The 68920-nt window shown below is 54.8% G+C and overlaps 2 protein-coding genes across 4 annotated transcripts; both read left to right on the forward strand.

Moving 5' to 3' along the window:
• The first annotated feature begins 5851 nt into the window (after window positions 1-5851).
• Window positions 5852-17562, forward strand: LSG1 (large 60S subunit nuclear export GTPase 1). 3 transcript variants are annotated; one of them, XR_006355791.1, is made up of 15 exons: window positions 5852-6258; window positions 6446-6575; window positions 6682-6802; window positions 8322-8408; window positions 8686-8772; window positions 11166-11226; window positions 11511-11687; window positions 12457-12864; window positions 13617-13718; window positions 13795-13938; window positions 14296-14419; window positions 15087-15166; window positions 15584-15754; window positions 16100-16446; window positions 16788-17562. XR_006355791.1 is itself a non-coding variant. In XM_043998597.1 (14 exons), the coding sequence occupies exons 1-14, from the start codon at window positions 6148-6150 to the stop codon at window positions 16277-16279; spliced, it is 1983 nt and encodes a 660-aa protein (XP_043854532.1). In that variant the 5' UTR covers window positions 5852-6147; the 3' UTR covers window positions 16280-17562. The 3 variants fall into 3 exon arrangements, 1 of the variants encoding a protein (XP_043854532.1); XR_006355792.1 differs by having other exon boundaries at window positions 17054-17562; XM_043998597.1 differs by having other exon boundaries at window positions 16100-17562.
• A 7558-nt stretch (window positions 17563-25120) lies between these two features.
• Window positions 25121-56206, forward strand: TMEM44 (transmembrane protein 44). Its single transcript, XM_043991334.1, has 11 exons — window positions 25121-25359; window positions 29245-29371; window positions 33600-33693; window positions 35743-35906; window positions 36597-36683; window positions 40932-41102; window positions 42183-42332; window positions 44884-44988; window positions 47427-47603; window positions 51467-51499; window positions 53979-56206. Exons 1-11 carry the CDS (start codon window positions 25166-25168, stop codon window positions 54081-54083), a joined length of 1407 nt encoding a protein of 468 aa, XP_043847269.1. The 5' UTR covers window positions 25121-25165; the 3' UTR covers window positions 54084-56206.
• The last annotated feature ends 12714 nt before the right edge of the window (window positions 56207-68920 follow it).

Here is a 68920-nt window from a genome sequence, read left to right on the forward strand (position 1 = left end):
AGATGCAGAATGAACACTGGAGCCATCTAGTCCAACTTCCTCATTTGACAGATGAAGAAACTGAGGTTCAGGGAGGTGCAAAGTCAGGATCCAAGCCCCTGTGCAGACTCCAAATCTGCCACTTCCCCCCCCCCCCATAGATGTCACTGTGATTTCAGCTCATTATGTTCTGTGCTTGGAGATCTTCAGGTGAAACGAGTTCAACGTGCACCACAGGTGATGTCTTTGGAAGGCTTTTAACCATGTTTGCACCCTGCCCATGATGGCATCTCCAACCATTCTCTAGATGTACCACTGTGAGAAAATTATTCATGATAGGGTGTTTGGGGGACACAGAGACCCCCCCCCCGACACATACACGGGGCCAGCTCAGTCAGGAGAATTTCAAAGAAAATGTAGATCGACCTTCCTAACTAACTAAAGGAAGTTAACTAACTTAAGACCACCTTCAAGTCATGTCAATCAGTGCCAATTAGCTTGGATCAAGGTGGAGTGACCCACCTCTACCTGAGACAGGTTAAAAACCCTGGAAAAGGGTCTCTCGATCTCTGGGCACGCTCTTTCTTCTCCCGTGTTGCTCTCTTCCTCTCCTCTATCCTAGGTATGTAGGACTTTCTAATCTTTACTAATATTTAATATGCTTTAATAAATGGGGGCAGTTAGGTGGCGCAGTGGATAGAGCACCAGCCCTGGAATCAGGAGAACCTGAGTTCAAATCCAGCCTCAGACACTTAACACTTACTAGCTGTGTGACCCTGGGCAAGTCACTTAACCCCAATTGCCTCACCAAAAAACAAACAAAATTGCTTAATGCCCAAAATTGGGCCTCTGATTGTTGTTATCTGCCAGTAGCCTCTGATTTCTAAGTAACAAATATATTATAAACCCCAGCTAAGTTCCCTAAAACTTGGGACAATTATAGGTCGACCCCATATAATTTTATTAACACCAGTTAGAGTGAGGCCAGAGCCAAAGCCCAGCAGAGGCTGCCAGGGTCTGTTATCCTGACTCATCACTCCAGCAACTAGAACCAAGCAGGAATCTGAGGCAGGTTGGAGGGAAGAGCTTGAATCCATTCTCCAACTTCAGGATTCATACTGTCCCAAGGACCTCAGCCCTTTCCAGAACCCTAAACATCTCTCTTGTCTTGGAACACATTCTGGCTGGGAGGGAAAGGTGAGGCGTTCCACCTTGCTCTTTTCCTAGGAGATGCCAGGGATGAGAACACTTGGGTCTGGCCCTTTCCCTGGTGTGTATGTCGGGCTGTGGATCCCGGTACATTTGTTGGTAAGTCAGGGTTAATGTAGTAGTTTGGAGGTAAAAGTGGTAAGGAGCCCACAGAGGAAGAACACTCTCTAAATTAATGTCACAGAGGGGGATGTGGGGGCTTGGGCCCAAGAGCAGGCTGGTGGCAGGAAAGGCTCAGTCCTTGAGTTGAAACCACAGCAAGAGCTGACTTGCCCTGGGGGTGGATGCTACATCCTGTGGTGATGTAGAAACAGTTGCCCAGTCATCAGCATAGAAGACCACAGATGCCTTTCAGTGCAGGGGCAAAGGACTCTGCTGCTCTTACTGTTTAGGCCAGGGAAGTCCCAGCCCTCTGCCACCAGAGATGACAGGGGCCCAGCCCAGGCTGCAGAAGAGCCTGGTATCTCTGGGCAAAGGGCTGCTGAGGTTGTCCCTTCATCCTGCTGGAGTCACCGATGAGCTGGACCACTTAAGAGGCACTGTACCTAGCTGCCCTACCATCCCAAACCAACTGACGTCAGTTCTTGAGGCGGAAGACCTCAGGAGATAAGCACTTGGGCATTTGTTCAGGCCCCCAGCCCCTTGGCTGCCTCCAACCTGGTTTCTCCCATTTCCACTCAACCAGCTTTTCTCCTGTTCTTCTTGCCCAACCTCAGTGAAGCTGTCAAGGGAAGATGTTTGGCCTCTGGGCCCCCTAACGGCTTCCTCCTGTGCTCTTCCTCCTCACCTGGCCCCCAGGCTCTAGCCTGGCTGCTCCAGACCCCCCTACAAGGAAGCTTTTCTATGTGCCAGGCACTGGCTTGCAGAGGAGGAGGGGGGTGCAGGGGCGAGTCGGAGTGTCCAAGGACACACAAAATGGCCAGGCTTTGCTGGAGATGAGCTCGCTCTCTTGCTAATGTTGCTACCTACTGGAGTTCCGATTCCAGTGTTGTCACTATAGAACAACGAGGAGAACGTTATTGTGTCAGTGCATTGTTACAACATGCCAACAATCAGTACAACATTCTAACAAGTAGCACAGCAGTCTGCTATTGCTCCCTTCTAAAGAGTCTTCTCTAACCACAACACTATGAATTGGAGGAATTCTAACAGCTGTATCAAGTGATGGTAAACAAACAGATACCAAGTAGTTAAAGTCCAGAGGGGAGGGATGGGCAGAGATCAGGAAAGCTCCCAGTTACTAACCAGACCAAAGCAGTAGGAACTCAGGGTGCCCCACCTCCCAGCTAGCCTGGGAAAGGAAACAGAGACCTACCTGAGTGAGAATCCTAGATCCAGTACTTAGTAGAGATTACACCCACCTCACAAGGACTCAGTTAACTGGCTAACCCCCAGCTCTTACCTACCTTTTAAAAAGCATTAAAAAATGCTAGTACACACACACACACACACACACACACACACACAGTAAATACAAAGTGAATAAGGTGTTTGGGATGCAGGGAAATCAAGAGAGGCTTCATATAGAGCAGGGCTTCTTAAACTTTGTCCACCTGAGAAATCTTTATGTGATCCCAGCCTTATAGGTATATAAACTAGGGATACAGAATCTTTTACTGTCGCCATTTTTTTGTTCAAACCTGACATTCAGTTGACTCCATTTGGGGTTGGGACCCACAGTCTAAGAAGCTTTGATGTAGAAGATGGTGTCCAAGCGGCATTTTCCCGAAGGAGAGAGTACATTGTAGTCATGAAGGATCTCAGTGCAAAGCATGGAGATGGGAGAGGTGTCGTGTGCCAAGAACAGAGCTCCTGCAGTCAGTACTTCAGGCTTTACCTGACTGAAGGAGGGCAAGGCCTGGGGAAGAGATGAAGGGGAGGGACCGGAAGCAGCCTGAACGAGATCACAGAAGTGGGAACTGAAAGACTGGAAGTGTGGGAAGGGCAGCTCTGCTTGGCCATCCTCGACAGACCCCCCTACCCCACTATTCATGGAAACAACAGGCGTGAGCCATGGGAGGGAGGAACAGCTAAGAAACACCAGCCCACGGGCGCACTTGAGTCTTGCAAATAGCTTTCCAGTCTGGGTAAATTTAGAAATACCAGTTATTCCACACTCTACAATGAGATATTGCATTGTATTCAGATCTTGTGGTCTGAACAGTGGTGTGAGCCCAAGCCCAGGCCCAAAGCCATCAGTGTACTCACAGGTACAGCACCAGATGTAGGTGTGGCTAGGAGCTCAGGATCAGCAGTGTTCACAAATGAGGGTGTCAGCCCCTACCTTGGGGGCTCTCTCACACTAAGCCAAAGGGGCAGCCTAAGCTGGGCATCTCTCAGGGTCCTCCCTACCTCCCCACTGAGTGGCCACAGCATTGTTTCTTACTTTGAATTCCAAAGTCCTACTTTTTGACTAGCTGTCAAAAGTGAGGTCTCATTCCTCCAAAAGAGAAAAAGACCTATTTGTACAAAAATATTTCTAGCAGCTCTTTTTTGTGGTGGCTAAGAACTGGAAATCAGGGGCAGCTAGGTGGCACAGTGGATAAAGCACTGGCCCTGGAGTCAGGAGGACCTGAGTTCAAATTCGACCTCAGACACTTGACACTTACTAGCTGTGTGACCCTGGGCAAGTCACTTAACCTTCATTGCCCCACCAAAAAAAAAAAAAGGAATTAGAAATCAAAGGAATGCCCATCCATTGGGGAATGGCTAAACAAGCTGTGACATATGATGGTGATGGAATATTATTGTGCTCTAAGAAATGACCAGCAGGAGGACTTCAGAAAGGCCTGGAAAGACTTGTATGAACTGATGTCTAGTGAAGTGAGCAGAACCAGGAGAACTTTGTGCACAGAGATAGCCATATTGTTGGATGAAGAACTGTGACTGACTGAACTACTCTCAACAATACAATGATTCAAAACAATCCCAAAGGACTCATGATGAAGGATACTATGTACTTCCAAAGAAAGACCTGATATTGATTGAACACTGTTTTTCACTTTGATCTTTTTCTTTTATTCAAGTGTTCTTGTACAAAATGACTAATGTGGTGATGTTTGACATAATCACAGATGGATAACCCATATCTGATTGCTTCCCACCTCAGGGAGGGGGCAGGGGAGGGTGGGAAGGAGGGATAAAAATTGGAACTCAAAGCTATAAATAAAAATGTTTATTACAAGAACAAAGAAGTGAGGTCTCAACTCCTCGGAGGTCTTCAGCCAAAGTTGGGGGACTGCTCCTCGGCGATGTTGCCCCAGGGAGTTCACAAGCCGGTTAGATCGGTGGGTCTCTCAGAAGTGCTCCCGGGGATAGTAAGCTGTTCATGAGGAATCACCCATTGGTCAGACTGTCAGTAAACAAACTGCACTTTGGGGAAGGAGAAAGGCAAGTCAGCAGTTTAAGCCACGGGCAGTTTGTGCACCAGATCCAATATCAATAGTTATGTTTGTTCTTTCTTGAAGAAGATCGTGCCATCGGGAGGTGACGTCCTAACTTGCAGGATCGGATTTAAGTGAGGCAGGGCCATGCAAGGTCACCAGCCTCACTCTCTCCTTCAGAGCCGTCTGGGTCCAGTGACAAGATAGATATCAGGACAACTGGCGATGGCCCCAGGTGTGTGAGGCCGCGGGGTGAAGTGACCTGCCCAGGTGGATAGTCTGCTTCCCCGGGAGTCCTTGGGGATTGTCTTGGATCGCTGCATTGCTGGAAATAGTTGAGTCCTTCCCAGTTCTTCATCCAACAGTGTGGCTGTCTGTGTGCAACCTTCTCCGGGTCCTGCTCACTTCCCTATGCAGTCCCCGTACAGCCCCCAAGACTGGAATTCTCTCCCACTCAATCTCTGCCTTTTACGCTCCCCTGCTTTCCTTCAAGCCTCAAACGACAACAAGTCGGACTTCATGCAAGCTTGCCAGGTCTGCAAAACATCTCACCAATAGGATCGACCCCATTGGAGCGTCACGGCGTCCCTGGGAGGAGACACTGTCATTATATACACAGAGGAGGAGACGAGGCAAACAGTTCAAGAAGTTACTCAGGGTCCCCGGCTCAGACGTGTCCGACGCTGGATTTGAACTCAGGTCTTCCTGACTGCAAGAGGCCTCCTCATTGCTAGTGCCTTCCGGCTAAGATTCCCTTGCATTTGGCACCGTCTGCCTGTTCTCTGCCCCTCCAGGGTGGGGACCGTGTTTCTATATTATCCGCACTGAGTGCGGGGAAACACTGAACAGATGCTTGTTGACTGACTGACTGACCCCTCTGGGCCTCAGTTTCCTTATTGGTGAATTTTACGGGGGGGGGGGGAAGGGGGAGGGCGGGGGGGGGATAGTGTCCCAACAAAGGGCAGGCCGGGCGTGATGACGTCCTGAATCATTTTGTATTTTTAATCATTGGGAGTCATTTTAAAATCATCGCCTTTTCTTCATTGTATTATTCAGTTGACGTTTTGACGGGAATGTCATTGAACGTCATTGGAGGGATGAGACAACGCGAGAGTTTCACCCCCACTTCCCGGCTGGGAAAACGGAATCGCAGTCACGTGGCCGAGGATGCACGCTCCTGCCACGCCTCCTTCGGGCTCCTCCCCTTCCGTCCGACGGACCTTCTGGGCGGTCCCCTCTTGTCCGTCGCTCAGGTTTCTCCCCGGACGCTTCCGGCTGCGCACCACGCGGACTGTACCACTGCGCCTCAGACGTCTAGGCGGACGGGTCCATAGTCGCGGTGACTCCTCAGGGAGTGACTGACGCCATGTGGCCAGGGCCACGTCGGTGAGGGTGGAAAGGCGCTGGCGGCTCCGCGGCTCTGCCCCGTTCTGATCCCCCCCCCATTTCCTTTCCGCTTGGACTCTTCCTCGGGTGAGCGCTTCCGCCGACTGCCGCGCACGCGCAGAAGAGCCTCCGGAGCGGCGCGGCGAGGAGCCGGTGGCACCGAGTCTCTCTGGGCTCCTGCGGGGCGGACATGGGTCGGAAGCGGGTGCCGGGCGGCGGCGGGGGCGGGGCCGGCTTGGGTCGGGCCCTCATCAAGGAGCGGAACCTGCAGAACCGGAGCCAGCGGCGGCGAGACACGTGGGTGAGCTTGGAGAGCCTCCTCCCCGTGGGGGGCGGGCAGGGTGAGCCCGGGGCGGGATTCGAACCCAGGGCCCGAAGGCAGCGGCGCGTTACAGGCCCGCCCGAGGCCCCCAGGGGCGCCTCCTGAGTGTGGGGGTCCCCACGCGTGTCGGGCCGTGGGCTCTGACGTGGGGTTCCCTCTCCCCCAGCTGCACACGAAGGAGCTGGACGACGGCGGCCCCTGGGGCCGCTCGGACCCACGCTGCTCCGTGACCGAGCCCACGGCCCTCGAGGAGTTCCTGGCCACGGCCGAGCTGGCGGGCACCGAGTTCGTGGCGGGTACGTGCAAGTAGGAGGCGCCGACTGTGTGCAGGGGGAGGGCCGGGGAGGGGGGCGGGCCCGGAGCCCGTTACCCACTCGTGACCCCCCTTCCCCCCGCGAGCAGAGAAGCTGAACGTCCACTTCGTGCCCCCCGAGGCCAGGACCGGCCTCTTGTCCCCCGAGGAGAAGCGGCGGCTGCGGGAGCGGCACGAGGAGCTCCGGGGGGCGCTGCGGATCCCCCGCAGGTGAGGGGGCGGGGCGGGGGCGCCCCTCCCTGAGTCCCCTGCTCCTCCCCCTCCCTGAGTCCCTGCTCCCCCTCCCTCCTCCCCCTCCCTGTGTCCCCTGCTCCTCCTCCCCCTCCCTGAGTCCCCTGCTCCCCCTCCCTCCTCCCCCTCCCTGTGTCCCCTGCTCCTCCTCCCCCTCCCTGTGTCCCCTGCTCCCCCTCCCTCCCCCCTCCCTGTGTCCCCTGCTCCTCCTCCCCCTCCCTGTGTCCCCTGCTCCTCCCCCTCCCTCCTCCCCCTCCCTGAGTCCCCTGCTCCCCCTCCCTCCCCCCCCTCCCTGTGTCCCCTGCTCCTCCTCCCTCCTCCCCCTCCCTGTGTCCCCTGCTCCTCCCCCTCCCTCCTCCCCCTCCCTCCTCCCCCTCCCTGAGTCCCCTGCTCCTCCCCCTCCCTCCTCCCCCTCTCTGTGTCCCCTGCTCCTCCTCTCCCTCCCTGTGTCCCCTGCTCCTCCCCCTCCCTTCTCCCCCTCCCTGAGTCCCCTGCTCCCCCTCCCTCCTCCCCCTCCCTGAGTCCCCTGCTCCTCCTCCCCCTCCCTGTGTCCCCTGCTCCTCCTCCCTCCTCCCCCTCCCTGAGTCCCCTGCTCCTCCCCCTCCCTGTGTCCCCTGCTCCTCCTCCCTCCTCCCCCTCCCTGTGTCCCATGCTCCTCCCCCTCCCTCCTCCCCCTCCCTGAGTCCCCTGCTCCTCCCCCTCCCTCCTCCCCCTCCCTGTGTCCCCTGCTCCTCCTCTCCCTCTCTGTGTCCCCTGCTCCTCCTCTCCCTCCCTGTGTCCCCTGCTCCTCCCCCTCCCTCCTCCCCCTCCCTCCTCCCCCTCCCTGTGTCCCCTGCTCCTCCTCTCCCTCCCTGTGTCCCCTGCTCCTCCCCCTCCCTTCTCCCCCTCCCTGAGTCCCCTGCTCCCCCTCCCTCCTCCCCCTCCCTGAGTCCCCTGCTCCTCCCCCTCCCTCCTCCCCCTCCCTGTGTCCCCTGCTCCCCCTCCCTCCTCCCCCTCCCTGAGTCCCCTGCTCCTCCCCCTCCCTCCTCCCCCTCCCTGTGTCCCCTGCTCCCCCTCCCTCCCCCTCCCTGAGTCCCCTGCTCCTCCCCCTCCCTGAGTCCCTGCTCCCCCTCCCTCCTCCCCCTCCCTGTGTCCCCTCCTCCCCCTCCCTCTTCTCCCCTCCCTGTATCCTCTCCTCCCCCCTCCCTGTGTCCCCTCCTCCCCCCTCCCTGTGTCCCCTCCTCCCCCTCCCTCTTCTCCCCTCCCTGTATCCTCTCCTCTCCCCTCCCTGTGTCCCCTCCTCCCCCTCCCTCTTCTCCCTTCCCTGTGTCCCCTCCTCCCCCCTCCCTGTGTCCCCTCCTCCCCCTCCCTGTGTCCCCTGCTCCCCCCTCCTGTATCCCCTGCTCCCCCTCCCTCCTCCCCCTCCCTGTATCTCCTCCTCCCCACCCCTTCTCCATATCCCTCACTCCCCCCATCCCTCCCACCCTGCCCCTACATCTCACCCAATCCCCCCCAACAGGCCCCCCTGGGACAAGGGCACCAGCGCCGAGCGGCTCCAGGCGGCAGAGCGGGAGAACTTTCTGGAGTGGAGGCGCCAGCTTGGGCGGTGAGTGGGGGCGGGGGGGCACCTGGGGCTGCAGCTGAGAAGCCCCCCCAGCTCCTTTTCAAGCAGCTGCAGAGCCCCCCAAAAGGCACTGGGTCCTGGGGGGGGGTTCCTGCAGTCCCATATTCCACCCCCCTCCCCCCCAGGCTTTTCTGTGTCCAGAAGATGAGGCCTCCAGGAGCCCTGGGTCTGCAGGGCCCGGGTCTGAGCTGGCCACTTGTGCCCCCCACTCCCTTCTGGTGGGGCCCCTCCCCATGCTCACCTCCTTTTTGAAAGCCAGGCTGGAAGAGGAGCAGAACCTCATCCTGACGCCCTTTGAAAGGAACTTGGACTTTTGGCGGCAGCTGTGGCGGGTCATCGAGAGAAGGTAAGCTGGGGGTCACAGCTGTCACAGGCGGAGGGGGCTGGGTCCTGGCTCCCCCGGGGATCAGGGCCGGGCCTTCATTTTCTGACTTGCGTCCCTAGCACGGAGCCCGGCTGGTGGACAGTGGAGACTGGAGGGGCCGTCCCAGGCCTCTTTCCCAGCTCGGCACCATGGCACGTCTGAGCCCCAACCCCTCCTCCCTTGCCCATCCCTTGGCATCCCTTGGTCTGCATCCTCCCTCTTCTAGGGCAGGGACTGTCTTGTGTCCTCGTCCCTAGCCCAGGGCCTGGCACGGGATGAATGCTTGTTGACTGATTGACTGTGATGAAGACCCCAGTGTGAAGGGCATCCCTGCTGTCTCTGAGTCCAGGTGTGGGTTTGTGTCGTGCCGACAGCTCCATCTTTTCCCTGGAGTGTGGACGGACACCTCTGGAGCCAAGGGCTGGTCGGTGACCAGACCACCGAGCCATCCGGCCTCATGTGGACCCTGGGCCCAAGGGGAGCCAGGCAGCCCAAGCCTTGGGCCCTTTCCCAGGGTCGTTGTGACAGATGTCTGTCGGAGGGTTTTGTCGCGAAGCTTTGAAGTCGACTTGGTCACGTGCCCTGGTCAGTATTTGCACGGTGGACAGCACAGGAAGAGGGTTGGATTCTTGGGAGCCTCAGGAAACTTCCAGCCTGGCCACCGGCTGCCTCCTGGAGGGAGGTGTGGGAAAGCTCCCTGGATTCAGAGGAATGCGAGAGACCTGGGTTCAAATGCTCCCTGACCTTGGGCTGCGCTGCTTTCCTGAGGCCACCTCCAGAACACCCAGGGTGAAAATTGTGCCAAGGAAGGTGTAGCCGAGAGACTGGAACTACTGGAACTTTCCCATCCCCTTCTCGGCCACAGATCGTCACCAAAATAGCGAATGGATGCGCTGGAGGCCGTGAGACATAGGCCGTCGGCACGTTCGTCTCCTTCTGCCACCTTCATTTCTCAGCCTGGTCTCTGGAGAGATGCCTGGGGCGGGGCGCTAACCTTTTAGTAATAGGAAGGCGAGCATTTCTCTGTCTCCTGCTGTGTACCGCGCACTGTGTGAGCGCCTTATGGTTACCATCTCACTTGTCCCTCACAACAACCCCAGCTAGTCAGTGCTCTTGTCATCCAGATATGGGGAAGTGACTTAGCCAGGGTCACCCAGCCTGGCTCCAGGCCTGGGGCTCTGCGCAGGGGCACCCCCTAGTGGCCCTCATGGAGCTCTTCAGCAGAGGCCGTACCCTGGCTCCCCAGCTCTGTCCCAGCTGAGATGCCCTTTGTGGCTCCTCCAGCCCTGGGCCCTGCTCTTTATAGAGGCCTGGGCAGAGACTGAACTGTCCGGCCGTGGGCCAAGGAATCCTGAGATGCCTCGTTCCTCCCTTGGGGCGTCACCACCTATAATAAAGAAGAAAAATGTGCGTGCCCTGCTCTGGCCCCATGGGCCTCATCTTCCTGGAGGCAGCGAGACTCGCCAAGATGATGCCCGGGGGCGGGGAGGGGGGGTTCTGATCCTTTCCCCAGTCAGTGGGTGCCCACCCTGGCTGCTGCTCACTGCAGATGCTCTGGCGTGTATGGCCCTTGACCTCCTGAGCCTCTGCCCACAGTGGACTCGGGGCACCCCTGTGGCCGGCCTTTCCCTCCAGGCTGATGAGCCCCATCTTTCAGGGTGAGACCAGCATTTGTCCTGCTCCCGGTGCTCGGTGCCTTCTTTCATGGGGCTGTTGAAGCCCGTTGTAATTCTTTTGAGGGTTCTTGGTCTCCCCTGGGGCAGCGAGGGGGCACCACAGTGCACAGAGTGCTAGACCTGGGGTCAAGAGGACCTGCATTCAAATCTAGCCCCAGACACTCTGGCTGTGTGACCCTGGGCAAGTCACTTCACCCTGTCTGCCTCAGTTCCCTCATCTGTAAAAGAGCTGGCAAACCACCCCCGGATCTCCGCCAAGAAAACCCCCCAAATGGGTTCACGTATAATCAGACACAAGTGAGCAAAGGCTGAACGACAGGTCTCTGACCACCTCCCTGCCGGGCATTGGCCCCTGGCGCTCTGCCTGTTAGCTGGGGCAGGCCTTGGCTGGCTGGCAGACAGACTTATCAGGAAGGTTTGATGCAAGGACCCCCGCCCCACCAGGCGTCAGTCCTTCCTTTCTTGGGAAATTTCCTGGAACCTCACGGGAGGTTCTCAGGGCGGCGCTTGCTCTCAGGGATCACGAGCTGAAAAGGCGGGTAAAGTGGCTTGTGAGCATTGAAGCGGAAGCCGCTTCCACGTCACGCCCCGAGATGGCAGGCCTGGTGCTCAGTGGGCAAGGGTCCCAGACGCGCTCTGACAGCCCCCCGCGAGTGTGGGCTCCAGGCGGTCACCGTCATTCGTTTGCTTGTCTTCCAGTGACATCGTTGTTCAGATAGTGGACGCCCGCAACCCCCTGCTGTTCCGATGTGAGGACCTGGTGAGTTTGGCCGGCAGGGGGCTTGCTATGCCAGGGGCTTGGGGCCCTTCTTGGCCATCCGGCAGAATTCCCAGTGATGCATAGTATTCTGGGCCTAGCCCAGGACTGCTCCCTTTGTCCAGGCTGGGGTTGTTGGGGCAGGTGGGCTCCCCTCTTCAGTCCAGACACTGCGCGGTAAGGATGAAGATGCCGCAGGGGAGGCGGGGTAGGTGTTTGCCTCATTCCTCGGAGTCGGAAGGTGCCTTCGATGCCTTGCTTCCTCCAGACGAGCTCTGTTTTCCTAGGAGCGCTACGTGAAAGAAGTCAGCAGAGACAAGGAAAACGTGATTTTGGTCAACAAGGCTGACATGTTGACCGAGGAGCAGCGGGGGGCCTGGGCCCGATTCTTTGAGCAAGAAAACGTGAAAGTGATTTTCTGGTCCGCTCTGGCCGAAGGCCTCCGGCTGAGCACGAGACCCCAGGTAGCGCGGGCTCCTCCCCCTGCTGCCCAGGTGGCCCATGAGGGTGGTGACTGCCTCTGTCCGCATTTAGGGTCCCTGCCCGAGGGGAGGCAGCAGCTGAGCTCTCTGTGCCCCAGAGAGACTGCTTGTGGCTGTGACTCGTAGGGGAGGGGGGTGCGGGAAGTCGTGAGAGGAACGTGCAGGGGCCGGGCTGAGGGCTACAAGCAAAGGCAAAGACTCGGCTCTCCTTGGGCACGAGCTCTTTTGGCTCCTCTTTAAGCAAAGAAATGTTTAACAAAGCGGGGTTGGCAGACATGGAGTAGATGGGAGAGAAGGCAGGATGAGCTGGTGGCACCAGGGGGACCCGAGTTCAAACTCTGCCTCAGACACTTGTGTGTGTGTGCATGTACACACACCCCTGTCCCTTCCCTGTTCCCCCCACCCCCTTTTGACATTTTACCCCTTCGTCTTTCCAGTCCCCCTCAGATGGGGAATCTTAACCGGTTTCCACTTAAGAACTGGTGGTGTCTTTGTGAGCTCTCCTGCCCCTTGTCCAGAAGGTGAATTCAGGCTCTGGCTTGGGGGGTCTCTGTGCACATGAAGGCTGTCCTGCATAATCTTTTTGGGGGGGGGGGCCATTGGGGTTAAGTGACTTGCCCAGGGTCACACACCTGGTATATGTCAAGTGTCTGAGGCCGGATTTGAACTCAGGTCCTCCTGACTCCAGGGCTGGTGCTTTATCCCCTGCATAATGTTTTATTCCACCTCTCTGGGGTTTTCATTTGGCCAGGAACAAGATGCTGAGAGCTCAGAGGAAGCTGAAGAATGGGATGATGGGGAAGGAGGCGTGTCAAGAGGCGATGCCGGCTCCGAGACCCCTGGTTGTGGTCAGCGACCCCCCGGGGGGGACCGGGACAGTGACGAGTACGACTGGATGAGTGAAGAAGGGGACAGCGAGTACGAGGACTGTCTAGATGAAGATGAGGCCTGGCAGACGTGCTCTGAGGACGAGCCCGACGCCGAGTCTTCCTGCGGCCAGAGCTGTCAGGAGAGCGGCTCCAGGGACCAGGAGCTGGGGGACAGGGGCGCCCGCGTGCAGAATGACAGCCACCTGGTGGAGAAGCAGGAGCTGCTCGACCTCTTCAGAGAGATGCATTCTGGGAAGAAGGTCAAGGAGGGGCAGCTCACCGTGGGGCTGGTGAGTTGAAGTGGGGGAAAGGGAAGCCCTTCTGGGGGACCCTGCACAGTGTGGGTGCCTGGAGTTGGAGAGACCTCAGCAAAGTCCCCAGGAACCCCCGGGATGCGCTCTGCACACACCCAGTCTTGACCAACACTCCTCCCTTCCCGAGGCCACTCCCAGGTGGCTCCCGGGACAGCAGGCAAGCAGAAGGCCCTAGTGTGGGGAAGGCGAGGTGGGCCATGGTTGGGGGGGGGGGGGGTTCTTGCCCAAAGTTACCTGGGTAGTGGCCACAACCTCCCACAGAGATAGTACCTCTAGGGTTTGCAAAGCACTTCCCTCCACAGCTCTCCCAGGTGGGGGTGTCTGGGGGACCAGCCCTGGGCTTGAGTCCCCCCACAGATACCAGCTGGGTGACCCTGGGCCCTGGGGTCCTGTGGTCTCCGACTTGGCCATCCCTGTCCCACTAGCAGTGGGCACCGGGGTTGGGGTTCAGACCCAGCATCCTGACTGTCCAGCCTGACCTCACAATGACTGTCCTGTCCTGAGAGTGGGTCAGTTAGAACAGTCTTCCCAAGTTCTTGGGACAAGAGTGAGGCCCAGCCCAGGCTGTGCACAGAGCCAGAACGAGAGGGACTGGGAAGGCAGGACGGCCAGGCCATGAGCCTCACCTGTGTCCACACGTTGGTCAGCTGTGGAGCGGTGCCCGCTGGGCAAAGGGGCAGCTCTGGGGCCGCTGGCATCACGTCTCCCATCTGGGTCACCCTCTCCAGGTCGGTTACCCCAACGTCGGGAAGAGCTCGACAATCAACACCATCTTTGGGGACAAGAAGGTGTCGGTGTCAGCCACGCCTGGGCACACCAAACACTTCCAGGTAGGCCCAGGGTGCGGCCCCTCAGTCCCGCTCCCTCCTGCCCGAGAAGCGAGCAAACCCGGGGCTTCTCTTGCAGACGCTCTACGTGGAGCCCGGCCTGTGTCTGTGCGACTGCCCCGGCCTGGTGATGCCGTCCTTCGTCTCCACCAAGGCCGACATGGTCTGTTGCGGGATCCTGCCGATCGACCAATTGAGAGACCACGTGCCCCCCATCTCGCTCATATCCTTTCTGTGTGGGTGGGGGGGTCTGGCGTTAGATGGGGCGAAGCCCGTCTGGCTGTGGGGGATGGTGTGGCTTCCTTTGTCTGCCAGGGCCTGAGAGGCGGTGACTAAGGTCCCCCTCCCAGGCGTGAGGCCCCGGGGTCACTCGAGCTCAAGGTGGGGAAAGCCATTACCCGAGGCATGTCCCCGGATGTCTGTAGGGGACAGAGGGGACGGCGGCTCAGGATGCTTCCCCTGCTCTGGATCCGGGGTTCCCTCTACCTGGGGTCCAGCAGGGCCTCCCATGAATGCCTGGTGAGGGGAGCAGGAGCCAGGACAGGCACAAAGGTCCCGTCAGCTTCCTTTACAAACTTACATTTGTCAGAACATCCCGAGACACGTCCTAGAAGCTACCTATGGGATTCACATCATCCGGCCCCGGGAAGATGAAGACCCCGATCGGCAGCCCACCTCGGAAGAGCTGCTGACAGCTTACGGAAGTGAGTTCTCTGGGTGTGCCTACGCCTGGTGAGTGTGCGTGTGTGCGCACCTGTGAATGCCTGGGTGAGGGGTGTGTGCACCTCATGCTCAGGGGGTCAGACAGGAAGGCTTGTCTCCCCAGAGGAGCCGTCTGGAGCTGCTGGGGGGCCCAGAGCCAGGGAGGCAGCAAAGCCGGGCCCCAGGGGAGGAGGAACAAAGGCAGGCTTTTGATTCGTGGGCCCTGGGTTCCAGTCTTGACCCTGGGCGAGTCCACAGCTCCTGTGATTGAGCTGTACAGTGAAGGGAGATTGGGGGGGGGGGCAGAGCAGGCCACGCCCATTTGGGGATCACAGGTGTGGCTCAGCTCCAGTGGGAGGAGGGGCCGGAGAGGGGAGGGGCCAGTGGAGCTGCCTTCAGTGGGGCCTCTCAGGGTCCCTGTGATAGCAGTCAGCAGGAGGCCTGGGGGGTGGCATCAGCTAGCACTGGAGTGGGAGACGGGCCTCCAGGCTGTACCCCCACCCTCGGGAGTCCACTCACCTCTAGTCCTGGCCTTGCTGCCCTGGAACCCTCACCTTGATCTTTGTTCAGACACTTGGGGTCCCGGGGATCCCAGACCTAGACTTGGAAGGTGACCGGTCTGTCCAGGGCTCAGGAGTGTGGCCTAACGCCCCTGGAACTTTCTCTCAGGCATGAGAGGGTTTATGACTGCCCATGGACAACCTGACCAGCCCCGGGCTGCCCGGTACATCCTGAAGGACTATGTCAGGGTAAGTAAGGGTGATCCCTCCTGGGGGCCCTGAGGACTGGACGTGGGGGGTCTGAGAAGCTGGGGTGCCCATCGGACAGCCCGAAGGTTGTACTGGCCTCCCTTTGGTCACCCACAGAGCTGGGCACAAGGGCACCTCACTCCCAGCTGTTTCTGGGATAGTCCGGGAGTTGGTCTAAAAGAGGAGAGGTGTGCTCAGACCCTGGGCTAGGCTGGGGTTGGGGGTCAGTCTGGCCTGTTCTGAAACCTTCACCTGGTGGCCACGTGGGGCAAGGGGACCTGACTGCATGAGGGAGGGCGGGCAGGCGGGCAGCGGCCCAAATCTGGGCTGGCGTTGGTGCCCTGGGCACAGCGTTTGCCTGTCCCTGGCACCTGCTCTGGGGGTAAGGTAGAGCTAGCCCCAACTCTGCCATCCCAGGGTAAGCTGCTGTATTGTCACCCTCCTCCTGGCATCGAGCCCGGGGACTTCCAACCGCAGCACGAGAAACTGAGGCACAGCGGAGGGAAGTGGGAGGCACAGCCACCCGAGCACAGCCGCCACCCAGCCAAGCAGATCGAGAATGTGGTCGACCGAGCATTCTTCCACCAAGTAAGGTCACAGGCAGTGGTCCCGGGGGGGGGGGGGGGCAGCGTGCGGTGGTGGGGCCTCTGCTGGGGTTCAGGGTGGCAGGAAGCCGAGCCTCGGGGAGGGGCCTTGGGAGAAAAGCTACAGATGAGGACGACTTGGGCGTGTGCCCGGCCCAGGACAGGTCCTGGCGATGCGGGAGTCGGGAGATGGTGGCTTTATCCTTGGGAAACGAGAAGTGTCCTGGGAGGCTCTTCCGCCAGCTCCCCGACCACTCATGTGCCTGGCGGTTCTCTGCTGTGACCCTGAGGCCCCGCGGGTCCCCAACCCCCCACCAGCATCTCAGGCGCAGCTCCTCTCACTCCCTAGGAGAACGTGAGGGCGCTGACCAGGGGCGTGCAGACCGTGATAGGCCACAGGCCTGGCAGCACCCTGGGGTCACCTGCCAGCGCCAGCTCCACCGGGGTCCCCGGGAAGCCCTGGAAGAAACACGGCAACCGTAACAAAAAGGAGAAGATCCGCAGGGTCACCAGGCACCTGGAGGCATGACCTGGAGCCTGACCCGGCGGGCGCCTTCAAATGTCCTCGTTGTCATTATGCCGCCTGAAGGAACGTTCCCCCTCCTGGCCTGCAGTGAGGCAGGGCTGCTGCCTCTGGGAGCCACGTGCCCCACCCAGCCTCACAGTGACCGAAGGGATCGATGGACAGACTCACAGGTGGGCATGTGAATGAACAAACAACTGACGGGGTGGGTGTGTCCCCACGCGCACACATACACACACACACACATGCGCTCTCTCTCTCTCCCCCTTTATGAGCCAGAGGAATATTGTTCCCAGGGCCCTGGCCACGCTCCCACACTCTGAGCATGCCAGTGCTCCCTGTACGAGGAATCCCTCTGCTACCTCAGCGCGGCCTGAGCCCTGCTGGAGGATGGTCCCTGGTCGAGAGGCCTTGCTTTGGGCATCCTCAGAGATCTCAGGGCCAATGCAGGCCTTCTGTCTGGCGCTGTCCTCCCCGCCATGGCCTCCTCCATGAGAGCCTACCCTTCTCTCAGAGTGACTCAGCGGGGGCTGGGCTCCAGAAGGGCACGACACATGAGCATGCAGGAAGGAACGGGTCACCGGGCACCGATTATTGTACAGCTTCCTGAGCTGGGTTTCTTCATCCGTAAAGCAGGTCTGCAGCCACACTGCCCCTTCTCGGTTTCCTTTGGGGGTAGCGTCCATCTCCTCCCCAAGCAGGAGGGTCATCCGGGAATGGCCCCCCCAGCCCCAGCTCCTACCTGGGGCAGAAAGCATGTGCCATTCTCCTCTCCCCCAGGACTGGTGTGCCAGGCATGCCTCCCTCACTGCCTGGGGGCCTCTGGGCATCTTGAACCCGCCTGCCTCGTCCCGAGTGTCCAGGGCCCCAGCCTCCTGCAGCACTGGGCTTTTGGTCCACTCCTTCCTCTCTTCCTCATCCATGCCGTTGCCAGAATAATCCTCAGTCACAGGAGATGTTGTTTCCCGTTTCCTGCCTTGGCATAGGCTGCTCGGGCCTCCCCTCGAGGCTCAGGTGTGGAGCTGCCTCCCATACAGGCCTCCTCTGACCCAGTGGTGAGCCCACACTCTTCTTGGGCCCGTGGTCCCCCAGTGGACTGCCTTGTCTTTCCCTCCCCGGGTGCCTTGTCCCATGGTGGGCCTGGTTTCAGACATCCTTAATAAAGGGCATGCTGTCAGTCGGATATAGAGATTTATCTTACCCTTGTAGGGACCAATTTTTAATTGGGGAGTGTTAGCTAAGCGGCTCGCCGCAATATTGGGGCAAGGAAGGAGACCGGCAGCCTCCCTCAAAACAGCAGGATTTATTGAACAAGAACAAACTTAAACACAAATGGGATCAGTAGGATCAGGGGAAAGGAAATAAAGTGGGGAAAGGGAACTTATACAACCTGAACACCACCACCGCCCAGGAATCAGCTGAGAACACACAGCAGCGGCCTGTCGCCTTCCAGCTTCAAGCGAGAATGGCCTTCTTCCCAGCAGACCCCAGGCTGACCACACACAGCCCCCAGCCAATTGGCTGGCTGCTCTGACAGTCACGTGACTGCCCTCACTGGGCTTCCAGTCATGATTTTGCCATGCCCAGCTAGGCATCGGCAAGTGGTGATGATGTGAGGTTCTAGCGCCATGCTGATGGCTACAACCAGTGGGTGGAGCACTGCAGTTTGCAGGCACCAAGGGTTTTTTTAAAAATTGTAGCCAAAAGATGGGGTCATAACCTCAAATAACAATTCTTTACACCCTGCAGGAAAGTAGGAAGGAAAGGAATAATAAAGGTGGGGGGAGGGGAGGGCAGATGGGGGCGGGGGCTGTCAGAAGCAAAACATTTAAGGAGAAAGGGTGAAGGGAGAGAATAGAGTAAATGGGAATAGCAATAGTAACTGAAAAAGTGTTGATGTAGGCTTTATTTCTCCAGCATAGAGAACTGAGTCAAATGTATTAAAATAAGAGCCATTCCCCAGTTAATAAAGGATCAAAAGATAGGAGCAGTTTTCAGATGAAATCTATAGTCACGAAAAAATGCTCTAACGCTGTTGACCGGGAAGACGCAAGTCAAAACAGTTCTGGGCACCGCCTCGTACCTACTGGACTCAATAATAGGACAGCAGAGGAGAACTACAAATTTGGGGGATGTGGGGAAAAGAAACATTAATGCACCATTGGTGGAATTGTAGACTCACACGTTCTGTAGAGCAAGTTGGAACTATGGCCAAAGAGCTATAAAACTATGCGTATTCTTTGACTTAGCCGTACCATTATGAGGTCATTAGCCAAAAAGAAAAAACAGTTAAAGAACCCAGTGTACAAAAAATACAGCAGCTCTTTTTCTGGTGGCAAAGCATTGGAAATTGAGGAATGGCTGAACAAATTGTGAGATGTGATTATTATGGGACACTATTGTGCTATAAGAAGTAATGAGAAGATGGGGCAGTTAGGTAGCTCAGTGGATAGAGCACCAGCTCTGGAGTCAGGAGGGCCCGAGTTCAAATTCGGCCTCAGACAGTTGACACTAGCTTTGTGACACTGGGCAAGTCACTTAATCCCAATTGCCTCACCAAAAAAAAAATGAGTAGGTGGCGTGGTGGATAAAGCGCCAGCCCTGGATTCAGGAGGAACTGAGTTCAAATCTAGCCTCATACACTTGACAGGTACTAGCTGTGTGACCCTGGGTAAGTCACTTAACCCTCATTGCCCTGCAAAGGGGGAAAAAAAAATAGTGAGCAGGGGGCTGTCAGAAAAACCTGGAAAGACAGGTATCACAAGATGATCATCTGAATGACTTGGCTCTTCTCAGCAATAATCTGAAGGATTTAGGATGAAAAATATGCTCCATCCCCAGAGAAAAAGAACTGATGGATTAAAGCATAATTTTTAAAAGTATGCTGGGGAGTGGCAGCTAGGTGGCTCAGTGGATAGAGCACTGGCCCTGGAGTCAGGAGGACCTGAGTTCAAATCCAGCTTCAGACACTTAACACTTACTAGCTGTATGACCCTGGGCAAGTCACTTAGCCCCAATTGCCTTGCCCAAAAAAACCAAAACAAAACAAAAGTATGCTGTGTCCCCCAGCTTGATTTCGCTGGGGGCTGCACACAGGTTCGAATCTCACCACAGATAACTGAATGTATTACCCATCCCCCTGGTCTCTAAGATGAGGGGCTGAGTGACCTCTAGTGGCTCACCTGAGACTCTCCGAGGGCAAAAGAAAGCAGGCCTGGAGGGAAGGGAAGAGACGCCACCCTACATCTCTCGGGAGCAGAGTTGGGTCTCAAGCTCGGGTTCTCCAACTCCAGATCCCAAGAACCTGCCCGGGTGGGGGGATGTCCTAGGGATGAATGCATGAGCGAGGTGCTGAAGGCCCAGTCCCTGTGTTGGCTGCCGGGAGGAGGAGAGAAAAGATGAGCTGAGCCCCTTTTCCAGGCTTGTCAAGGGTTTCTTGACCAGGGGCCACGGGTGCAGCTGCTGTTGCTCCCTCTTGAGCAGGAGGGAGGCCCTGGTTGGATGATGGCCTTGGGTGCACACTGATCTCATCCCCAAGAGGATGCAGGGGGCAGCTCTGGGCTTGAGGAAAAGACAAGGGCCGAGTGTGGACAGGCTGACTGAGAGGCCGGGACAGCCCTGAAGGCTTCTGTGTGTGTTAAGCTCAGGAATGCCAAGAACAAGAGTAAGGCAACCATTCCTGGGGCCTGCAGGAGAGGGCATGCTTTCACACTAGCCTTTCCCCATCTCATGGGGTCACACTGCCTTGTCCACTCCGAGCCCAGTCTTTGGGTGTCCCCATCCTGGTTTTGAAGACTTGGCATAAATGAGGAGATCCTGGCCTTGCCCATGTGACCTTTGGGTAATTAATGGTCAGGAAGTTTTTGTTTGTTTTTTTTTGTTTTTTTAGTGAGGCAATTGGGGTTAAGTGACTTGCCCAGGGTCACACAGCTAGTGTTAAGTGTCTGAGGCCGGATTTGAACTCAGGTACTCCTCAGGTACTGTGCCACCTAGCTGCTCCGGTCAGGAAGTTTTTTAGAGTATAAAGGAGGCTGCAGAGACCTCTCCAACCGCCCACTTTACAGATGAGGAAACATCCACAGTGGTCACCAGGTTGGGTCAGGCAGGACTGGGAGCTGTCCCAGGGGATGCTTGTCATTGCCCTTTCTGAGATGGTCCCCCGGAGCACATGCTCTGACAGTGTAGCCCATTCACTTAAAGGGTCTCATTTCATTCCCATAACATCCCTATGTGGATGCAGAGAAAAGATCTGAACCCCGCTCTGGGCTCTTCCCCCACAGGCCACCCACCCCTGCCAGGCTGTGTGTGTCCCCCAGGGACTGCAATCACTGGAATTGGAACAAAGCATCTCTGTTGTGTTTATTAAAGTTTCCTCTTCCTCATTCTCCACTAGAGATGGAACTTCCCTCTGCCTTTCCCTTTAACTTAAAGGAAGGTACGGCCTCTTGGGCATTTGATGCTTAATGGTGATGCTGTACACCTGCTGGTGCAAAGCCCTGCCCGTGGAGAGTGGGAGCAGGAAGCCAGGAGACACCAGGGGCCAACACCCTTGAGATGTTCTCTGGCCCCCACCCTGAGCCCAGCTAGAGAGCTTGCAAGTTGACCCTTGACATGGGCAGTAGGAGGGTGTGCTTGGCTGACTGCCAAGGGGGCAGGTACCCAGGCTGCTATCCTGTAGATAATCTGTCTCAGAATGACCGGAATGGGGGGTGGTCACAGCGAAAAACAAAACAGGTTTTGTCCTTTCTAGTTGGCTGAATTATCTTTGGATGGGAAAGGGTTTGCCCCTTCAGTGGACAGCGTCCCTACAGAGATGACCCTTGAAGGGTCCCCAGTGTGCCTCATGCTTTGACTAGAGGGGTCATTTAGAGGGGATCCCCCCTTTGGAGTGAGTCAGTCTCTTTTTAAGCTTTTTGTAAAATTATATTCATTTTGAACTTAAAGACCAAAAACCCATTTCCATGCTTACAACACAACATAAAAACCATGAGTTTCCATTTCATGCGGCTTCCTTTTAAAGGGGGGAGAACGGTGGTAAAACGCTGTGGTTTTCAAGGCTGTCCTGTTTTTCTGTGCTCCTAGACACGAGTATGTGTAAAGCCACACTGTACACACTTCCATCCATCAGTCCTTTCTCTGCCGGTGGAGAGCATCTGCCCTCAGGTCCTTTGTAGGCGGTTTGAGTGTTTGCAATACTTCAAATGACCTTGTTCAAAGTTGTGCTTCCAGTCTTGCTGTTACTCTAAGCAGCCTTCTCTTGGTTCTGCTCGTTTCACTCTTCATTGAAAGTCTATTCCTAGTTTTCTAAAAACCAACCAGTTCATCATTTCTTATAGCACAGTAATATTCCATCATGAGAGTCAGTCTTTCCAAGTGAGTTCCTGGATGGTGGGTACCGTGCCCTCCTGCCTGCTGGGGGTGGGAGGGTGGGGGTTAAAGGGGAATAGGAGGGACATGCAGGAAAGTAGACTAAGGCTAAATGTCTTTTTTTTTTTTTTGATGAGGCAGTTGGGGTTAAGTGACTTGCCCAGGGTCACACAGCTAGTAAGTGTTAAGTGTCTGAGGCCGGATTTGAACTCAGGTCCTCCTGACTCCAGGGCCGGTGCTCTATCCACGGCGCCCCCTGGCTGCCCCAAGGCTGAATGTCTGAAAGACAGATCCTATCATTAGGCGGTGACCTGCTGCCTGTAGAAGACATGGTCACAGGTGACTTGCCAGACAGGCCCGGGCAGCACCTGGCTGGCAGCTCTGCCTACCCAGCCCTTGTCCCCTCAGGAGACTGAATGACAAAGTTCCAAGTCGTAACCTTTGGTACCAATTCCCTCCTGCCTTTGGCAGTGAGTTCTAGCTTCCAGGAAAGGACCCCTCCCTGGGTGATGGGGGGGGGGGGGCAGTGCTACCGGAGGCTCTGAGAACTTTCACACAAAGAGGAAGCAGGCTCAGGCTTTGAGTGCTCCACGTGGCTGTGAGCGCGAGGTGGCCCACCCCCCTCGGTTACGACCTCACTGGGTTAGGAAGGTGGTGAGCTCCTCCTTGCTCGTACCTTTCATGGGGGTGATGGCGGCCCCAGCCCCCCCCTTTGCTGAAGGCCACCCCAGGAGTGGGCTGTGGGGTTGAGGAAAGAGGCCAAATCTCCACCCGTCCAGCCATCTGCAGGAAGCACAAGGGGCCACGGAGAACTTGGAGGGGTGCTGACGTTCAAGGGGCAGTCAGTCAGCAAGCACTGACCAAGCACCTACTTACCCTACAAAGGGTAAAGGCACAGCCCCTGCCCTCTAGGAGTTCACAGTGTAATGGGAGGTGGGGGGGGGGGCAACACGCTCACCAACAAGTCAGGGCCGGAATAAAGGGAGATCATCAACAGAGGGAAAGCACTGGCACCACATGCTTTGCTGGCTCCCTAGGGATCACCTCAGAATCAAATGCCAAATCCTGGGCTGGGGGCTCAAAGCCCTTCCCAACCAAGCCTCCCCCCTCCCTGCCAGGCTGAAGCCTTTCCCCCTCACTTGAGCGCGTGCGCGCACACACGGGCACACATACACACACACGTGAACTCTACGATTTGAGGACACTGGCCTCCCTGCTCTATCTCCCGACCCCAGGCAATTCCTCTGGCGGTGCCCCCTGCCTGGCATGCCCTCCTCATGACCATCTCTTGGCTTCCCTGGCTGCCTCCAAGTGCCAGCTGACGTCCCGACGTCTACCACAAGCCTTTCCCTTCCTCCTTAATTCTCACGCCTCCCCTCAGTGGGTTATCTTCCATCTCTCCTGCGGATGGCTTCTTTGTCTTTACACGCTGCTTTGACTGAGCTCCAGGGAGGCAGGGGCGCTGTGCCTTTACCTTTCTTGTCCCCCCAGCACTCAGCACACAGTAAGTGCTGACTACATGTTCACCACCTGCCAATGAGCCATGGGTCACTGCTCAGGCCTGCTCGTCTCCCTGATCTGGGGCCCTGTGGAGAACACACCAGGAAACACTTTGGGCGTCTCTGATTTGTGCCCAGGGTGGGCTGTCTTCCTGCTGGTCCTTCCTGTGGGGGGAAGTGAGCTGGCCCAGCAGCTGTTTGGTGTGAAGAAAAGAAGCCTGGGCCATCAGAGCCCCCTGCTGGCAGAACGGACGCCCCAGGACCACTGCGCAGTGCCCAGCACGCCCAGGAGGGCAGCCTCGGCCCAGTGACTTTAACCAGCCGAGAAAGCAGTCCTGGTGAACAGAAAGCCCTTGGTTGCCTCTGGGGAGCCCAGGAGGTGGAACACAAAGGCGATCTGAACTGAAATTACCTGGGGGGAGGGGTACAAGTCTGAAGGCTCCTTGGGTTCTCCTGCAGTCATTTCAGTCGTATCTGACTCTCAGGGGCCTCATGGGGGTTTTCTTGGCAGTTACTGGAGTGGTTTGTCATTTCCTTCTCCAGCTCATCTGGACAGATGAGACTGAAGCAAGCAGGTGAAGTGACTTGCCCAGGGTCACACAGCTTGTAAGTGTCTGAGGTGAGATTTGAACTCAGGAACATGAGTCTTCATGGCTCCAGGCCAGGTGTTCTATCCGATGCATTACCCAGCTGCCCTCTTCAAGGGATGCCTAATAAATGTCCCTCCAGGGGACAGCTAGGTGGCAAAGTGGATAGAGTACCAGCCCTGGAGTCAGGAGTACCTGAGTTCAAATCCGGCTTCAGACACTTAATACTTCCTAGCTGTGTGCCCCTGGGCAAGTCACTTAACCCCAATTGCCTCACTAAAATAAATAAATGAATGAATGAATGGATGCTCCTCCACATTTCCTTGCTCAGGGCCCTCTGGCCATTCACATGGCTACCACCACAACTTGCCTGGACTATCACAGGAGCCCCCCAATGGGCCTCCCTGCCCTGCCTCCAGTTCCCTCTCCGGGCTATACCTTCCACAGGGATGACAGCGATACTCCTTTTCCCAAAAAGCTTCGTTGGTTCTCTCTTGCTTCTAGAATGACACACAAACTCTCCTTTTGCCTTCCCAACCTGTCTCGGGCCTCCCTTGCCAGAAACAAGTCAACGGCATTTATTAAGCACCTACTATGTGCTGTGCCAAGGACTGGCCGAGCTGTTCGGGTTGCGGAAGGAACCAAGGCCGTCAGAGGGGAGCGGCTTGCCCCCACCCCCACCCCTAGAGCCCGCAAGCGACAGAGGAATCCGTGGGATGAGCCCATTACTCAGATTCTACCAGCCGCTTGGGGTGGAGTGAGCGACCGTGGGCCTGCATCATAGTTGCTAGAGGCCTTTTTCCAGGCTTTGCCCAGAGTTTGGGAGATGCCGTCTGGAAGACTAACCTTGGAGACGTTTGCGAAGAGAAATGCCCCGAACTCGGCCTATCTCATCCCCTACCTTCTCCTCCCTTCCCCTCCCCTCCCCTCTCATCCTTTCCCTCTGCGGCCTCAAGGCTCCGGCGTTCCCCGGATTCCCCCACTAGAGGGCGCCGCCGCCGCGCCCGCCCAGATCCCGAACAATAGGTGAAGCCGCAGGCAGCGATTGTTACAAAGTAACTCTTGCTCGGCTCGGAGGATTCGCGAGCCTGGCCGCTTGCCGGGCCGTCGGCCCGCCAGCCCAGCAGTCTGTCCGCCTGCCCGGCCGTCTGTCCGCCAGCCCTCCTGCCTGGCCCTCTGGCGGTCCGAGCTCAGAGAAGCCGGGAAGGAAGGGCTCGTGTCCTGCCTGCTCTGCTCTACAGGGAGCTGTCTGTGGGGCTGCCCGGGCAGAGCCAGCCGGCCAGCGCCCCGCACCCCCCGGAGTGTGCGGGGGGGGGGGGCGTGTGGCCGTGACCGTGGCCGAGCCCGCGCTCCCGGCGCACTGAGCCAGGCGTGCCAGCTGGAGCGGCCCGGGGCTGCGGCTGCCCCCGCTTCCTGAACCTTGCCCTCGGACCCCGGTCATGCGGAGGAGACTCTGGGCCGAGGAAACGCCCCTGGCCGCGGCCGGGATGGCCCCCGACCCTCGCACACCGCCCCCGCCGCCAGCCCTGGGGGACTGGGACTACCTTGCCAACTGCTTCGCCCATGACCAAGTGTGCCTCTCCTTTGGCCTGTGGCTGCTGGCTTCCCTGCTCTGGATCGCCGCCCACGTCTTGTAAATTTTGGGGGGGGGGGGGGGGGGGGGCGGGGAGCGAGGGAAGGGGGGAGAGGCGCGTGGACGCCGTGGGAAGGAGGGGCGGCTCTCCCATGGGTGGGGGTTCGGGGGAAGGAGCAGAGGCTCTGTGGTCTTGGTGAAGTCAGAGGGCCTGGGTTCGAATCCTAACTCCACTTCTTATTGCCTATGCGACCGCGGAGTCAGACCCGGTCTCTAGCAGTTTTCTGTCCAGAAAAACGAGGTTCGGGGTGGGGTAATGGATGTTCTCCATCCTGCGTAGGATTGTGGTCCTAAGGCGCGGGGAAGTCAGCTCTCCCGGCAGGAAAGCGGATGCTGCAATGGGTGGGAACGGGAAGCTGGGCTCCTCCGGCACCAAACAGCCCTGACTGAGCTCACTAGAAGTCGGGAGATGGAGAAAGTGAAAAGGGGCAGAGGAGAGGGGAAACCCTAGGAGACCTCTAGGTAGTGTAGAAAGCTGGCTGGGTCTCGGGTCAAGGGCCCTGGGTTCGAATCCTAGGTTCCCTGCTTATTCCCTTGGTGACTTTGGGCCGATCCCTGGGTCCTCCCTGGACCTCAGTTTCTTCCTCTGAGGTTGGATCAGATGACCTTTAAGTGCCCAAGTGGATGATCCTCTAACTCAGCCTTCGAGGGTGACACTTTCCTGGGGAAAATTTAACTGGAAAACCAAAGGGGAAGAAAAACAAGGGAGCAAAAGGGGATCCCCAGGTCTGTTGCACTCCATCCCTTAGCAATAACCTTGATTGGGAGAGGGAATGAACCTTAAATTACAGCCCCCTCTTCCATCACTTTACAGAGCAGGAAACTGAGAGCCAGGGATAGCAAGGGACCTAGCCAAGGTCTCCCTGCTAGGGAGAAGTACAAGGACCTCCAGGACTCTTGGCCCCCTCCCCAGCCTGGCCCCCTTGACCTTGGGATTTAAACAGAGGATTTGAGAAGCAGCCCAGACCCATGAGTTTAGGATCTGACCCAGACCCTGCTCTCTGGTCCAGCCTTGGGTGTGGGAGGCCCTTGAGGGTTGTCAGCGGCCCCAAAAATAGCACAGCCGGGGTCCCACTTGGTCTAGAAACAAAGGGCTGTAGGAGGAAGGGGCATGGTCAGCCAGGGCTGCCTGGGCCCAGGGGCTGCTGGGCCTGGGGGCTGCTGGGCCTGGGGGCTGCTGGGCCTGGTGGGGGGGGTGCTGCTGGGTCTGGGGGCTGCTGGGCCCGGTGGGGGGGGTGCTACTGGGTCGGCCCTTCTGGCAGCTCTCGAGGAAGTCCATGTGCCTGCACACTCACCTCTGACCTCACACAGACTTTCTCCCGATTTGGGCACAGCTCTAAGAGTGGTTTCTAATGCCACAGGAGAGGTGAGCAGAACCATGGCAGGTGTCAGCACACAGTGGAGGGTAGTGGGAGGCCTGGGACCTTGGCCTGGCCTGGCTCCAAGGAGCTCCGCGAACTGGAGCAACTCCCTTCTGTGGGCCTCAGTTTCGTCATCTGTAACCCCAGAAGGATGGGCTGTCGGAAGGGAAGGGGGCCTGGATTTGAAGTTGGGGGCCCAGAGCTCCTCACCACTTGTGCGACCCCTCTCTGGGCCTCCCAGGCCAGTCCAGCTCTGATCCTGTGACCTGTCTGTGGCAGCTCATTAAGTCTGGGCCAGCTCGCTGACCAGACCGGCCACAACTAGTCAAATTCAGGGTTGGCAGGGACTCCAGCCAGAACTGGGCAATACAGCTTCGCAGGCCTGGCCTCTTCCTTCTGCCCCTTCTGCCCCCTCCTTTAACCCCTCAGGTATCCAGGCTCCTAAATTCTCTATTGACCAGTCTAGCTTCCAAGGGCCTTCAGCTCACTGCAAGGGATCGATTCAGAAATGATCACATTCAAAATAAGATTAAAAAGAATTGTAGGGGGCGGCTAGGTGGTGCAGTGGATAGAGCATCGGCCCTGGAGTCAGGAGGACCTGAGTTTAAATCTGGCCTCGGACACTTAATACTAGCTGTGTGGCCCTGGTCAAGTCACTTAACCCCAATTGCCTCACTTAAAAAAAAAAAATCTTAAAAGAGAAAGCATCTCAAATTCATCAGTCAGTCAACACGTATCAAGTGTAGACTATGTGCCAGGGACATGTGAGCTGGGGTCATGAGGAAAGGCAGAATGGCCCCTGCCCCTGAGGAGCTCAAAGTCTTAGGGGGGAGGCAGCAGACACCAAGATACCACCTTCGAGATAAATTGGAGCTGATCCACACAGGGCACGGCCCAGGACTGAGCGTTGTGATGGAGAAAGGCTCCCTGTGGAAGTCGGTTTCCATGGACTTGGAGGAAGTGGGGAGATGGGGGGGGATTGTAATTGCCCAGACTCGGTGATGGGATTTCTTGTTAACACCTAGGATTAAGTGGTTCATTATTGATTATTAACTGATTAATTAATCAATTAAGTTCCCTGAGGATCGGGTTTGTGGTGCCTTATCTGCCCTGTCCATCACTTAACCGTAGGTGGGTATTTGCCTGGTGTCTCTAATAACAACAGAGCACATTAATCTGGCTCCTCCCTGTTCCAGGCACATTACAAAGGTCTCCTTTGACCCTGGCAACAAGCCGGGGAGGTAGGTGCTATGATTATCCCCGTTTTTCATTTGAGTGAACAGTTGAGGCAAACAGGATGAAGTGACTTGCCCAGGGTCACCCAGCTAGGAAGTGTCGGAGGCCCGATTTGAACTGAGGCTTGCCTGACCCTGGGCCCAGGGCTCTGGGCACTAGGTCACTTTGTGGGCAGGGACTGTTTCTACCTTGCTTTGTATCCTCAACATTTAACACGGTGTCTGGCACATAGTAGGTGCTTAAAAGTGCTTGTTGCCTTAACTTGAACCCCTGAGTCTTCTAGAGGAGCTGTGTCGGGGGCCCATCCTTTTCACCAGAGTCAAAGCTTTAATTCAGCTAAAGGAACAAGTGCCCAGGAGACGATTTTAAAAACGGGGGGGGGGGGGGCGGGGGTGTGGAGGGGAGGGTGGGGAGATGGGGCTGAAGCCCAGTCATCAGGGTCAGCAGCATCAGTGACTACAGGGCACGCTCAGTAGCCTGAACATAGAGATGGAGAGATGGAGGCCTCTTTGGGGGTCCCCAACGTCTAGCGCATGGCAGGCCCAGAGCAAAGCCAGGGCTCTCTGGCACTGCTCAGCTCCTTGGCCTGGGGAGAGAGTAGCAATGGGCAAAGGCTCTGGCTGTGCCCACACTTCTGGAGAGCAGATAAAGACTCTAGAACAGAGTCTAGAACAGGTCAAGGCGGGGTGGGGGGATCACTGATACAGTCCAATAAGCATTGATTAATCACCTACTATGTGCTGGGCACTGGAAGGGAAAGGAATAAGTTCCTACTATGGGGCATGATCACTGCCTTACAAATACCTCCCCTGCCAGGCAGGTGGTATTGTTATTATCTCCGTTTTACAGTTGAGGAAATGGAGGCAAGCTGAGGTGCCCAGAGTCACACAGGTTATGTGTCTGAGGCTAGATTTGAACTCTGGTCCAGGCCCTCTGCCCTATGGCACCACCTGGCTGCCTTGATCCAAAAGTGAAGCAGTTCTTGCCCTCAGGAGAGAGAGAGGGAGGGGGAGAGACAGGGACAGAGAGACAGAGACACAGGGAGAGAAGCAGAGACAGAGATGGGGGAGGATGGGAGATTTGTGGAGCTCTGTTTGCCACTGGGGGGGGGATGTCTCTTTCTCAGTCTGTAAGTGGGGAAGGCCCCTAATGGCTCAGAACTCCTCCAGACCGCTATAACCGAGCTCCCTCTGAGCCCATTCAGAGCCTCCCCCAGTCTGGAGCTGAAAGGCCACAGCACACCGGGAGCACTCGCCCATCTTGGCTATGTCTGCCCTTCTCCCTCCAGGTGTTTCTATTTGGGCTGCTGCAAGAAATCCAACCGGGACCGGTCTGTGCTGTGTGTGATTTACCGCTTCGTGGGCAGCCTGAGCGACGCCTTGGGGGCCCTGCTCTCCCGGCAGCTCCCCATCCAGGTAGGTGCCGCTCCCCATGGTCCCCGGCCAGGCTCTCCTGGACCCAGTGTGAGCACTGCAGTGGCCACCAGGGGTCAGACGTGGACTGTAATAGAAGCATCACTTCCTTGCCTGCCCGCCCGCCCAGTCCCTGATCCCTGCTCAGGGAGGCTCCCAAGTTGAGGCTGGGTAGGTGCCCAGGTGGGGAGTTGGGGTCACCCGGTGCCTTCCTGGGGCGATCCATGGAGTAGGAACTAGCGTTCTGGACTGACCCGAGCCTGCTCCGTGTAGGCTGTCCTCCCCTACGCACCTGCTGGGCAGGGTCGAGACCTTGGGGGACTGTAAGAGAACCCCTGCGCCCGTGTGTGCCTGGTGGGACTTGAACCCAGGCTTCCGTCTGCTGTAGCAGACCTGTCTGGTCGTCCTGGAGAATACTTCCATGATGTTTGCAGCTTGCCACGTGCTTTAGGATGGTTCGGTGATGCCTGCGCTCTGGGGACAGATGCTTCCTGTGTTCTCCCCATGTTACAAGCTCGCTGGCCACACGTGGTCTCAGTGCTGCCGCTGGGGTTTGGTTTGAACACGGGCCAGCTGCCTCCATGAGCTGGGCTCTTCCCGCAGCACCAGCCTGGGCGGCCAGAGCACCAGTGCCAGCGTCAGGGACGCCTGTGTCCAAATCTGCTGCAGACACTAGCCCGGGGCCTTCGGGCAAATCACGGAACCATTGTCTGCCTCATCTTTAAAATGGGAATGATAATGGCCCCTCCCTCCCAGCGCTCTTCTGGGTATCAAACGAGATCTAACTCCTTTGCAAGCGTTAAAGCCAGTGGCATCAGAGTAAGGAGAGAAGGGGGTGGCGGCAGTCAGGGCTGGAATCCGGCGACATGGGGAGAGTTGGGGCAGGAGCCGTGTCATCGGCACCACAGTCACTCCCAGCCCCCTCTCCAGGCTCATTCCCCTCCTGATCCCCGCCCCCAGCTCAGTCCGAGATGCTGCCCTGTTGAGTCAGATCAGCTGGGGGGGCCCTTCCTTTCCTTGTTCCCAGTATAAACAGCTGAAAGGGAGGCCACTGTCGGGCTTTCAAGCCCCATGTGGTTGGCCCATCTTTCCAGACATTGGTGTCTTCACATGAGGGAGCTGCTCTCCATGTAGAGCTTTATTTCGTACTCACTTCACACCCTGCGTTCCGCCTAGACTGTACCCCTCGCCTCAGGAATGTCAGGCTCTACCAGCCAGGCTCTAGCCCCCACCCTCAGGCCCTTCTCCACAGGCCTGTCGGTACTGGCGCAGTCCACTGGGAAATGCCTTTGATAGAGACCCGTGGGAGCGCCTGCTGTAAGACCCCTGAGGGCAGGGGCTGCGAAACCTTTGTCTCTGTCTCCCAAGGACCCAGCTCATGGGCTCAAGCAAATGTTATTCAGCAAAAATGTGTTGAATCTAATCCAGTTGAATTACTGTCCCCACCCCTTCTCATTTTTCCGTCCGCTGCCCCTGGCCCCTCCCCTTCTCGGTTCCAGTCCTTGCTTGTCCCCCGGGGGCCTTTCCTGCTGTTCACAAACTAGTCCAAATCTCTTTCATCTTTAAACACATGTTTTGCCTGGAGCCAGCCGAGATCCTCCAGCTCACACTCTATTCCTCTCCCCGAAAGCTGCCTCCCGGAGAGGCTCTGCACATTCTCCTCCTCTGACCTCAGCCCTCCTCAAGCCTGTTGTCTCTCTGTGGCCAAAGCCTCATCTGCATCCTCTCCGAGACCTTGGCCTCTGGTCATCCTGCTCCACAGTCTGTCGTCCCCCCCCCCCCCCGTGGCACACCTGCTGAGCACACGTGGCCGTCCTCATTAGGACCCGATCTAACATTCTTGAGCATAACTCGGCCACAGCCGGGCGGACGGGACACGGAGTCAAGGCTAGTCTTTGCTTGGGGTCCGATCGGCCTTGTTAAGTGCTAAGGGCTTCATCTGAGAGTCCCCTTGGCTGGTGTTTGAACTGATTGGTTTTCCTCCATTTTTATCATGTTTATATTATACTTTACATTATTTATATTCATGTTTCTAATGAAGAATGTCAAGATTTTATGAAAATACACACAATAATGTCTGTCTCTATCCAGCCATAGTGCTTCAGCAAACATTGCAAAGTGCTTTACCCCATTAAATTTGAACTTCTGGTCCAGTGGTGTCAAACTGAAATGGAAGGGGACCCCGAGGCTCCAGACTGACTTAGAAAACCTGCTCTGGGAAGTTTGGGCTGAGTTTGACACCTCTGCTCTAGACAATCTTCTGAAGGCATTATCTCTATTTTACAGATGAGTAAACTGAGGGCTCCAGGGACTGGTTTTCCCAACTCCACACAGCTAGGAGGTATCTCAGGTGGGATTCTAACCCAAGGCTGCCCGAGTTTAAAGCCAGGGCTCTGCCCACTATGCCACTCCATCTCTTGAATACACCACCCTCCCTGGGCCTTAGTTTCCCTATCTGTAAAGTAGAGGTGAGGATGGATGACTTCTGAGGTCCCTTCTAGCTCTTGGTCTCTGTTTCTACAAGCATATTGCCTGGGCATTGGCTTCATTAGATCTGGGGAGAGTCACCCCCAGCTTGGGTAGTGTAAAAAATATTAATAATTATATCTAATCTAACCTGGAAAAATTATATAATTGGACTTATGAAAAATTATAGGTTCAGAAAAATTATAATTGGCCGTAAGTCCTGCCACGGTCTCCATTCAAATGTAGAAATATTTTTGATGACTAGGCCTGATTTGGGGGGCTAATCTGACTGGAGGACTAATCTGGGGACTTTTGACTGTTTGGCTATCTGACTGCTGTTAATTTAATGTGGGCCATTTATAAAGTTCCACCATACTGCTCCCAAATTGATAAGCAAAAGATTAAGAAGCCTCTTAACTAGATAATCAAAGCAGAGTTTATTTATGAGAGACTATTTAAAATTAAGAATACAGGGAAATAAAATGCACAACCTGCTTCTCTTTCCCACCTGGAACTTTTTTTAAAACAATAAGGGCCTTAGCAGCCTCTCTCCTCAGGGCGCTCAGGTCCTTTATTCTAACTCTGAGCCCCTTTCACTTTGTAAATCCCCCTGCTTCTAACTTTCCTCTCCTTACTGCCACCGATGAACCCCTGTGTTTCTCTCTCACCAACCTTCTATCTGTCTGTCTGTCTGCTCCATCAGTCTGCCCTTCGGCCTCTCTTTTCTCTGCTCCTAGTCCTTTATCCTTCTGTGCCCTTGTAGCCCCGTCTCTAGTCTGCCACCCCCAGTCCTCCTGTCTCTCTATCTCCAACCTTTCTAATCTCGTCAGCAGCCCTCAGTCTCCCTATCTTGTCCGTCTCAGGTCTATATATACCTATTCTCTCCACTCAAATCTCCGGGCTTCCTGCGCCCCCACAGACCAAGCTAATCTGCCAGCCAGGGCTGCGGCTGGTGGGCTTGGGGGGTGCACTTGAACCTCATGAGCCTCAGCACAGGCTACGCCAGAGCCCAGCCTGGACAAGCCCAGGATCTCTCAGCTCCGCTCAGGTTGGAGGGAACTGGGGGCTTTCCCCCCCCCCCCAGCTGCCTGATCTGGCGTCTTGTACAGCCCACGGGGCTTTTTGGCTCAGCTGAAGCGAGGGGGAGGGGCACCAGCCCCTCCCACACAGAAGAGACCCTGAGGGCCTAAGGCTTTCTAATCTCAGCCCAAAGGTAGGGTCCCCAAATCAAAATAAATTTCCACAGTAGGGGGTAGAGATCTTTCTGGCTACAGCAAGTCCTGAGTCCAGTTCCAGAGGCAGGACCACAGATCCTCCACGTATGAAAGGAGAAACACAAAAGTGGAACGAGCTTAAGATGCAGGTGTTGGAACAAACCTTTGCCACAGTCGCGCGCGCGTGCGTGTGTGTGTGTGTGTGTGTATGTGTGTGTGTGTATTATGTGTGTATGTATATGAATTGTGTGTGGGGGGGTGTTGTGTATGTGCTGAGTGTGTGTGTTGGGGGGGGTTGGCATCCCCCAAAGCCTGGTTGCTCTGTCCTGGAATCGCATAAGGGGAAGGGCCCTGGTCTATTCATTGATAGTACGGACAGGTAGGAGAGACCCTCTCCTGTCTCCACCCACCCACCCTTATTAGCATCCAGACATCTGGACCTGAGAGGTCATTATGTCCAACAGCTCTAGAGGGTTCTGAGGAAAGGTCTGTAACCCTTGGAAAGACCCATTTGTGCGCCAGGAACACTGAGAAACCTCTTTCCCCTGCAGGTTTTCACTGGCGTCTACCTGGCAGCCATTGAGGTGGTCAGCCTCATGCTGCTTCTCTTCCCCATCTGTGGCTCCAAGATCAAGCCCAAGCTAGGTGAGTGCGTGGTGGGCTGTCTCTTCTGCAGGTGGAAGGTGGTGCCCTGTCTGTTCCTGGGCGGGGGCCAAGGGTGAGCATCTGGGGCAAAGACAGCCTCCTGGAGGTGGCCATGGCTGTGGGCTCCAAGGCCAGGAAGTGTTAGGGCTCTGAGGGTTGGAGGAACAGCTGAGGTTTCATGGAGGATGATTTGTCAGGTGACTCATGAGGCAGAGAAGACAAGCCATGGCCCCCTGGGGTGGGGAGGCTGTGGTCCCTGGTACTTTAAAGACCCCACAGCCCACAGAAAGGACAGCTCCCAGTGGGACTAAGTGGGGCTCACTTCACACCAGGGCGTGTTCCATCATAATCGCATCGCACAACTTGTTCAGCCATTCCCCAATGGATGGGCATCCCCCCAATTTCTAATTCTTAGCCACCACAAAAAGAGCTGCTATACATATTTTGGTACAAATAGGTCATTTTCCTTTTCCTTTGATCTCTTTGGGATACAGACCTAGCAGTGGCATTGCTGAGGCAAAGGGTACGAGCAGCTTTGCTCTCCAGAAAGGTTGGATCAGTTCACAGGGGAGGTGATTCATGAAGGAAGAGGCAGGGGGTGGCTCACGGGATAGAGCATTAGGCCTGGAATCAAGAAAACCTGAGTTCAAATTCTGCCTCAGACACTTATTAGCTGTGTGACCCTGGGCAAGTCACCTAACCTTTGTTTGCCTTAATCTAGTGGAGAAGGAAATGGCAAGCCAATCTGGTATCTTTGCCAAGAAAACCACATGGACAGTTGAGTCCATGGGGTCACAAAGAGTCAGGCACAGCTGAACAACAAGAACAACCCATTTATGAAGGAATAAAATAGAGAATGAGAGGTAGGAGGGCAGAACTCTTGAGAACATCTGAGAGAGGCAGGGCAGGAGTGGGGATTGGGAGCTGGGTCAGAGATGAAGGAAGAGAGCCTGGAGAGCTGCCCCAAACCATTCTCTAAGTAGAAATGTTAGACTTGGTGATGGGCATCATTACTGCAGCCTTGTTACTGGCCCAGTATTGAGAGAAATGGCTCATTGATAACTCTCTTGTCTTTACAAAATAAGAGGTGGGGGAGGGGGTGTGTGAAAACTCGGTTCCTGCTAAATGAATGACAGGGCATCTTTCTTCCTTCTGAGCATAGACTGGCTTCCAGTGTGCTTCCTGTTCAGCCTCCTACTGGGTCAAAACAAATGGATTTCACCATACAAGATGGTGGAGGGAGGAAGGCTTGGTTAGCGGCTCATCTGAAAAAGATCTGGGGGTGTTGGTGGACTGCAAGCTTAAAGGGAGTCAACAGTATGATGAGCCAGCCAAGGAAACTCTTGGGATCTGAAGCTGGTACCGCCATCTTCTGCCTGAGGCAGGAACCATTGGCGATGTCATATTCACTGTAGAGTGTCTTAGCAAATCTATGCAGAGCAAGGCAACCAGGATTTGGAGGAGACAGGAGTCCCTCCCCTGAAGCTCGGTGGACGGAGCCAAGGACCTTTGGAGAAAAGAAGATGTAGGGAGCTATGGGTGCATGAGGTCATAGATCTAGAGCTGGGAGGCATCTCAAGGACATTAGTACCGTTTTACAGATAAGGAAACTGAGGCCAACAGTCCCAGCTCTCCTGGAGCTAATGAGGACGTCAGACTCCGAACCCAACATCCTTCCCACTGGCTGCATTCCCTCCAGTCCAACTCACAAACAGGCATCTTCTCTGAAGGCCTGCGGTTAGGAGTCGGGACTAGCTTTGTTCTGCTTGGCCCGAGGGGACAGAACTAGGAGCAACAGGCTGAGGTTGCAAGCTTCCTAAAGAGGAGAGTGATGTCCTCAGCTCCTTGGGAGGTCATGAGTTACCTGTCCCTAGAAGTCTTCCAGCAGAGGCCGCAGGGTCCCTTGGCAGGAGAGTGTAGAGGGGGTGTTTTGTTCGGGATAAAATGGATGAGGTGGCGTGGAGAATGCAGGGCTCGCACCCTGTGGGCTGGAACTTCTTGGGGACATTCTCCTCTAGAAGTAAAATGGGCTTTGGGGATTTTCTGCAGGCCGCTGCTCCCATCAGAGGACAAGGAGGAAGCTCGGGGCCAGCTTGTTTGTCCTCATTGTGCCGCTGGGGGTGGGCACTGGCTGGCTTGCCTTGGCTCCTCCGGCTCCAGCTCCCATGGAATTCCGTGGAGCTCAGAGAAGACTTCTGGGAAGTGTGCTGCAGGTACCATGAATGATAAAGGCCTGGCAGGGGTTTGGGCCCCAATCTCCTCCACTCTGCTGCCAAAGGGATCTCCCTGACACTCAGCTGCCCCAACACAAGCTCTTCTGTGTGGCTCTGGAAGCCCCGGCTGCTCTTAGCTCTGCTGCCCTCCACACACCCAGTGATGTAGCCGTGCTGGTTGTGCGTCCCCCCCCCCAGCCTCCTGGAAGTCCTCCCCCTCCTGCTTGAGGCCTTTCTCAGTGCCTTCCCCTTGCTTCTAGTTGTATCTTCCAGGCACTAAGTTGTTTGCACGTTGTCCCTCCCAGAACATGAGCTCCTTACATGCTGTCTCCCCGCCCCCAGGCCCCTAGAATGTGTTTCTGCTTTCCCTTCTTTTATTCCTCTCTAGCTCAGAGTATCATTGCTGGCACATAGCCCTTAATAAGTGCTTCCTGACCTACTGCCTGCAGCTTATATTGTTCCCCCCCCCATCCACCCCAAGCTTCTTGGCTTCTGGGGGCCAAAAGCCCCCAAAGTGAGGCTGAGTTGGGCTGGGGAGCACTTCTGAGTCTCCAGTTGTGGGTGTTTTCTGGACCCTGACTGAGGTCCCACTAAGTCCTTGAGGTTGGAGGTGCCACATGTGGGCTTTTCACTGATCTTCTGGTGTGATGTTTGCTGAGGGGTTTTATTCTTTTTGGTTTTGTTTCCCAGGAAAATACGGAAGCCCTTGGCTACATGCTGGGGGGGATCGGACTGATTGTTTCTTGGACTTCCCGGATCCCTTCATTCTCTAAAATAGTAAGTCAGCCCACGTCCAGGCAGCTTCTTGGGGGTGGTTCCCTCTGGGGAGACTAAATCTTTGGCCAGGGAGGCACAGAGTAGCGGCATCATCCCTCTTCAGGGGCCTCCAGCCCTTCCTAGTTCAGCAGAAGTTGCTTCTGTGACCTATGTGTCTGCTCTGCACTGCCCTGGTCTTGAGCTGCTACAGACAAGATGGGGAATAGTCAGACAGCCAATGGTCCAGCCCGGGATGAGCTGGGGGACAAAGGGTCCTGTCTCCTTTACCCCTGAGGAGCTGAAATTACAGAACTCCCATCAGGCAGTGTGGGCTAATGCAAAGCACTCCAGATGTGGGGCCCCAAACTCTAGGCTGGAGCCAGCCCTGTACAAATGACCTTGGGTAAGTCAGGGTTTCTCAGACACTTTACATGCACCAACTCACTCAATTCTCACAGCGAAGTGCTTCTTGGAGGTGTGATTGGCTCCACTTCACAGGTGAGAAAACTGATGCAGGCAATGGTGAAGTGACTTGCTTGGGGTCATACAACTAGTAAGGGCCTGAGGCAGGATTTGAATGCTTGTCCTGGCTCCAGTCTAGTGCCCTGCCCACTGTATCATTGCCTCTTGTGGAGAGGTGCTGTGTGCACAGCTCCTCATAGGAGGCCAGGGACAGCCCTGGCTCCAGGAGGGCCAGATTTCCGCAGCTAGATCAGTGCTTGTTCTGGGCAGAGACCTGGCCCCAGATGTCCCAGCCTCCTTCACCTGGGCTTGGTCTGTCCTTCCAGGCTCCCCACCCAAGCTTCTTGGCCTTCTAGTAATGAGGCCCCTGCACAGGGGCCTGGGAATGAACTGTTAGTGACCGCACAGGCCCCTGGGGCCCCAGGGGCTGGAGAGAGCAAATGCAAGTTTCTTTGTCGAGGGCCACAGCAGACCCTCAGCCTCCTGATGAGCCATTGTCGATGGCTAATGGCGGGCCCAGGAGCTCACTGCTCAGCTGGGACCAGAGCAGAGGGCTCTGCCAAAGGGGCTGACCTGAGCATCTCCTCCCTAGTAGCGTGTGCCCCCCCCCCCGCCCCCTCGCCACTTGTCTGGGAGCTGTCTGGGTCCTCACAAGCCAGGGGAAGAGCCAGGCAGGAATGAGGGGGGTCCTGCCTCAGGATGTTGGGAAATGCTGGTCACAGCTGTGCTGGGCCACCCTGGCCAGGTCCCTTTCCACTCCCCCTACCCCACCTGTCAGTTTTCTCCTCAATAAAATGGGACGATCACATCTGCATTCCCTCCAGGGAAGATGCACAAAGTGCTGACGATCCTCGGGTCACCTGGAGAGGGAGTGACTGCCATCCCCGCCTCCTGCCATCCCCGCCTCCTTCCCTCCTAGGCTCACTGCATTGTCCACAGCTGACCTGGCAGAGAGGGGGAAACAAGACCAGGCCACCACAAGAAGCGAGAAGAGAGGGCTCAGGGTTCAGGACCATGGTCAGTGCCTCTGGAGGGGTTCAGGCAGTCAGGGCACGATCTCAAACTGGAAAAGCCACCCCATTTTGCAGAGGAAGAAACTGAGACCCCAGAGGGGAAGTGATTAGCCCAGGGTCACACTGGCAGGGAGTCTCTGGTTCTAGAACGTCCTGCTGCCTTGGTGGGAGGAGGAGCGCACTTTTTTTTTTTTTTTTTCTGTGGGGCACTGAGGGTTAAGTGACTTGCCCAGAGTCACACAGCTAGTAAGTGTCAAGTGTGTCTGAGGCTCGATTTAAACTCAGGTCCTCCTGAAACCAGGGCCGGTGCTCTATCCACTGCGCCCCCTAACTGCCCCCCCACCCTGGGAGCACACCTTTTTGTACATCCAAACATTTCAGGACTCCCACATGAGAGCATTTGTACCACTAGAATTCATGTGTCCTAGGGGGGAAAGTGGAAGGGCTTGGAGGCCAGGAGACTTGGGTTCCAATCCCACTTCCAGCACTTGGGAGCTGTGCGACTGTGAGTCACTAACCCACTCTGGGCATCTATCTGGTTTCTTTCCTGTAAAATGGAGATAATAGGAACCCATAGAGGCTGCCCTCAGAGGTCTCACATGAGGCCATGGGTGTCAGGTGCCCCTCCAGGGGCTATTCACTGACAGACACACTCAGGGACCCTCTTAGATCCTTACACCCAAGTGTGTCACACACTGGCTCACTGACAGATTTGTGCACCCGTGGGAGCCACCCATCCAGAAGAGATGCCTTCATTTCCAGGGACAGCCCAGCTCCTATAGGAGCTGCAGGAATGCTGCCCCTGGAAGTGTGAGGTAGCCAGGGGCTTTCCTTTGGTCCCAGCTTCCCAGACGCTGTCCCTGCCCGGGCAGATCCTTCTCTCAGAAGGGCCAGTGAAGCTGTGACCCTGCCCTCTGGCTGGTTAGGGGTCAGGGGAGCTCTCATTGGATGCCCATCCCCACTATGTTCCAGCAGCATCCTCCCAACCCTTCCCCTTCCCTCTCCAGCCCCACCCCCAGCCTTGTCTGTCTCTCCCTCCCTCTTCCCCCTCTCTCCTTTCTCTCTGTCTTTGTCTGTCTGTTTCTGTCTCTGTCTCTCTATCTCTGTCTCTGTATGTGTGTGTCTCTGTCTGTTTCTGTCTCTCTCTTTCTCTTGGTCTCTGTCTCTTTTTCTGTTTCTTTCTGTCTCTCTGCCTCTGTGTCTGTCTCTGTATCTATGTTTCTCTCTCTTTCTCTGTCTCTATCTCCATGTATCTCTGCCTCTATCTCTGTGTGTGTCTCTGCTTCTCTCTGTGTCTGTCTCTGTCTGTCTCTATGTTTCTCTCTTTCTCTGTCCCTCTCTATCTCTGTGTGTCTGTGTGTTCATCTCTCTCTCTCTGTCTCTGTCTCTCTGTCTTTTTCTCTGTCTCTCTGTCTCTGTCTGTCTCTCTGTCTGTCTCTGTCTCTGTCTCTCAGCCTAGATGGGAAGGGACAGGATCATGAGCACCAGCCCACCCCCTCCCCCAGCTGGCCACCAGGCATTCCTGGGGATGCTCATGGCTGGGCTGTGCCCTCACGTCCTCCGTGGGAGACACTGGATTGTGAAGCATTTACTGAGTGTGTCCAGTTTCCTCATCTGTAAAGGGAAGGAAGGGCTAGACTAAGACTTTCAAGGCCCTTCCAACTCTCTGGTGAATAATCGTGATCATTTACATAGAACTTTAAGGTTTGCAGAACACACTACAGATAGGACCTCTTTTCTCCTCACAACAGCCCTGTTATTACCCTCATTTACAGATGAAGAAACTGAAGCAAACAGGGTTAAGTGACTTGCTCAGGGTCACTCAGCTAGTAAATGTCTGAGGCCACATTTGAGTTCAGGTCTTCCTGACTCCAGGACCAACCTTCTGTGCATTATGGCGCCACCTAGTGGATGAGGCAATGAGTGGAGAAAAGTGAGTCTGAGTGTAGACCCCGGGTCTGGACTCCCAGAAAAGAAAGGGGACCCTGGGAAAGGTGGGTGGGAAGGACGTTGCAACCCCAAACAGCTGCCCATGGTTTATATCTCTTCCTTGGGGTGCTTGCTGCTTTGCCCGTGGCACGTGTCCCAACTCAGGGACATGTGGAGCAGGTTGGGTAGGTGGGTGAGGGACAGAGGTGTAGTGACAGAGACAGAGAAAGGGGAATGAGAGAGAGGGAGAAAGAGGGAAATGAGAGATGCCCAGACAGACACTGAGACAGAGAGAGGGGAATGACAGCGAGACAGAGAAAGAAAGAGGCAGAGAGACAGAGACAGAGACACAGATGGAGAAGGAGAGGGGGAGAGGAAAGGAGAGAGGAGGAGGGAGGGAGAGAGTAGGGGAAGGAAGGGAGAGACAGAGAGGCTGAAAGACAGATAAAGGAGAGAGAGATAGAGGGGGGAAGAGGGAGGGAGGGAGGGAGAGAGAGAGAGAGAGAGAGAGAGAGAGAGAGAGAGAGAGAGAGAGAGAGAGAGAGAGAAGGGGGGGAAAGACGAGGGAACTGGGGTAATACTGGACAGGCTGAGGATTCAAATGGATTTGTTATTGTTTATTTTTCTTATTCCCCCCGCCCCCAACATGGAGGAGCACCTGGAGGAGCGGAGAGATTGCTGGGCTGTCAGCTGTTTTTGTTTGTTTTGCTTTGTTTTCCCACCGACCTCAGGCTTCTGCAGGGATAAATGCTCTTGCCCTGGAGCACTTTTTGTGGGTAGACCGGGCTGAGCCTTCCTCCTCAAGGGTCTGTCAGGAAGCAGCAGCCCCCAGACCTCCGTGCCTAACCCTCTTCTCTTTCCCCAGTACCAAGGGAAAGCATTCCCATGTCTCCACCTGTGGGCCAGGGGCTTCTCGGCCCTGGCGGGTTTCCTGTACACCTCTGCCATCGTGGCTCATGATCGGCAGCCGGAATACTTGCTACGTGCCGTTCCCTGGTTCCTCATCTCCCTGGGCGCCTCCACACTTGACCTTGCTGTATCCTTTCCCTAGCTGAGACCTCCTGGCCCACTCCTCTGCCTTGCCTCTTGTGCAGGGCCAGGGCTGGCAGGGTACAGATGCCCTCCCTCCTTGGTGATCTGAGGGACCTGTGGAAACCAAACCAAAAATCCAGACAGCACTGGACAGCTCCCCCCCCACCATCTCCGCTCTTGGGTGGGGCAGGTTGGACACATCCTTTATTCATCCCCTGACCCCTCCCTGATGCCAAGAGTCGCTGATGCTGCAACCCCCTCCCACCACGATCCCGAGAACTAACGGAAAGGCCATTGTCTGCACACAGTATCGGCTGGTGGTGCTGCCCAGTGACGCACAGGATACCATCTCCCAGGTGAGGTGCGCGTCATGACCCAGTGAGTCATCCTTTTTCCATGACAGAGGCACTTGGATGTCTCTCCCTGTCCCCCTCTGCTCATCTTACTCCATCCCTTTCCCCCCTCCTTATCTGAGTAGCCTCTTACCTCCATTGGCCTGTTCTCTCTTCCTCCCTCCCATCCGTCCTTCCTCTCTGCTTTCCCTCACTCTCTCCCCTTCTCTCCCCTCTTTTTTTCTGCCTCTTCTTTTCCTCTCTTTGTATCTCTCTGTTTTTCTCTCTTCTCCATCTGTCTTTTCCGGTTCGTCTTCCTCTTCTTCTTTCACTCTGTCTCCTCTCCTCTCCTCTTCTCTCTTTCCCCCTCTCTCTCCCCCTGTCTCTTTCTTCTTTTTATCGCCCTCTGTCTCCTCCTCTCCCCTCCCTCCCTCTCTCTGTCTCCTGTGTCTCTCTCCCCCTCCCCTCCTCCCTCTCCCCTTGTCTCTTTTTTCTCTTCTCCCTCTCTCCTCCCCCTGCCCCACTCCCCTCCCTTCTCCTTTCACATTTACCATAGGAGTCGGGGACAAGAACTTCATCTTCCCTGTCCCTGCTGGGCCCTTGCTTTAGTCTCTGACCTTTGGCAAACCTCCCAGAAGGAAGGTCTGAAGTTGAATAACTGAATGATGTGTCCGAGGTAGATTCTTTGCTTCTGAGTTTTGTAGGAGTCTTTCTTTTGGGGAGCCATACGACCTTAACTTCTGAAATCTCAGCTGATTTTCCTCTCCTGTGTGATGCAAAGCAAAATGAGGCGAGTGCTGGGCTTGTCCGTTGAGGCCACGGAGCCCCCTGACATGCAGGCCCTCCTGACATTCACCGAAAGGGAAGAAGACGACAGGCAGGAAGACATGGAGGAGGACAAGGTGTCTCTTTCCTCACCTGGGGCACAGGCGGTGGCAGGGGCAGGGGTCTATGCTGGCACCAGGGCTGGTCTCAGGCCTCCGACCCTGGCTGTGTGATCAGGGCCTGTCACCGCCCTCTCTGAGCCTCAGGCTCCTTTGGAAATCGATCTCGGCCCTTTTGAGCCGCTGACAGGGCTGTTGGGGGGAGGACACAGAGGGGAGAGCCTGAGAACAGGTCTGTATAGTCACCACCATCTGTCACACTTGCCCCGAGCGAGCACTGAGGTTTGCAAAGCACTTCCCAGGCCTCATCTCATTCAGCTGGCACCTCCCTGCTGAGAGGTCTGATTAGGTCCACTTTAGAGATAAGGAAATCCATGTGGCTACTGGGCAGGCTTCACCCTCTTCTCTGATGTCCACTGTGATTCATGGGGTGCCTGCAGGGCTGCCAACGTCCATGGCTCCCAAGTGAGTCTCCATCAGGCCCTTCCCTTCAGTAAACAAGGACTCATTAGGCATTTACTGTATGCCAGGCACTGTGCTAAGAAAGGCCAAGGCATTGTCCTTCCCCCCAGGACGGTGCATGCCGATGAGGGAGACAGCACGTGAGTGGCTGTGTACATGCAGGCTGTGGAAATGGGAGGCAAACTGAAAAGAGAAGTCACCAGGACAGTGGTGAGAGACCAGAACAGGCTCCTGTGGAAGGGAATTTGACCCAGAAGACCGAGGGATGGGTGGGAGGGGGCAGAGCACTCTGGACTGTCCCATGGGAGCCACAGCAGGAGTAAAGTACGAGAAGACAGGAATTCGGGCCTTCTATGTGTGGCACCGTGCTCAGAACCTTGCCATTGTTATCTCGCTTGAGCCTCATGACAACCCTGGGAGGAAAGTGCCGTTATCACCCCCATTTTACAGATGAGGAAAGGGAGGCAAACAGGGTGAAATGACTTGCCCAGGCTTGCACCACTAGTATCTCAAGCTGGATTTGAACTCAGGTCTTCCTGACTCCAGGCCTGGTGCTCCATCCACTGCACCAGCCAGCTGCCTCTAAGGAGGAAGAGCTTTACAAGCCAAAGTGAGGGTTTTTTATTTGATCTTGGAGGTGCCAGGGAACCCCTGGAACGGGGTAGGGGGGGGGTAGGTGACATGGTCGGACTTTGGCTGCTGAACGGATGCCAGGTTGGGGTGGGGAGAGCCTTGAGGCAGGTAGACCCGCTGGTCCAGGAGACCACTGTGGTCATCCACAAGTGAGACAGAGCCCCGAACCAGGCTGGGCACTAGGCAGAAGAGGACAAGGACTGGGGATGTGGGGCAGGTGGCGACAGACTGGATTGTAGACGGAGTGAGAGAGAAGGCAGAGGTGACGCCTGGCTTGTGGGCTGGGGTGGCTGTGAAGGTGGAGGCACCATGGATGGGCACAAGCTCTTGGGAAAAGATCCCGAGGTCTGTTTGGGACACGTGGGGTTGGCTGCGCCCCTGGGAATATCCCAAAGTCAGCCGTGACATGGGAAGTGAGGACATTGGGGGCTGGCAGGTGTTTGGGAAGTCCTGAGGGTGAGGGCGGTGAGGCAGGTCCAGGGTGGCTGATGGATAATGCCCCCAGGATTTGGATTGGGTGAGCCCCTGAGAAGTGGGTGATGAGAACCTCAGAGGGGAGAGATCACTGGTCCAGAAGTGACCATGGGGAGGAGGAATGGTCTGACTCTCTGCCTCTCCCTCTCTCTCTCTCTCTCTCTCTCCCTCTCCCCCCGCCTCTCTCTCTCTCTCTCTCTCTCTCTCTCACACACACACACACACACACACACACACACACACACACACACACACACACACACACACACAAAACCAGGGAGTCAGGGGCAGGGGAGGGAGCAACACCGGCACTGGAAAGGGAGGCACAGGCTGCTGTTTCCCGGGAGAGCCAGAAGGTGGAAGAGATGAGAAAGGCAAGGGCTTAGATGAAAGCAGCCTAGTTAGTGATGGATCAGGCATTCCAGAGAGCAAAGTGGAGGGGGGGGACAGCTGTGGGGAGGGGGGAGCAGGGTTGGGGGGATGGGAATGAGGAAGCTAAAGATAGGAAAGCAAGAGGGAGGGTGGAATAAGTGGTTGAGCTTTTTCTTTTGTAATGCCCCAACTTTGCATTGTGTAGGAAGAAATTAGGGCAGCTAGGGAGCACCACAGTGCACAGAGCACCACAGTGCACAGAGCACCCGCCGGATTCAGGGAGACTCATCTTCCTGAGTTCAGATGTGACCCCAGACACTTTCTAGCTGTGTGACCCTGGGCAAGTCACTTCACCCTGTTTACCTTCATTTCCTCATCTGTAAAAAAAGTTGGAGAAGGAAATGGCCAACCCCTCCAGTGCCTCTGCCAAGAAAACTCCAAATGGGGTCACAGAGAGTCGGACAGAACTGGAAATAAATGACTGAATAACAGCAAAGGAAGAAATTAGGACTAGTTAAGGGAAAATGTGACTGGAAAACCTAAACGTTTGTTGAAACTCGAAATTAAGTGGACTTTCCAGACCACCTTATTCTGTGTTCTCCCCTTGCCTCTTCTTTTCCATTCCAAGAACTCCAACTGGGTCCCACTCCACATGCTCCCCCACACCAAGTATCTGCAGAAGATGGCGGCCATTGGCCGGTACATGGAGCTGACCATTGAACACGTACAGGAGGTAAGGGAGCAGAGAGACAGCTGCTGCTGCCAGCATGTGGACTGGGGTGGACATAGGTGGGGGAGGGGGGCAGAGCTGGTCCCAGGGATCAATGTGAGGAGTGACTTGTAGAAAGAGTTACTGCTAGGGCAGGCTGAAGACAGAGGCCATGGGAGTCGAGGAGGCTGAGAAACAGGGAGAGTGGAACATCAAAAGCACAGAAGTCCGTGGCTGGAATGGAAGAGAAGCTGGAGCTAGGGATGGAGCTTGTTTTGGAGGAGAAAGAGTGACTCTGCAGCTCCTAAGAGGGATGGATGACAAGGTCTGCATGTGACGGAGGGAAGTGGGAAGGAGAGTCTGCACATGGCTGGGGCGGGTCTGGGAGGAACAAGGACTGCTCAGGTCACTGGGTGAAGGTGCAGAGAGGGAGCAGAGAAGAGGACAGGGTCTGGACCAGGACTGACTTGGCAATGGGTGGCTGGGTCTGCCAGAGCCTCCTAGCCACGTGCCATCGGGGGCTGGGCATGAGGAAGTGCCCCTGCCACATGGCAGCTGGGGCAGAGCCCGGCCTGTCCTCCCCTAGTTCTGGCTCTGACCTTGTTTCCCCTTTGGAGTGTTGGTCCTGGCAGGGCTCAGTCCCAGGGGCCCTGAGACGTCCCTGGCATGGAGTGGGGCCGAGGTCACAGTGGTCATGTGCTCAGACGTCCCAAAGGGTGCTCTGAGCTGAAGTTCCTTCCCAAACATTCTTTCAAGAAGGTGGATCTGAGGGCAGGACAGTGGAACACCCAGCACAGGGAAGTGAAATCCTCTGAGGTCCCAAGAAATAATTAGGAAAAGAACTCTCCCCTCTCTGAGGCCCAGATCCTGACCCCAGTGGCCGAGGGCTGAGATGTGGGGCAGGCCATTGTGGGAACGCTGGTCTCAGTGGCCACTGAGCAGCTGGCGGCACACTGGCCCTGAGTCACAAAGTCCTGCCTCAGACACTAGCTGTATGACCTTGGGCAAGTCACTTAATGCCTGTCTACCTCAGTTTCCTCATCTGTAAAATGAGAATGCTAATAGCACTGACCTCCCAGACTTGTCATGAGAATCAGTTGAGATCCCATTTGTAAAGCACTTCCCACAGGGCTCAGCACATAGTAGGTACTTTATAATAGAGGCTTATTTCCTTCCTCATCGGAAGGTGAGCTCCTGGAGGACAGGGACAGGCTCTTGGTTCTCCTTTGTCGCCTCAGCGCTCAGCACAGAGCCTGGCACATAGTAGGTGCTTGGTCAATGCTTGTCAACAGTGACAGAACCTCTCCAGGCCTCTGTTTCTTCAGCTGAGAGACGAGGGTTGAGGCAGGGGCCTCTGGGGCCCCTCCCATCTCTAAGGCAGTGGTCTGGGGTAGGTCACATGGCATGTCCCCCTCCTGGGGGCAGATCCTCTCAGGAGGTGAATTAGGACTAATAGCACTGATCCCAGCCAGGGGCAGGCCCGCCAAATCCCCTATTGGGAGGCCAGCCCCAACCTGTGCAGGGGGGCCCGGGGGTGGAGATGCCCCCAACGGGAGTCAGCTGTGGGACCAGAAGGGCCCCCGGAGGCCATCTGCTCCAACCCCTCAGCTGACAGATGGGGAAACCGAGGCATGCAGAGCTTAGGTGACCTGGCCGTGGTCCCACAGCGTCCTGGGGAGGATTTCTAGAGCATCCTGGCAGAGACAGAGATGGAAACTGAGGAAGGCCAGAGCTGGGGAGCCTCTGTTCAGAGGCCCAGCTTTTGCACGTGGGAGGCAGGATTTACGGATGGCCGCCAGAGGCAGACCCCTCACTCGGGAGGAGGACACCGAGGCCCCAGGGGCCTCCTGACAAACAGCCGCCCTGTCCCATGGGCGATCCCCCATCCCTGGGTGACCTTGGAGGCCGCTTCAAAGGGTCTGGGAGCACCTGGTGACTGGCTGCCAGGACGGTGCTGGTCACTGAGCTGAGCCACAAAGCCGCTGAGTCACCGGCGCCTGGCCTCCCTCCCCCAGCCCAGCTTGGGTTTCTGAGTCAGCATTGTGCCCTGGGGCCAGGCGGGCTGGGCTTGGCTTTCAGGTGCCTCGTGTTCTCTGTGAGAGCTGGCTTGGCATGGGCTCTTTCCTGCTGCCCTCAGCTGCCTCGTCACATGAGCCCAGGACAGGGGCGGGGGAGCAGGGGAGGGGGGAAGGGGGGGAATGGAGAGGAGGAGGGAGGGGAGAGGAAAGGGAGAAGGGGCACAGGACTGGGGGACACAGAACCTGGGTTCAAATGCCCTGCTACTCACCAGCTGTGGCATTCCAAGCTTCAGTTTCCTCTGTAACTCGTTCTCTGATTCCCCTATGCCCCCACCCCATGATTAATGTTCTCTTGTGCACCTCCATGAGACACTGAGGGAAAAGCTGCCTTGGCCCACCTTCCCACAGGCCTCTCAATGCTTTGCGTGTCCATACCTTGTCCAGGTGGGCTGCAGCAGCACAAGGTTACCGGGGGACGGCCAGACAAGTGGCAGGAATCCCTTTCTCCAAGCCCCTGCATCCCTGCTGGAGCCGCCCACCTACCCCCCCCTCCAGGTCATCCACGCCAAGGTGTCCTCGACTAGTTCCTCGGAAGTGTCTTCTATCAACTCTGAGCTGGAGGTAGGCGGCGCCCAAGCCGGGGGTGGGGGGTGGCAGAGGGGGTTCTTTGGCTCTTGTTTTCGTTCATTGGCCTCAGGGCCCCCTCCCCAGAGTTTCCCCTCCCATCTGGCTTTGTGCTGAATTGCCCAGAGAACCCGCTCAGCTCTGGGCAACCATTCGGACTACAGCTGGGCCCTGTGGCCTGATCCCAGGCTCTCTCAGACCTTCTCAGGCTGGGGGACGCCCCCCCCCCCCAATCCAGGGGAGGCCTGGGAGTCCTGCAGAGGAGATCGGCTCCATCTCAGGGTCCAGGCCCCAGTGGGAACAGGAGCCAAACGAGGAAGCTGCAGCTGAGTCGGGGGGGGGGGGTGGAAGGAGGGAGGGGGTCAGCCAGGGAAGGGGAGGGCTGTGGAGAGGGGAACCCTTGGGACGATTACTGCAGTCGGCTCATGGAATGTGGGCACAGGTCTGGGGGAGGGGAAGAGACGGGGGACAGGCCCTCTGTCCTGGGGGAGGACCAGAGAGCACCACGGGAAAGGGCCTGAGGGTCCCGGTGGAGGGGGCTGAGCCCAGGCCCTTGCTGGGTCACCACCACTGCAGGGGCTCCAGCCCCAGAGGCTGAGCGTGTCCTGATCCAATAGATGCGCCGCCCGCTGTCCTCTGCTCCAGAGGGAGCTTCGCCCTTGCTTCCAGCCATTGCTGACCAGTCAGCCCTGCCAGCCCAGTGCTGGCAGGACCAGAGCCTGGGCCACAGACCCTGCTGGGCCGGTCAGCTTCGCCCAAGCCCATGGGTGTGGGTGCCCGGGGGCAGGCTCGGCCAAACTCCAGGCTTGGCTGGGGAAATCAGAAGCCTCCTGCCTCTGGGGCCCCTGACAAGGCGGACTTTCTGCTGACCAGGGCAAAGGCTGCCCTGTGCTTTCTCACCCTGGCCTGGGGATGGATGGAAGCCAGCGCCCAGTGACTGCGTGAGGGGGGCAGGAAGGAGCCCCTCTCTCCCTCTGGGGCCTGAGAACGTATTTGCGGGCAGGGTTTCCGGGAGGAGTCTTTGGCGGGGTTGGCACCCCTCTGTGCAGCTGGGGCAGTCTCCGGCGGGGTGTGGGGGCCAGACCTGCCCCCAGTCTCTGGTGATATCATGCATGGGGTCTTTAGGTCTCCAAGTGCCCATAGAGCCCGTGTCTGGGCTGTGCGCACGATCAAAGGAGACCAATGGCTTTGCCCCAGAGTCCAGCATCCTTGGCTCATGGGGACCTTTGAGGTCACCTAGCCTGATGCTTTGTAGACGGGGAAGCTGAGGCCCCGAGAGGCTGGTCCAAGCTTCCACAGGCAGCTCTCTTGCTGTTCAGGCCCAGCCTAGGTTGGTACCGCTGGCCCCAGAGGCTTCCTCAGGTTTGAGCAGGTGAGGCCCATGCCCTTGACTGTGCCCTCCCAGGGCCCACGCCTTTGACTGTGCCTTCCAAGCGCCCAAGCAGCTAGAACTGTCGGCCTGGAACAGGATGGAGCTGGCACTGGGTACCAAGGGGTCAGCACCAACTTTGGTCCCTTCCCTGCAGGAATTTACAGCTTCCTGGAGACCATGAGACCTAGGAAGTGATGCTCGAGTTTGGGAGACAGTAAAGTGCTTCCCCAGGGAGGAGGCAGAGCCGGCAGGGCCCTCCGTGGGGGGTCACTACTTTGGTACTAATCCTGGCATGGGGAGGTGCTGGGCACAGCCAGAGGAGCTGTGGGCCCCCTTGCTGGGGGCATCCATCCAAGTGGTCCTCAGGGCAGTCTCTGGCTGGGGACAAGGAACCAGGTGGGCTGGCTCCTGCCCCCCACCTCCCTTCCCAGAGGTCTCTGGCACTAAGAAGAAAGGACCCCGCCCCACGCCTGGTGCTCTTCCTGGTACTGCAGGGCCTGCCTTATGGTTATCCCTCCTCGGGTGGCTCAGTGGCCTCTGAATGAAGCCCTCCTGCTGCAGGGTGGGCAGGAGACGAACCCTGGCCTTTAGGTTAAGGTTGGCCCCACCTGGAGTGAGGTAGTCATTTAGTCCTCCAGGCTCAAGTGAGAATGACCTTAAGTCATCATTCTTACCTGGGGGCAGCAGCCTGGCAGCGGCTGAGCTGGGAGCCACAAGTGCTGAGTTCCAATCTTACCCCTGACATTAGGACCCGAACATGCCCGAGACGTTGGGAACCTCAGAAGCCCCCTCCCTCCCCGAGTCCGCCTGAGGGGGAGGCAGGCAGTCTTGCCAATTGCTGGACCCCCACTCATTCCCTGTAGAAATCATGGTGCTTCTCATGAGAGAAACAGTTGAGGAAATGGGGGTGTGTCATTCACCTGTGGGCTTTACCGAAGATTGACTGCAATGGGTGAGGGATCGGGCGGTCTGAGAGGAGGCCTCTGTGAATGAAGTCTGGGGGAAGCTGCCTTCCATGGAGGTGGGTGTGGTTCTCGGCTACAGAATGAGGGCCACTGTCCTTACGATACTTAGGCTTCTTTCCACATGGAGATGGGGGGGGGCACATAGTGATAAACTATAGGGGGGGCAGCTAGGTGGTGCAGTGGATAGAGCACCAGCCCTGAAGTCAGGAGTACCAGAGTTCAAATCCGGCCTCAGACACTTAACACTTACTAGCTGTGTGACCCTGGGCAAGTCACTTAACCCCAATTGCTTCACTAAAAAAAAAAAGAAAAAGATAAACTATAGGAAAGTCAATCAACAAACATTTATTAAGTGCCTGCTGTGTACCAGTCACTGAGACAGAGGCTGCAGATTCCAGGACAAAGGAAGCAATCCCTCCTCAAAAAAGGGCCGAAGTTCTAAAGGTGACACATTATCCGGTGGGGATTTTGCCACTGAGCAGCTGGGCGACTTTAGAGAAACGACTGAAGCTCTCTGGGCTATCTACAGAATGAAGGGATGGGCCAGGCGTCCTCCTGGGCTGCTAAGCCCAGCTGGGCTCTGGGAAGCACCAGTAGTATGACCCTTGTCCACTAGTGGGCAGCCTCCCCCCACCAGGGGTTTCAGCTTCCCTGAGGGCTCACAAAGGCACAGCTTCCTCAGTCTTTCCCCTGAGCTTGGAAGCCCCTTTCTGGTGGGATGCAGGCCCCCAGACCCTCGTCGGGCGGGTGGTCGCTTCCAAGCTGCAGGTCGGGCTCTCCTGGCTCCACCTGCTTGGGGAAGTTCATGTGTTTTTGCCAATTCCTACCTCGTGGAGCTGGCTGTGAGGTGCCTGAGCCCACAGTGCCATCCCTGCTGCCTGGAGCCAGGCGTCCTGGCTGGGGACCCCAAGGACCTCCGTTTGGGTCCGTGTGACTCTGGGCAAGTCATTCCCCTCCAGCTCGGCGCTGTGCTTAGTGGAAGGGAAGGCCCTGGAGGACAGAATCTGGTTTTCATTTGTATCTCCAGCATACAGTAGGCACTTAAATGCTCATCTGTTGCCAAATCTGGGAGCCCCCCGCCATGGGCCCATTTCTCAGATGCCTCCTCTGGGTGCAGGCTGGAGAGCCCTAAGGTGGTTGTCTCGAGGTCCTCCGTGCCCTGCTCAGACATTTGGAGGCTTGGCCTGAAACCTCCTTTGGATGCTGGGGAGCTCCGCCTTCCTAGGCGGGTTCTTTGGTCTTTTCTTTTTGGCCCTCGGTTTCTGATTCTAGAGGCTCCGTCCCACAGTGAATAAATAGCCAAGGAGCTCATTATTATTATTAAAGATGTTTGTGGCTCCTGCTCGGACCCCAGGCTGCCGGTCACAGTGAATGGTCTTCTCACTCCCTTGCACCCACTTCCCTTGGCTAATCGGTGTGCACCGACCTTGGGCCTCTGAGCTCATGCCCTGCCCTCTCTCCTTCTCTGCTCTGTGATGGCAGAACTGGTCTAACTCTCTTCTCCATCTCTCTTCTTTCTGCAGCAGAAGTATTGGGAGGCCCTGAACTCGGAGCAGGTATGGAGACCCGCCCTGTCCCTCTCTTCCTGGTGGCTGACTCCCAGATTTGGGGCCTGTGTTTTCTCAGACCCGGGGGGGGGAATGGGGAAGGCCACATCCAGTTCTCTGAGTGGAAAGCAAACAAACAGGAAGTCAGTGGGGTCTGGGAGGTGTCCGCTCTCCCTCAGACCCTGTCATGAGAAGGCCCCTTGCATTAACCCTTGGAGCAGGCCAGAGGAAGGGTCTCCAAGCTACGAGAAAGCAGCCCACCCATTGTGCAGAAGGCCTATGGGTTGCCACCCCTTTAACCTTGCGTTGACCTTAGGGCCCTCTGAAAACCCTCCTTAGTGGTTTGGTCCTGACCTTGACTTAATTGGTGTGGACGACATCCTAGTGAGGAAATTCCCTCCTCGATGTGTGTCAACTACTTGTCCAACCTAAGTCTTACACTCCTGTCCCCCGATTGCTAAGTGAGGTCACTTGTCCAGGGTCATACCTAGAAGTGTCTAAGGTAAGATTGGAACCCAGGTCTTGCTGACATAGAGGGTCCAATGGCCCATCTACTGAGTAGCACAGCCACTTTTCAAATGCTTGGACATTCCTTGTTTCTACCTAAGTCTCTTCCTCTGGGCTGGTGCTTCAGGCCCTTTGCCATCTTGTTTGGGGGGGGAGCAGGGCAGGGTCTCTGACTGGCACTCAGCATAGCTAACACTTGGACAGGACTCCAGGCACTGTGTGATAATTAATAACTGCCTGGGGCAAAGTACCTTAAAGTGAGCCAAGTGGCTTATGGGCTTCATCTCCCCAAGCCGCCCAGCACTCATTCCAATTTAGTCTTAAAATTCTCAGCTCTTGGCGGCCTGACATGAAGGAGAGCTGAGAGCCTGTGTTCGGATCCTGCCTCAGACACTCACTAGCTCTGTGACCCTGTGTGACCTGGAATCTTTCCCAGCCTCCATTTCCTCCTCTATGAAATGGAGATGTGCATGCAGTGCCTGGGGCTACCCTAGTCTGGGAAGATCAAAAGAGTATCCTTGGGAGAGAGTCACACCCAGGCCCAAGAAAGTGTGGAGCTGGGAGGGCTGAGAAGGCTCCCTGGAGGCAGAGGACCTGCCCTGGGGCAGAGAGGAAAAGACTCGGTTACCTACTCCACAAACATTCCACAAGGGCACATGGGGTGCCAAGCCCTGTGCCAAGATGGGGACACCAAGAAAGGTTAAAGCCCAGGGCCCTCCTTGAGGGCACCTAAGAGAGAGGGAGCTAGAGGCAGCTAGGTGGCACAGTGGATAAAGCACTGGCCCTGGATTCAGGAGGACCTGAGTTCAAATCCAGCCTCAGATACTTGACACTTCCTGGGCAAGTCACTTAAGAGGGAGGCAGCTGGACCTCAACGGGCACAGAGTATGTGGAAGGGCCCATGAGTCGAGGGGCAGGAACTGGTGGGCGGGGCTCAGAGGCCCCTAAAAGAAGGCAGAAATTCTAAGAGTGGCAGCAAAAGATGGGAGCCATCAGGCAGATACAGAAGGGAAGGCTCTCCAGGCAGGGGCAGCTGCCCTGTGCAAGTGCATGGAGGTGGGAGAAAATGGACCATGGTCAGGGAAGTGACCAGGAGTCAACTCTGGCTGGAGGTAAATGGTTTGAAGAAAGAAGCACAGGGCACACGATGGTGATATCACCCAGCATTCAGACTCTGAGTGTCACTGTGGAAGGAAAACAGACCTTGGAGCCAGGAAGGCCTGGGTTCTGACTGGCTCTGACACCGACTGTGTGACCTCTTGGTGCTCTGGGTGGAGCTCTAAGACTGTGTATTACAGGGGCAGCTAGGTGGTGCAGTGGATAGAGTACTGGGCCTGGATTCAGGAGGACCTGAATTCAAATCCGGCCTCAGACACTTGACACTTACTAGCTGTGTGACCCTGAGCAAGTCACTTAACCCCAATTGCCTCACAAAAAAAAAAAAAAAAGACTGTATATTACAGAAAAGGCATCATATTGGTAGAGGGGGTTTCCCCATCCAGGAGTCCCCTGTACCAATCGCAGGTCGAATCCCTATCCCCAGCACCCAAGCTCATCCTTTGTCTTTGGGGACAATCAGAATGAAGTTTGTTCTGTGCTGGATCTAGAATCTGGGGACATGGGCCATGCCAAGCTACTACCTGTATTATTTGGGAGAGTCAGGTCCTCTCCTTCAGGCTTTGTTTCCCTCTCCGTAAAATGGGAATGTTGGATGATTTTTCAGATCTCTTCTAGCCCCAGAGCTGAGTCTTGGATGACTCGCTGGCAACTCTGGACAGCTCAGCACTTGACTTTGTTTCCCGCTTTATCAGCTGGAGGAGACAATGACTTTGTGTTCAGATCCTTGGACAGCAACCCTGGAGCTGTGCCCTCTGCCTATGCTTTGGGGTGGTCTGTGGGCAGCACCCCCCATTGGTGGTGCCTGGGGGAAGCATGAGAGGGGGGAGCATATGCCTGACGACTGTGTGTCTTCTGCCCATAGTGGGACACTGAGGACATGAATCTTCTGTGGAACAAAGGCAGCGTGGAGACACCCAGGGCGCCAGCCCAGGAGGGTCCAGCCCACCTCGCAGCTGACGCTCAGTGAAGCCCTGGGGCCAGCCCTACTGCTGGGAGGTGCCCTCTGTGGGGGCTTGCACACACTGGCTAGAAATGACCTTCACCAGACCTCACAATGCCCTGAGACTGCCAGTCTTCTGAGAGCTTTAAGAAGCCAGCAGAGGGCAGGAACAACTGAGGTAAAGACCTCCTGATAGAGAGAGAACTTGCTGAGGTGTCAGCACACAGATGGGAACCAAGCATGGGCCATGTGGTGGCTGACCAAGACTGTCCTCTCTCTACAAAGAAAGTGAGTACAGAGGCTGGCGTCCTGAAGGGGCTGGGCCCCTTCTCAGGGCTCGGGTCTTCTTTTGTTCCTTCATTCAAACTGACTGTAATGAATGACCATGTCATGAGCTAAGAGACAGTCTGAACTGAATACGGTGAGGTGAGGACCTTCAACCCAAGAGGACTGCCAGGCAGAGAAGACTCAAGGAGGTCACAGTCTAATGGAGGCACAGAGATGTTTGTGCCCAGTCTAGGTCATTTCATCGCGATTGTCGCAGAGAGACGTGAGCCTGTCTCCTCACAAGGGCCTGAGGCTGCCCTGAGACTGCCCCGGATGGAGGCAATAGCTGGGAGTTCCAGGAGCTAACCACCCTCCCTCCATCGGCCGGCCCCCAAGCTAAGGAAGGGCAGTGCCCACGGGCGGGAGGGTGTGCTTTTCTGTTTTTTACCTGATGTAATTTGAAGCATGTTTGAAATGCCAGCTAGGGGTGGAAGGGGCCGGGAGTGGTGCCCAAAGGCTTCTTTCAACTAAGCACAAAGGTAGGCCTTCCTGGTTTTCTCTGGAAGGCCACCGAGTCTCACAGCTGTTTGGGGGTGCCAGCATCCACCTGAACTGCAGTCTGCCTCACACTGGGCTGAACCCGAGGGGCTCAAGTGCTCAATGCCAATAAAGGGGGCTTCTTAGTAACTTCTGCTCGTGTGCAGTGACTGCCGTGTGGACAAGGGCGTCCTGGCCCTCGTCTGAGAGAAGGTTCACGTCCTGCCAAGCTGAGGAATGGAGTCTGGTCCTGGAGCTGGCCTCCTCTGGGCCCAGTGTGGCCGGGTGGGGGCCGGGTGACTGTCCAATCGCAGGCCCGTCTACCAGGGAGACTTGTGTCCGCACAGCTGTGCCCTGACAGCTCAACATTCCTGCCCACAGCCCAAGTTGGTGCCTCCAGCGGGTTCGAATCCCTCCCCAAGCACCTATAGCAGCTGTGCTCTCCACTCCCTTGCCTCCTGCTCCCCACTCCCTACATATTTAGGTGGGAAAGAGTGAGTAGGCAAGAGAAGGAGCATTGCAGATCTCATTACATCCTTTTCCCCCAAACCTGCCATTCTCCTGAACTGTCCTCGAAAGCCATCACTGGTGCCCAGTGGCCAGATACCATGGTTTTTCTCAGCCCTCATCCTTCCAGGATCCCCACTACCCTTTGACACGTCTAACCCCTTCCCTCCTCTCTGGGTCACTTCAGATGATTTGTCGCCTGTACAAAAATGTCCCTACATGTGTTGAGGCAGCCAACTTGGTGTAGCAGGGGAAGGGAGCCCCGGGCCCGAGTCCTGCTGATACCTCCTGGTATCTCAGGACACTCCTTAAGAGGGGCCGTCACTCCCGGAGAAGGCAAGATCTGCATTGGTCATACTAATTTTCTAACCTATTTTAGCCATTGAAACTATTAACTATTGAAACCAAAAGGTATCAATGGACTTTAAACTCTCATTTAGAAAAGCCCTTTTATTTATCAAAGTATAAAGATTCATTGCCTTCCAAGGAGTTTGCAAGAACAGCATTGAGGGAGGATGGTGCTCACTGAATTTCCACAAAGACCTACCTATACCTGGTTGGTGCATAGGATTGAGAAATGGGTATCATTCAGCCAGTGGAGTGAGGCTTCCCTCTGGGTCTTCGGGTCTGGTCTCTGTGGGTTGTGGCGGCCGTGGAAGCCAAGGACTTCCAAGACTATTATTGAACCATTCTTCCTCAGCAGGGTTAGACCAAGGTTGTCAGAAACCACTGATGTGTGTCATTCATGTCACTCTCACCCAAACTGCTGTGACTAATCGTTTGAGCTCAGGATATTTTAGCGAGAACAAGAATGTTTTTGTACTGTGAATAAATCAAAATTTTCCACAATATTACTTCATCTCTCTTTCCTCTTTGAAATGTCTGCTTTGTGTAGGTTTGACATTGCACATGACTATTAGGACAGAAGTAGGTGTGTATAATTTATAAATAAGTAAAGATCCTCGTGTTGTGTGGGCACACTGGAAAAAGTTTTCTGGGGCAGCAGTGGGGAGGCGGGGTACAGTCAAAGCCCTCTGGAGACAGCGCTGACTTCTCAGAGACCACATGGCTGTGCAGTAGCCCCTCCTTGGATCAAGGACTAGCCAGATTCTTGACCGTAGCCCTGGGCATTCCCTAAGCCCAAGGGTGACCCCAGAGCCAAACTAGCCCCACCATGCCCACCTCCTTCATTCTGCTAACGTCCCCCCCGCTTCCCTCTGTCTCCCAATTGTTTATTTCCCTCTCCCCAGGGAGAGCTTTCTAAGCTGTCTTTGGCCATGTAAAAAGTCTGCAGGAGGGGGGCAGATAGGTGGCACAGTGGATAAAGCACTGGCCTTGGATTCAGGAGGACCTGAGTTCAAATCCAGCCTCAGACACCTGACTCTAGCTGTATGACCTGGGCAAGTCACTTAACCCTCATTGCCCTGTTAAAAAAAAAAAAAAGAAGACTTTGGGGCAACTAGGTGGTGCAGTGGATAGAGCACTGGTCCTGGAGTCAGGAAGACCTGAGTTTGAATCCAGCCTCGGACACTTAACACTAGCTGTGTGACCCTGGGCAAGTCACTTAACCCCAATTGCCTCACCAAAAAAAAAAAAAAAAAAAAAAAGTCTGCAGGACCCTGGCAGGGCCCAGGGTCCAAACTCTGAATTGTCACTTCTCCTGTCAGATGACCTGGGTCTGGTGTATAGCCATCTTGTATGTCTGCCTATTGACATGTTCTCTTTCTCATGAGAATGCACACTCCTCCAGGGCAGGGACAGTGTTTGGCCTACAGGGTTAGCACATAATAGGCATTTAATAAATGTGTGTCGACTGACTGGCTGAGGAACCTTAGGCAAGTACTTCCTTCCCCTGTGCCTCCACTCCTCCTCTGGTGACCTCTGAGGTCTCTTCCAGCTCTAAGGGGAGCCTGTAGCTCTTGTAGAGATGGCCCAGAAATGTCCTGCTCCCAGTTGCAGGAAGGAGGGGAAAGGGGCTCTAAGTCATGTTTATGCAGCCCCTTTCCCTGCCCTCTGTGGCTGGGGGAGAGCCTGATCTCTGGAGTCTGCGTGGGAGCAGCTTTCTGGGGAGCCCAAGGATGTGTATCACCTGGCATTTCCTAGGCACCTGTTGTGTGCCAGGCACAGTGGATCTATCATACTGGGCCTAGAGTCAAGAACAATTGGATTCCAATTGGTCTCAGACCAGCTTAGCTCTGGGCCTCCTTCAGATATTGTAAGGACCAAATGATAAAACATTTGTAAAGCACTTTGCAAATATGTACAAAACCTTTCTAAAAATGCCAGCTATCCTTGTCGTTGTTGGTATCCCATGGGTGATGCTGGTGTGTAAAGGGGCCCTTGGAGTCTAGCTAGTCTGACAGGGCTGAGTTCAGCTCACTGGGGCTTCTCCCAGGTCCCCTCCGAGGGCTCAGCACCACGGACAAGGGCAACATCTGGGCAGCTAGCTGGGGGCCTCTTGGGAAGCACCTTTTCCTACTGAGATAAGGAGAAAGGGAGGTTCCAGTCCCACCCCCATCTGCAGACTGCACACAGGGCATCCCAAGAGGCCAGGACTGGGGTCCAAAGCCCAGCTGCCTATCCCTTGGACCCAGGCCTCAAACAAACAAAAAATGCAGCATGATTAAACAAGAGGAAGATCCTCTGGTTGTTAACCTCACTGGAGGATGACAACGATGATGAGAGAATATCTCATTTATATCAATATAGCATCTAATTCGATGAGAGGCAGGTACTACTACTATTGACCTTTTCCAGTTGAGGAAACTGAGGGCTGAGACAGTTATAAAGTTTCAGAGTTGGAAACACTTCAGTGGTCCTAAATGTCAGCTCACACCCCCAAAGAAGTCCTGCTTACCCCGCCTGTCGGGGGCAAGGGAAGGGGTGGGTGACTTGGCTGTAGGCACAGCTACACCCCCACTGGACAGGCCTGATGCAGCCTGGGCAGGGAGCCCCTGCTGCCCCTCCTTGAAGGCAGTCTGTAGATCCAAGAGCTGGCACTTGGTGGATGCCAAGGCCAAGCAGAGCCTAGTCTGCCCATGCAGGCCACTGCTCGATGCACGGCTCAGTGAAGGCAGAGGGTTGGGCGGAGAACTCGGGGTCCAGTGCACCCCCGAGCAGGCTGGGGCAAGCGAGATGCATGCCCAGGCCTCTTGTGTCGCCGAAGCTGGGGGGGGGGGGCAGCATGTCCGCTCCGCCCCCCCCCAGCCAGGGGAGAGACCATCCCGCCTCCATTGTACATCGATTCCCAACTCGGGGCCTTCAAGCCTTTTGGCTTCCGAGCCTTTTAAACGTGACCAGGTGACTCTACAGTGGTTCCCTGGAGTTGGCTTATTCAGACCTAGAGACAAGGAAGGGGAGACGGGAGCTGGATTCCCCGGGTGGGGCGATTGATCCCTCCTGTGGGGAGCCGGGGCCTGAGACCCCGAGCCCACGAAAGACCGGCCCAAGCAAGACTTGGCACCATTTTGTTCGCTGATCATTTAAGCCGCCCGAAGGAGTGAGAACATTTAAGGAAGCGCCACCTGCCCGGAGGTGGGAGGGAGTTGTGGAAGGGCAGCCAATCAGCTGCCAAAAGGCTTAGAGGACGTTTGATTGGCATCTCAGCCTGCCGCTGTCCACACTTGCACGCTGTAGGGAGAGGTCGCTGAGCTGGAATGGGGCTGGCTGGGCGGCACCACTGAGACCACCTGATCCAGCTCCTCATTGGGCAGGTGAGGAAGCCAAACGCAGGCCGAGCAGCTGGGACTGCCTCCCGGGCCTCCCCCCAGACTGCAGATCTGGCGCTCCCCGCACCCCTCCCCAGACCATGAAAAAGATTTCCCAAAGGAAGCATTAGCAGGCCCGACGGCTGAGTCACCCGTGCCGGCTGGAGCCAAAGCACCTGGAAATGTAGACTCCAGGACAATGGGGGCCAGGGGACGGGGGCTGACCTCACCGAGCCTTTCTTTCTGTGGTGACCGGACACTCCCTCCCCTGGCCCACCCCAGGCAGCATACCAGACAGATGACCGCATGAGCGGAGGGGACGATAGCGGGGGCCGCCCTCCCTCCTTCTCTGGGGCCAGGAGGCCGAGCACGGGAGCTAGAGAACGTGCTGCAGGGAGGTCGGCGGGAGCCCCACCTCGGCAGCTCCGGGGCGCTCGATCCCTCCTGCCCCTCTCCTGCGGCAGTCTTTCCCGGCAGGGCTGCTGACGTCAGCCCTCCCTCCCAGGCTTCCTTCTGGGGAAGGTAACTCGACACTCCGGTGTCTTCTCAGAGCACGGGAAAACCGGCTGCGTGTGCCTGGAAGGCCCAGCTTCACAGGTTCCCTCGGCTCCCCGCGACATGTGTCGCCGGCAGGCCGATGACAAAGAACCCCAGCTAGGGACCACGCCGAGAGCCAAGCCTTTCCCACATTCTCATGCCCTCTGAACTCTGACAGGCCCCGGGGCTTGGCTGAATCTGGAAAACTCAGACAATAGCCTGGGGAGGCCAGGGAGCGTGTGGAGTGAGCTCCGAGATCCTGGGTTTGCCCCCACCCAGGTCAAACCAATCTGTCAAAGGCCTGTTCCTTTGTGCGCCTCCTCAGCTGATAAGATAGGGTCCCCGGAGTACAATGACCCTTTCCGGAGATACAATTCAGATGCTTCTGAGAAAAGAAACAGCTTCCCGACCAGCCTGAGCCGACAGGAATGTAAAGGGGCAGCCTGCTCAGGGGAGAGCCGGGAGGTAGCCCATCAGCACCTGGCGACTAGGGATGGGCACACCGATGTCCACATGCCGGACAGTACCCCATGACTAAGGCCCACACTGGGTGGGATGGGAAAGATCCTGGGTGAATAAAGGACCTTTCTTCCCTCTCTGACACTGTAAGCATAGGGACCCCGGGGTCCGGGCATGGGCCCTCAGGCCTGCAAGTGAAGGCACCCCAAAGCCACCCTGGATGGCCTACATTCAGGATATTGGGTGGCAGTTAATTCTATTTCATCTTCCCATGAATGTATTAAGCAGCCAGGCCTGGTGGGAATGTGGGAGACTGGAGTGCAGGGGCACTAAGCCTGGCACCAATGATGAACCCCCAGGGAGCAGGGGATGCCAGATGCCCAAGGGGAAGCCAGCTGGCCCAGGAGTGGCTGTCGCCTGCACAGCCTGGGCTAGGAAAAAGACTCACTGAACGCCAAGTTCTATGCTGCCCACAACCCCTGCAGGGGCCCCAGGGCTCACTCCCTACCTTCCTCCTCCCAGATAGGCCAGGGCACGCTGGGTAGCAGGGCACGCTGGGTAGCAGGGCACCCTGGGCAGCAGGGCACCCTGGGCAGCAGAGGCTGCTTCAGACTGGGGTTACTGAGACAGGCCTGAGCAAGAAGGGAAACGAACAGAGTGCAGGGCTGGGAGGCCCACCGGGACCCTCCCAGTGGTACTAGATTCCTCTCCAAATATGGCTGCTTGATTAGTCCTGGTGAGCAGAGCCTCGATTCCTATGCTCCGCCCTTCTGGAGCTCAGCTTGGAATTCTGAAAGAAAAGGGATCCAACTGCTCACGAGGCTCAAGCTACTGGCCCTGCCTCTGTCCTGGGATGGCAAAGACAGCTGGTACCATCCCCTTGGGGCCAGAATAGTCGTGGAGACGCCTGTGTAAAGGCAAAGAACCAGAAATTCAACAGGTTCTCATTGATTGGAGGTGCTGGTATGTAAAGGGAGGGGAAAAACATGTATACAGCACCTACTATGTGCCAGGCACTGGACTAAGTGTTTTACAAACAACCTCAGGAGCAAAGGTTCTGTTATGATCCTCATTTTATAGTTGAAGAAACTGAGGCAGACAAAAAGGAAAGGACTAGCCCTGGATCATACAGCTAGGAAGTGTCTGAGTCTGAGTCTGGATTTGAACTCAGATCTTCCAGACTCCAGGCCCAAGGTTATATCTTCTGTTCTGTTTAGCTGCATATAAATGCGATGGAGTGGGATTGAATGAAATGACCTGGCTGTGAGGGACTCTGGGAAATGTGGCAAGATTTGCATGCGAAGATGCAGAGAAAAAATAAAGCATAACTGGAAGACCGGCAATGACCCAAGAAGGAAGCAGAACTAAACTCTGAGTAACTGAAACACCCATAGTGGTCCTGCGGAGCAGCTCAGGCAAACAGAGTCCTCCCTTCATGGCAGAGAAGTGGGGGAAGCCTGGGCAGAATGGTGCATACCTTTCTCAGATGCAGGCTCTGCTCTGCATCTGTTGTCTTCCTTCTTTACAAGGGATGCTTCAGTTCCTGGGTGGGGATGATGGGGGAATTGATAGCTAGAAAACATTTTAATATAAAAAACATACAGCTTCAATTATGCTTATCCCGAACAAAAAGTAAGGAAGAAAGGGGGCAGCTAGGTGGTGCAGTGAATAAAGCACTGGCCTTGGATTCAGGAGGACCTGAGTTCAAATCCAGCCTCGACACCTGACACTTACTAGCTGTGTGACCTTGGGTAAGTCACTTAACCCTCATTGCCCTGTCAAAAAAAAGTAAGGAAAAAAAAACAACAAAGGAGGTTGCCTGCATCTCATCTACCTGAAAAGCCTGTTTAATAGCTCTGGATTCTCTCCTGCAGGGTCTGGTCTATGAAAAATATGTCCCATTGCACAGTCTTATGGCCTCAGGGAATCCACAAATGCCCGAGATGCCCTACAGGAGTCCTAGTGAAAGAAGCATCCCTGTCCTTCCCTAGAGGCTCTCCTCCTCTCCTCTTTTCCTCCCCTCCCCTCCCCTCCTCCTCTCCTCTCTTGTCCTGTCCTCCCCTCCCCTCTCCTCTTCTCTCCCTTCCTCTTCTCTCCTCTCTTCTCCTCCCCTCTCCTCTTCTCCCTTCCTCTCCTCTTCCCTCCCCTCACTTCCCCTTCTCTCCCTTCCTCTCCCCTCCTCTCCTCGTATCCTCTCCTGTCTTGTCCTCCCCCCCCCCTCTCCTCTTCTCTCCTTTCCTCTCCTCTCCTCTTCCCTCCTCTCACCTCCTCTCCTCCTGTCCTCTCCTGTCCTATCCTCTCCTTTCTCTTCCCTCTGCCCCTCTGATCTCATCAGTCACTATGGGCTCAGTTAGCTCTATCTGCCTCGGATTCCCTCACCTGGAGCTCCAGCCCTAGCCCCTCTCGCAAGTACCAACTGTTCACCGGGCATCTCCTTCCTCTCACATCCAATCAGTGGCCAAGACATTCAGTGACTTGCCAGGATCTGTGGAAGGATTTAAACTCAAATCTCCCTGGCCCTGAGTCTAGCCTTATGTCTACCCAGCTACTATGTGTACTGTTATGACCAAAAGCCTTCAGCAGCTCACCACTGCATGTGAAATAATCAACTTCTGATCCTGCCACTCAAAGCTATCTCCATCCAGCATTATCTCCCACAGCTCTCAGTTTTACAGTCTCCAATTTGTTTGGTTTTTTAATGTATTGGTGCCCTTTAAAAACCATTTTTGTTACTCCTCAATGCCCTCCCAACACCACCCATGCCCTCCCTCGTAACAAAGAAGTCTAAGCAAGCAAAGCAGACCTATTCACTGGCTCCATCTGGCAACAGACATCGGGATCCACTGATTCAGACACCATCATCCCTTTTCTGCTGAAGTGAGGGACAGAGAAAGGCCCCTCCTTCACCTTGACCTTCACCGCCCAGCCTCCAAAGTCACTGTTGATTACTGCAGCATCTCATGAGTTCTTGGGGCTTTCAAACTTTCAAGATTGCTTCCCCTGAGCCCAGGGCAGTCACTCCACAGAGGGTTTCTTTTCTTGGCTCTTCCCACTTCACTCTTTATCTGTTCAGATGAGGCTTCCCAAGTTTCTCTCAAAGTTTCAGAGTTGTTGTTTCTTTTGAGACAATCCTATTCCATTCCACTTACTTCCCACAATTTTTTCAACCATCTTTTATTTTATGGGGACCCACTTTGCTTGCAGATCTTTGTTACTACAAAAAGTGCTTTTAAAAATCTTTTTGAACACGTCTCTTCTTCTGTCTTGGACCTGGAAGATGTGTTTATGTATGTATGTATGTATGTATGTATGTATGTATGTATGTATGTATGTATGTATGTGTATATGTATATGGATGCACACGTATACACACAGATAAAGATATACTCAGAAAGGTTATCCCTGAGTCTGAGTATAGCTACAAATTCTTCTACAAAATGATTGAACACAGGACAGCTAGGTGGCGCAGTGGATAGAGCACCGGCCCTGGAGTCAGGAGTACCTGAGTTCAAATCCGGCCTTAGACACTTAACACTAGCTGTGTGACCCTGGGCAAGTCACTTAACCCCAATTGCCTCACTAAAAAAACCAAAAAACCAAAACCAAACCAAAACAAAATGATTGAACCAATTCGCAGCTCCATCAACAGTGCATTAATGAGCCTATCTTCTCACAGTCTTATCAACAATTGCTATCTTTTGATAGGTATGGAATCTTTTATTTTGTTATTAGTGATTTGGAACATTCTTTCATTTTCATTTCTCCTTTTGAAAATGGCCTGTTAAAAAAAAGAAGAAGAAAAAGAAAATGGCCTGTTCATATTCTTTGACCCTTCGTCTACTGGGGGATCGCTCTTGAGCTCATAAATGTGTTTCAGTTCCCTATATAGTTTGGATAGCAAACTCTTCTCTCTGATATTTGCTGCAAAGTTGTTTTCCCCCCTTATTCTGCCACTTGTCCTCATTTTCTAGAGGCACTGATTTTCTTCATGCAACAGCCTGTTGATTTTATGTAACCAAAAGTCTCTGTTCTATCACTTATGATCATCTCTATCTCTGATTGTGTAAGAAGCCTCCTTCCAGCCACAAGAACCCTCCTCTATCCTCTGATTCTCAGTTTAGATGGATGTTTATTTAGGGCGTATTGTGGTGCCTGGTGGTCTTGGTGTAAACCTAATTTCAGCCAGACTGCTTCCTAGTATTCCCAGCAGTTCTCATTGAACAAGGAATTCCTATCCCTAGTAGTTTCTTTTCTTGGGTTCATTGAAAACTGGACCTTGGATGGGTTCCCCCAGGTCCTGCTTACTGATCTGCATGCTGCACTTCCTTGTACTTTCTCCTACACTCCTTGTTGGCTGCTCTTATCATGTCCTTTCCTATCTCTGTACCTTATACCACATCATCCCTCATGCCTGGAATGGATTTTCCCCTACTTGTGGGTAAAGTCCTTCCCTTCCTTCAAGTCCCAGTTCAGACATCACTTCCTCCATGAAGGCTTGACCCCCAGGTGATGGGAATCTCTTATCTACACATTGCTCATTGCACTTTGCCCAACCTCTCTTTTGCATTGATTTCATTCTCCCTCAATGTGGATAAGTGTATGAGTCTTTTTCCTCAATTAGAGTCTTATCTCCTTGAAAGCAAAATCAAAAACCATAGCATCACAGAATCTCAGAGTTGGTAAGGACCTCAGTGGCTGTGTCATACCTTACCCTGTTCCCAAGAGACCACTGTAGGCTTGATGGTGTAAAGTTGCTAAAATTCTAGCTATACTGTTTAAAATATCTAACGAGTGGTTACCAATAAATTAGAAGCTTTAGCAAGAGTATTTAAGTATTTATTAAAGAGCATTAGGATCTGATGATCAGAGAGAAAGGTAAAAATCTAACTACTTCTAAGAGACTCCATCATCCGACCTGCCATGGCAAGGTCAGGAACAAAAAGGACCAATGCTCCCTTCTTCCTCCCAGAAGCCTCCTGTGAAACTAGGAACATCCCATCCACATGCACACACAGAGCTCCAAACTCATTGGCTGGTAGCTTTGATAGACAGTGCCCATGAGCAAACGTCACTTCCTGACGCCAAGGAACTGACCTTGAAACCACATGGCTTGCCCTTAGACACCTTCTCCTCATGGTGGAGCTTTCCTACAGTAACTCTCCAGCAGGTGGCGTCACTCCAATTGTTACAATGGGAAGGACAGCTCCCTGACAATCAGAGCTGTCCAAGGGGTGAAGAGCCCTTCAGGGCTACTGAGTTCTTCCTCATTGAAAGTCTTCAAGTGAGGCAGCTAGATGGTGCAGTGGATAGAGCACCAGCCCTGGAGTCAGGAGTACCTGAGTTCAAATCCGGCCTCAGACACTTAACACTTACTAGCTGTGTGACCCTGGGCAAGTCACTTAACCCCAATTGCCTCACTAAAAAAAAAAAAGAAAAGAAAGTCTTCAAGCAAAATGCATGTTGTAGAGAAAGTCCTGTTCAACTGAGGGTTAGACTTGTGGGGACAATTATTTTATCTACATCTGCAATTTCTCTTGCAGACCCAGGACCTGCCACCCAAGGGTGAGTGTCTGGCCAGGACTGCCATTTCTTGATGGCCCCTTGATGCCCAGATGAACCCACACACTGATCTGTTCCACTTCCTTACCAAACTTCCCTCTCCCATTTCTGGCTCTCCTTGGTGTTTAGGCTTCCCCTGTAGGCTGTGAGCTCTGTGAGAGAAGGGACTGTCTTGTTCTCTTGTTTTTGTATTCTTGGTGATTATCACAATGCCTGAATGAGAGTAATTGCTTTGTAAGAGTTCCTTCTATCACCCATCCATCCATCCATCTTGCTAGTCTGTCTACTTGACCTGCTTTCCCATTTCCTTTGCTGTTTTATGTCTTATAAGCTGACCATTATCTAATTCAACATACAAAGATATTTTCTGGGTTAGAAATGAGAGAATCGGGGCGGCTAGGTGGCACAGTGGATAAAGCACCGGCCCTGGATTCAGGAGTTCCTGAGTTCAAATCTGGCCTCAGACACTTGACACTTACTAGCTGTGTGACATTGGGCAAGTCACTTAACCCCTATTGCCCCACAAAAAAAACAAAAAACAAACAAAAAAGAAATGAGAGAATCCATTTGACTTGTCATCTCCTCCCCCCCCCCCCCCCCCGGCCAGGAAAAAAGGATTCTTTGATACTGAAGGTCACTATCTCTTCCTTGAATTCCTATAGATGACACCTTTCAAGAGATGGGACCTTACCTTCCAAACATGAATAACTCTGTCTCCTCTCAGGCTCAGGCTCACCAAAGTTCTTGTCAAGTGAACAACTGCACTATATGATTTCATCTCAAAGCCACACTTCTTCCTCAGTTTCCCAGGATTGTAGACTCCAATAAGATCACAAATGTATCTTCTCCTCTCCCTGATTCTGATCTCACTAAACTCCACCTGCCACCCTTCCCCCATTCATGACATAGTCCCCTGGATTTTTGGGATTATATAAAAATAGCTAGAGTGGCCATTGCTACCTTTGGATTCTCCCTGAATTCCCTAGCTGCTAAGCTGTGAGAAATGCTCTTAGAACAACCTGCCTGCTAATCATAGGATGATCTTGCTTGTGTCATGACAGATGAGATCATTTCTGAGATTCCTTCCAACTCATATTCTGCATGTAAAGAAGTTTAACTTTGACAATTAACTTACTTGGGGCAACAGCCTGCTTCTGGGCACTTGTTTATTATTTATATATGATTTGCTAAGAAGAGGGAGTGCAGAGAATAATATTTGCTCTCTGTAGGAGCAGCTAGGTGGCACAGTGGATAGAGCACCAGCCTTGGATTCAGGAGGACCTGAGTTCAAATCTGGTCTCATACACTTAACACTTACCAGCTGTGTGACCCTGGGCAAGTCACTTAACCCCAATTGCCTCACAAACAAACAAACATTTGCTTTCTGTTGCCACTCATGAAGAAGAAGAATAACAACAAGAACAAGAATGGGGGGGAAAAAAAGAGGAATTTGTCTCTTTATAGCCAAGTGTTCCTAAGAAGAGGAAGAGATGTTGAAAGATACTTCTCTGAATTGTAGATACAGAGAAGATGAAGAACTTTGACAAAGGAGCCAGCTTTGGAGAGGCTTTTGCCAATTTAAAGACAAGTGCTATTGCCTTTTCCTAAAAGAATATAACACCTCTTTAGCCAAAGGCATCATCAAAGCCAGAAGCTGAAAGTGATGGATACTGTAGTTGCTGTCAAGAAGCAAGCTCAACTGAGCAGAGGAACAGCTTAGAAGTGGTGCATTAGATGCAACTTGGACAAGAAGGGAAGCAGCTGAATAGGGGGAAAAGTCTTTTGAATGGGAAAAAGATCTTTGTTTCAAATTTCTCAAGCAAAGGTTTAATATTCAAGATACTTAAACTACTAACAGATATATACAAAGCCATTCCCCAACAGGTAAGTGGTCAAAAGATACAAATAAATGCTTCTCGAAAGACTTGTAAACTGTTAACAACCACATGAAAAGATGACCCAAATAATAATAAATGCAAATCAAAACCGTTCTGAGGTTTCACCTCATAGCCTATAAATTGGCAAAGATGACAAAAACTGGAAATAGCGAATGCTGGAGGGGTCTTAGAAAGAGAGACACACTAGAGGGCTGTTAGCATAGAGCTCTTCATTCCGTAAGATGACTTTAACACTGGAAGTCACATCTCAGAAATACTCTTTGCCCTTAGATTCTTTCCCTCTGATTGGAGGGTGAAGTGTTCTTCCCAGAACTTCCATTTAAGGAGGGTAGCCAGGCTAGCCATCTCTTCATTTCCCACCAGGCTGAACTCCTCTGAATTTTTCTGTCATCCTTCCAAGTTCCCAACCTTCTTTCCCCACTTCCCTTTTAGTTTCCTTTTACATATTTTCTTCCCCCTTGGAGCGCAAGCTCTTTAAGAGCCAAGACTGTCTTTCTTTTTGCTTGTGTTTGTATTCGAACACTTTTCACAGAGCTTGGCACATAGTAAGTGCTTTATAAGTGCTTGTTGACTGACTATGCATTCAGTCAGCACAACTATTTGGAAAACAATTTGGAATTATGCAAATGAAGTGATTAAAATGTCCATTCCCTTTGATCCAGAGATTACATTAATAGGTTTATACCCCAAAGAGATCAGACTCCCACATTCTCCAGAATATTTACAACAGCACTTCTTGTGGCTGGAAAGAATTGGAAACAAGGTAGAAGTCCATCAAATGAGAATGACTGAACCAATTTTGGTACATGAGTGTCACAAAACATTACTGGGTATTGAGAAAGAATGCCTATGAAGACTATAGAGTAGCAGGAAAGATCTCGGGGATCTGATGGAAAGTGAAGGAAGCAGAGCCAAGCAGACAACATACACCATGACTGACACAACCTAAATGGAACGAGCAGCCACAAACCATCCAAAATTACAAAGAGCAAACACGACCGCAAAGAGATGAGAAGATGCTTCTGCCCTGTTTCTTTGCAGGGATGGGAGGCCCACGTTGGGGACACGTTGCACCTATTTTCAGATCTTTTCGCATAGTGATCAACTTTGGTGAATTATTTCTTTTCTTTTTTCTTTTCAAGATGTGTCTCATGGAATGAATGACTGGGAGGAGCAAAGATACTGGGCGAAATTTTGGTGATGCAAAAAAAAGCTGTCAAAATTTTTTATTAAAAAAGCAAGTAGGGGGGCAGCTAGGTGGCACGGTGTTTAAAGCATTGGCTTTGGATTCAGGAGTACCTGAGTTCAAATCCAGCCTCAAACACTTGACACTAGCTGTGTGACCCTGGGCAAGTCACTTAACCCTCATTGTCCTCAAAAAAAAACAAGTAGG

This window comes from Dromiciops gliroides, chromosome 3, assembly GCF_019393635.1.
Source record: "Dromiciops gliroides isolate mDroGli1 chromosome 3, mDroGli1.pri, whole genome shotgun sequence".
In the NCBI taxonomy this organism is placed as follows: Eukaryota; Metazoa; Chordata; class Mammalia; order Microbiotheria; family Microbiotheriidae; genus Dromiciops; species Dromiciops gliroides.

Coding starts and splice junctions, on each gene's coding strand:
- TMEM44 (XM_043991334.1), top strand. CDS start 25,166: ATGCGGAGGAGACTCTGGGCCGAGGAAACGCCCCTGGCCGCGGCCGGG. Junction 41,103..42,182: donor CCTCCACACTTGACCTTGCT/GTATCCTTTCCC, acceptor CTGAAATCTCAG/CTGATTTTCCTCTCCTGTGT. Junction 51,500..53,978: donor AGGCCCTGAACTCGGAGCAG/GTATGGAGACCC, acceptor TTCTGCCCATAG/TGGGACACTGAGGACATGAA.
- LSG1 (XM_043998597.1), top strand. CDS start 6,148: ATGGGTCGGAAGCGGGTGCCGGGCGGCGGCGGGGGCGGGGCCGGCTTG. Junction 13,719..13,794: donor GGCACACCAAACACTTCCAG/GTAGGCCCAGGG, acceptor CTTCTCTTGCAG/ACGCTCTACGTGGAGCCCGG. Junction 15,167..15,583: donor TCCTGAAGGACTATGTCAGG/GTAAGTAAGGGT, acceptor CTGCCATCCCAG/GGTAAGCTGCTGTATTGTCA.